This window comes from Eucalyptus grandis, chromosome 7 (assembly GCF_016545825.1).
Source record: "Eucalyptus grandis isolate ANBG69807.140 chromosome 7, ASM1654582v1, whole genome shotgun sequence".
Taxonomy (NCBI): domain Eukaryota; kingdom Viridiplantae; phylum Streptophyta; class Magnoliopsida; order Myrtales; family Myrtaceae; genus Eucalyptus; species Eucalyptus grandis.
Genome location: NC_052618.1, coordinates 49544159 through 49616247, shown reverse-complemented (window position 1 = coordinate 49616247; position 72089 = coordinate 49544159). Strand labels below are relative to the sequence as shown.

At 38.5% G+C, this 72089-nt stretch overlaps 2 protein-coding genes and 1 long non-coding RNA gene across 3 annotated transcripts; all 3 read right to left on the bottom strand.

Moving 5' to 3' along the window:
- Positions 1 to 27079: 27079 nt before the first annotated feature.
- LOC104443031 (putative receptor-like protein kinase At3g47110) lies at positions 27080 to 31916 on the bottom strand. The gene is given in 3 exon segments (XM_039316874.1): positions 27080 to 27722; positions 29090 to 29464; positions 29467 to 31916. Coding segments are annotated over 3 exon segments (3051 nt in total). The 5' UTR covers positions 31775 to 31916; the 3' UTR covers positions 27080 to 27354.
- A 19610-nt stretch (positions 31917 to 51526) lies between these two features.
- Positions 51527 to 53273, bottom strand: LOC108960778. The gene is made up of 2 exons (XR_001988785.2): positions 52733 to 53273; positions 51527 to 51732 (listed from the first exon to the last, which is right to left on the bottom strand). It is a non-coding gene; the product is annotated as an uncharacterized LOC108960778 (long non-coding RNA).
- An 8626-nt stretch (positions 53274 to 61899) lies between these two features.
- On the bottom strand, positions 61900 to 67499 carry LOC120295302 (putative receptor-like protein kinase At3g47110). The gene is made up of 2 exons (XM_039316322.1): positions 67276 to 67499; positions 61900 to 62470 (listed from the first exon to the last, which is right to left on the bottom strand). The coding sequence occupies exons 1-2, from the start codon at positions 67328 to 67330 to the stop codon at positions 62106 to 62108; spliced, it is 420 nt and encodes a 139-aa protein (XP_039172256.1). The 5' UTR covers positions 67331 to 67499; the 3' UTR covers positions 61900 to 62105.
- Positions 67500 to 72089: the final 4590 nt, after the last annotated feature.

Below are 72089 nucleotides of genomic sequence, written 5' to 3'. Positions count from 1 at the left end.
TATTAATTAATTTTCGAAATTAATTAATTATTTATTTATTTTTCGGAAATTAAGATTTTGATGGCCAACGACTGAAATCTCGTGCTGATTGTCGTGGCACAATCCGTTTATTTATTTGAGCTCTACGTTGTATGAAATTAAATAAATTGTGATATTTTAGGGATTTACCCTAAATTGATTGAATTTGAGTAAAATTGAATTATTGATTGGTAGATGGCCGAGTATGGCTAGTTAGCTATCGTAATGCCTTGTTGAGCTGTAAGTGGAGAGAGCAATGAGAGCTAACTGAGAAATCTATTGGCTGAGATCGATCAAGTACGAAGTATAGACAGGCGTGGTTTGGTGATGGGGAATATCACTGTGCGAAAACGGCGCCTTAAAGAACGCACGTAGATTGTCTATGACTTATGGTAGGCGTGGTTCGGTGATTAGGGATATCACTGTGCGAAAACGGCGCCTTAAAGAACGCACGTAGACTACCTATGAATCGTGACAGGCGTGGTTCAGTGATGAAGGACATCACTGTGTGAAAACGGCACCTTAAAGAACGCACGTAGACTGCCAGTGATTTGTGACCTATGATGGGCGTGGTTCGGTGATGGGGAATATCACTGTGCGAAAACGGCGCCTTAAAGAACGCACGTAGACCGTCTGTTACTTATGTCACCTTGGCGAAAACGACGCCCGAGAGCATTCATCCGGCTCTGTGACTAAGTGTACTACTGGAGATTATCGTGATCGGTAATTGGTACGTCACCTTGGCGAACAAGACGCCCGAGAGCATTCATCCGGCTCTGTGACTGAGTACCCGAATGGAGATTATAAGGTATGGTGTTGATGTGACCGAGAGGTGGTCCGAATGACATGTAATCGACTAGGTCGATTGATCATTGTTTTGATCTAATGTTGTGAATTGATTGATTGAATGGGAATGACCGTGAGTGGTCTTGTTGGCGTGTAATCGACTAGGTCGATTCGATCGATGCTTTGATCGGTGATATGATTGCTTGGGTGCCTATTATGAATTATACTGACTTGCAGGTGGGATCTAATGCCAAGGTACGTCTTCTGCCCTGTGCGTGTATAGGCAGCCTATAGTATAGTGGTTTACTAATTGGGCTTAGTGGGGTAGAACTCGCTGAGACGTTGTCTCATCCCAGTTTGGGGAAAAACATTTCAGGACCCGATAAGGAGCTGAGGAGGAGAAGTCTGGGAAGGAGATCTTGGAGGTGAAACTTGAAGGGAAGGATTTTGAAAGAAGAAGATAATACCGAGATGGGCCTTGAGTATGGCCTAGATGGATTGAGATCCTATCTTCTTTTGAGATCTCCATTTTGATGTGAATAGTTATGAAGTGATTTGTGTTTGGTATAAAAGTTTGGTTATAAATTTCAATATGAAAAATATGGCCTTGCTTTTCTATCCCATCGTTTTATTGTCTGGGGATTTTAATTGCTTCCGCATGTGCTCAATAAATGAAAGGGTCGGCGATACATTGTCCTGGGATATCGCATTATAAAATCGACCAAGCCAGAAGGATGTGTGTGTGCCCGAGGATCGGGGCGTGATAGAGATTGAAGAAGAAGGTAAAACTTCGCACACTCTTCTCTCATTTTCTTATCCTTTTATACTCAACACTAGTTCAACTTTTTCTGTTACAGAATTGTTACAACAGAATAACCAATATAGAAACACATGTGCATTTCTTCTGGCTGTGCAGCTCCTTTAATTTGGTTGATCAACTTCTGTGTTTCAGGTTTTGATGTCACGGATCGCCAGCTCATCAATTCAACTGGATCGCCAGCTCACGATCTTCCTCTGCTCCAGCTTCCTCTGTTTCAGCTTCCTTTGCCTCAGTCACTTCATTAAGTTTGGCTTTTCTACTATCACCGACTTCTGTGTTCAACTGTTCTTTTTAATATCTGTTTAATTCCTCTAACAACAGCCACAACGTGTCCTCACTTCCCAATGCTTGAACAACCAGAAGCTTGTCGTTAGGAGATGATCTTCCCATAACCTGTTGCAAATCGCATAAAGATTATAAGCACACCTTCAAATAGAAGACATGATTAATTACACGGAAGAGAAGCAATGCCATACTGATATCTTCTCTTTCCTCAGCACTTAAGGAACGGAAAGTTTTTCCTTTAATAAGGTTTGGCGCAGTAGCATCTGCTTCTGGATCTAGTATGCCGCATTCCAAAGCAATTGCTTTGGCAATTTGGAGATGGTCACCAGTAACCATTCGTACCTATCACCAAATAAGATGAATCACATACTGAGGTCACATCTAGATAAGTACCTATCCTCAATCTGTAATGCTGCCGCAAATTACTATTTGGAATCCAGCACCAATGATTAGCATCCTAAGAAAATATCTTGAAAGCACCCTTTACTGAAATGACTAAATGATAATGAACTTCTCAATCGCAATCGTAAACAGAATCTCTGTCATACCCTTCATATCAACTTCATTATACAACAATGAATTATGGTAATCCATTTTCCAAAGAAAAGCATCGAACCAACATAAATATCCAATATGACCACCTAAAAGGATGCAAATGATGAGAAACTCAAATTTTGAGTTCCTGAAGTAATTAAAAAAGAAGCAGCAGAAGGATGAAGGATCATATCCCCAAATAAACCAACTGAAAAAAATAAAAATAAAATATTAACATACCTTAACTCTAGCATTTTGGCATAGTTTCATGGCATCTTTTACTTCAGGACGACAAGGATCCTGCATGGTATGAGCGTGCAAGACAATTCATCATTCTTACGATTAAACTGCATAAATATTAAGAGTAAGTACTGCAAATGATTAACAGTGCATCCGGCCAAATGTAAGAAAATATTTTCTTTCTTCACTTGCCAGCCACTTGTACCGAGACAGAGTTCTATGGATTCCAGCAAAAGTTATTTAGAAAGTTGGATCAACCAGCTGGTGTCAATGAAATAACAAAAACATTAAATTTCATTAGGTCCCCAACAAGAACTCTTCAAAGTCATGGAAAATAACTGAATTTTCCAAAGCAGAAGTTTTCTCTGAATGTTAGAAAACCTCCAACAATTTAAGCATTCCTAGAGACATATCATCTTGCAGTGAAACTTTCATAACCAGAAATAAGAACAAATAGAAATCAATGATGTCCTTTTCACTTAATATCTTGTTCACTGCTAGACAAGAATTACCTTTATGCCCACAACAGCCAGTAAGATAAGCTCATCCTCTGGTAATGCCCACTTGGTTTACTGTTCTTTATCTAGAGGAATGTCTTTTATGTCATATGATCTATATGCAATGGCAACACAGGGCAGACTATCAGTAGCCATATCTTCAATAGCCTTTCTGAAATACATCTTCTGCAAAACAAGAGGAAACTCACTTAACGATCTTCCATCAATATCATGAATGACTTCTAACAAGGCAAGAAAACATGAAGAAAACAATTTACCACCCTGACTCTGAGACAATGCAAAAAGCCTAATCATGGATAAAAGTGCAACCATGAATATAAAAGCAACAAATGTGAAATACATACATAATACAAGGTATTCAAGAATGGTTGCGTAGGAAAGAGTAGTACAGAGGATTCAAGATCTGCCTCCCATGGAATGTAATGTGTAATGCACAAAACTTCCAAAACTAAATGGTCAAAATTAGATCAGGAAAGTGTCATGGCATAATCCCATGAAGAACATAAGTGCAATACCAGAATATGTGCTCTGCTGTCACAGAAAAAACATGGCATTAATGAAATGTAGATTTGTCAAAATTATTTCAAACTATAATAGCACTGTGAAAGATTTCGGCAAGGAAAAAGCTAGCAGCTATTGAATTGCTATAATAGCCAATTATTTCCCAAACCTGATCTTTATCCATTGCTACCACTTGACCATTTGCATCCTTTTACTTTGTACAAAAAGCCAAAACTATTTCAGCAGCTCCTTTCTAGTGCATGCGAACTTCTGAGTCTTGCTGTGCTTGAATGTTTAAAAACAATCATTAACGATGGATTTACATTGCATCACAATACAATTGTAGTATAAATCTGCGGGAGATTTAACATTGTTGTAACTCAACCCAATAACTGTGCACAATATGGGTGTGCATCGTAAGCAAGTACCAGCCAAGACCAAAACTTAATTTTCTTAAACAGCAAATTCTTTTTTTGTTCAAACCACCAAAGAGTAGTTTAAGAGAAAGAAATAAATGATTCATGAACCCAACATTAAATGGCCTTTACACACCTATCATATAGATAGGATGCATGGCTTTGCCCCATAGTGATGGCTAGCAAAATCTCAAATCTAATATAGGATCCAACTACTGTTCAATCTAAAACTTAAGGACCAATATCCATATGTTATTATTTTAGCATATTAATGGGATTGCATCCAACATGACAAAATCAGATGATTGTACTATGAGAACTTGTCAATATCATTAAATCTGCAGATATAATCTTTGGAAATTTAAGCTCAGCAGACCTCTAACTATTTACTTTCAAATGATAAGTACTTTAGAAGTTTCAAAGAACTTACTAATCCAGATTCAACTACAATATAGTCCTTCAAACACCCCAAACCAAGCCATCACTAAGTAAAATCGTGATTTGAAGTTTGAAAAACCTAGGTTACCTTGCCCAAACTGCTGAGATTTGTACCACCTTTTTTTTTTTTCAATCAAGTGGGTATTCCACCATTTTACTGTGCTTTAGAATCTTAACTCCTCTGTTGTTAAGACCTGCTTACGATGTAACCACAAAGAAAAGCGCCGCGCTATTACTGCCTTAAAAGTAAAGCTGTTGAAAGGCAAAAACAACAGTGTCCTGACTGTCTGGGAGTTAGTTTCACGTACAAAAACAACTTTCCCAAAACTTTAGTTACTGTTATAGCAGCTCGGTACAATCTCAAAAGGTATTGCAATGACACTGATACTGTCTGCATGACTAGATCTTTTTATTTGTGCCAATCCGCATGTCAAGATTCACACTCTAAATAACAATAAGATACAATGTGCATATTGTAGCAAATGTCCTCTTCAGCAGTGCACGCGTGATCAACAAAACTAAGGACTGAGAAATATACCAGCTTTACAACAACTCCACTCCGTTTTTTTCTCAGAATTGAAAGGGAAAACATGAATTATAGAAGAACTTGACAAAACGTGTGACATACTAAATTTCAACCGCGTTTCGATTATATGAAATGGTTATTTCGTCGACGCGCATCATTTTACTTTGAGTTGACCCCTCACGAGTTAACTAATTTATTAGGTGAAGCCGTTAAGGGATATAAACGCGACAAAATAGAGAATTCGATTGGAAATCGATTGCTTGACCATAATAATCGGCTAGGGTCAATATGACACTGTTATAATCGATTAGTGGTTAGATATAGGTCAATTCGATGGAAACACATAATTAAATTGCGGGTGATTCAGCATTATTGCGAAATTCGCATCGAACGGCACTAACCCAATTTTCTATTGAAATTATACTTGGGACACATAATTAAAACCTTGTGATTTTTACGACAACCGAGAGTCGTCTACGAGTCGGAGATGCACAAACGTGGATTAAAATTATCGACCACGGGTCAAACACGATAAAACTATCCGATAGGTTATGTCGTGCTAAAATCACGTTGGGTTGATTTTAATCACGAAATTGAATTCGGTTTCCGGAATCGGATGTTCGAGAGTGTCAAGATGTATTTTTAGGATGTCGTCTCATCTTTCAAGGATTTTTTGTCGAGTCCAGAATTTTGCGAAAAAATCAATTTCAGACAAAACGGAAAATAAGTGAAATTTGGATGGGCTGATCAAGGGGTTTATTTGGCTGCCAAAATGGATTATATATGAGAAATTGAAGCTAATTTCTCATTGGGTGATCCCTTGACAATTTGGGCTGAAGACTTTTGGGGCTTAGCACTTGAGTATTTAGATATTTCTCTTGAATTCTCAGTGGTTGCAGCCTTGACCTTCATGGCTTCTCTCTCTCTCTCTCCAATTCCCTCTATCTCCCCATGCGCATGAACCCCCCAACCAACTCCCCTCTTCAGCTATCTTCTACCCATCTTCATCTTTAGCATTTCTTTTTCTTCTTCATGTCACAGCCCTGCGTTTCCACTAGTCCAGACCACCATCCCTCTTTAGCATCACGCCATCTTCATCTTCCCATTCACTCATGCCAACCCAAGTAGCCCCATCATCCATCATCCCATCCTACAGCAGCTCCACCATCATCCATCACCACACACCATCCTTCCTCGACGCTAACAACCACCCACTTCACCAGTGTCAACAGCTCCCCAACTAGCACCACTGTCCGAGACCAACCCAACTCCCCCTAACAGTCCGTCCAGCCAGCCCTGTGGCCAGCACCGCACCGCCATCCCAACCGCATTGCCAGTATCGAGTAGCACCTCCATCTGCCTCAACCACAAAACCAAACTTCTAGCCTTTGGCCAAGCCTTGTAGTGTGACATCTTGATTTTCGACCTTGTACTGATTGAATGAAATGGGCTTTTCATCAGCGCGTCTATAGTTCTTTTCTCTGAGCTAATCACTCACGAGATAACTAATCTATCGGGTGAAGCCATTAAGGAATCTAAATGCAATCGACTTGAGAATTCGACTATAAATCAATTGCTCAACTATGTTTATCTGTAAGGGTCAATACGGCATCGTTAAAATCGATTAGAGACCGGAGATAGGTTGATTCGATAGAGGCATGTAATTAAATGGTGGGTGATTCCACCTGATTGCAAAATTCACATCGAACGCTAGTAGACCGATTTTTTTTTGTCGATTCTGTACCATGTGCCCATATTTGAAACCTCGAGATTTTCACGATAACCAAGAGTCGTCAATGTGTCGAAGATGCACAATGTGGATCGAAAATAATCGGTCATGAGTCAAATGCGCTAAAATTTCTAAAAATTACCTAGTAAGTTAGGTCACGCTAAAATTGCGTCCGATTGAAATTAACCACGAAATTGAACTCGGTTTCAGAAATCGAAAGTTGTGGCATGTCATGATTTATTTTAGGGACGTCGTGTCACGCCCTGATCCTCAGGGACGCGCCCATCCTTCTTGTTTGGTCGATTTTAAAGTGCGATATCCCAGGACTAAGTATCGCCGAACCTTTCTTTTTATTACGCATGCGGAAGCAGTTATAAATCCCCAGACAATAAAACAATGGGATAGAAAAGCAGTCCATATTTTTCATATTGAAATTCACAACCACACTTTTATTAACGACACAACTCATAGTATATTTACGATACTATTTACAGCATACTTGTCTCACACCTATCTACACTAAGACAGGGTTTACAAAAGGGATGGGATCTCAATCCACATCCGGGTTATACTCAAGATCCCTCTCTGGATCATCTGCTTCTTCAAAAGTCTTTCTCCCCTTCAGGTTCCTCCTCTTCAGCTTCTCCTCAAGGTCCTAAAATGGTTATTCAAGACCATGTCTCAGCGAATTCTACCCCATAATACCCGATTAGTAAACTAATACACCTTAGGCTGCCTAAGCACATCACGAGTTAGAGGACTTACCTTGGCCTCAGCTCCTTCCTGCAAGTTAGTATATATATCAAATATACCTCATCACATTGCATCACCCAATCAGATCGAATCATCGATCAATCGACCTAGTCGATTACAAGTCATCCAAATTATCTCTTGATCGACCCCTTCCATACTTTCTATAAGTCTGATCAACATCCAAGACTACTCACCCTAGGTGATATATAGATAGTATGTTATCTTATCTCCAGACGACATATAGAGTCATCGAGCTATCAAATCACACCGTACTGTCTCTAGATGCTCCGTAGAGTCATCGAGCCGGTAGATTATACCGTCCTGTCTCAAGATGCTCCATGGAGTCATCGAGCCGCTATACACACAATTTATCATACCGTACTGTCTCCAGATGCTCCGTAGAGACATCGAGCCGGTAGATCATACCGTCTTATCTCAAGATGGTCCGTGGAGTCATCGAGTCAGTATACACACAATTTATCATACCGTACTGTCTCCAGATGCTCCGTAGAGTCATCGAGCCGGTAGATCATACTGTCCTGTCTCAAGATGCTCCATGGAGTCATCGAGCGGGTATACATGTCATTCCAACCAAACAATCAAATAACCAGTTTTATCCTTTCCGATAAAATAACGTGTGTGGTACACGATCGGCCTTAGCCAAAATATAATAATTTCCTTTTTATAAATCCCACCATTTTCTATATCCCACTCAGATCCTTTTGGCATTATCACCCGATGCCCAGTTCTTTTTTAATTAATAATCAAAGATTATTCAATTAAAGAATAATTCCTTCTTTCACAAATAATTCAATTCAACATGAAATAGAGCTCAATTAAATAAACGGACTGCACCACGACAATTAGCATAAAATTCCGATCCCCAACCATCCTGGTTGAATTTCCCGAAAAAAAAATTAATTAATTAATTTCGAAAAATAAATAAATAAATACTAAAAATCCAATTTAAGTTCATAATGCCTGATTGGACGCCAAAATGGATCGGGAAAAATCCCGAGATACGTTCAATAAATAAAAGTACATCGCTACTTGCTAATGACTAAGTCTAACCACCTAACATGCATCGTTAAGTCACTAATTTAATTGTTCTAGACTAATCTAACCACCTAATTGCATTTAATTAAATCTAACCAACCCCTAAGCATAATTAGCAACCTAAGAAAGCATTAGTGAGTAAAACTCACTTGATACAAGCGGGGACCGGGACACCGCGATAGTGACGCGACGGCCAAAATCCGAATTTTCGGCGACGTCAACGATCACTCGGGCTGGACCAAGAAACTTTGCAAGCCCACAGAAATATCTGGGCTTGGGCCTGCCGGAATTCTTGGGCTGAACTTGATCTGGGCTTCAAGACTGGGCTGAAATGGGCTTGAAACAAAGCTGAACTGGGCATGTCTTTGCTGAAGCTGGGCTGGGCTTCAAGTGGTTGAATTGCTGGACTTTTGGGCCCAACTAGACTTAAATTTGCTGGGCTTGAGGATTGCTGGAGATGGGCTGACTTGTTGGGCTCGTGGGCTTGCTGCACTAGTGGGTTCGATGGGCTAAAGGAGCTGCTTGCACGTGCTGGGCCCCGAACAGGAAGACAGAAGCAGCTTCGGGCGATGGCACAAGAGGAAGGGTCTTCAGTCACAGATGGTGGAGAGTGCAGAGGAGATTTTGTTCGGTGGAAGCTGGCTGTCTTTGCTGGCAGCAACAAAAAGAAGTGGAGTTGCACGTTCGTGAAGAGGAATTTGTGGGATGAAATTGCTGGGCTGTTCGTAGACTTCAATTGGCGAGCTGAACAAGAAAACGGAAGCAGCCGGTGTCGCTGGCAGCTGTTGGACGCGTGCGGTCAATCGACCAGCTGGGGAACGCAAGGTTGACTCGGTGACTTCGTGGATGCGTGCTGCTGGAGGAGAGGCACGGACGACCGAGAGAGAGAGACGAGCTGCAGTTGCTTCGATAGAGAGGAATCGTGGGCTTCAGCGGCAGAGAAGTCCACTTTTGGGGAGACAAAATGTTGATGGTTGACTTGGTGGGGCCGCGGCTTCGTAGGAGGAAGCAGCTGGTGTGGGCTGCTGGCTGAATTTCGAAAGAAAAACCAAAGAAGAGGGAGCAGAGTTGTTTGGTGAAGTGTGAGCGTGAGTTAGCGAGAGAGAGAGTCTGTGGAGATGGAGCAGCTTAATGGGGAATTCAGTGGAGTTGTGCGTGTGAAAGTAGGACAGTAAGGGCGCGGAGAGAGAAGAGACAATGAAGCTCATTGGTTCTTGCTCAAAGGAAAAGAAATAAAGGAAAGTAGAAATAGAAAGGATAAGAACGAGAGAGAGGTGACGTGAGAGAGGGAGTCGGCGAGAATTGCTGGAGAAGCCACCGGTGAGGAAGAAAAGTCAAGAAATTATCTCATCCATTAAAAGCATGTCCCCTATTTCTTTCTTCACATTATATTTTCCATAATCATCCAAATTGAAGTTAAAGTTTCAGCTCCTAAATTAGCATCCGAATTTCATTGATTTGGGCTTCAATTCCTCACCAAAATTCCCAATTTAATGTCCAACATCATCAAAGGAATTGCCCATGCCATTTCTGCAATTCCCTAATGCCAAATAGTTTAGTTTGGAAGTCAAACTCTCCTCAATTCGGTCAATCCGAATTTTCGATAATTTCTGCGACGTCTGATTCGATTTTCCGTAAAATCCCGAACTCGATGGAATTTCTCCAAAAGACAAGACGATGTCTTATAAATCAACCGTGACATGCTCGAACGTTCGATTTCCGAAACCGAATTCCATTTCGTGGTTAAAATCGATCGAACGCGATTTTAGTCCGATCCGACCTATCGGGTAGCTTTTAGGAATTTTACCGCGGTTATATCCCTTAACGGCTTCACCCAACAGATTGGTTAACTCGTGAGTGATCAACTCAGAGAAAAAGGACCATAGGCGCACCGGCGAAATGCCCATTTCATATATTCGGGACAGGGTTAAAATTCGGGATGTCACACATCGACTCATCATTTGAAGAATTTTCGGCAAGTCCGGGATTTTGGCGAAAAATCGAAATTTGGTGAAATTGATCCAAGAATTCGGATAGACTAAATTGAGTGCACTTTTAGCCTTTAAGTGGGATCAATTGGTGAGGAAAATCATGGAACTGATGTGGGTGCCTTCGCTAGTATTTTTGGGCACCAATTGGATTGAATTAGAGAGATTTGGTGTGAAATTAAGAGGGAAATGCTGTAAATTCGTAGGCCATGGGGGGCTGTAACATTTGGAGTCCCTCCTTGGCTTGTTGGAGAAGATTTGGAGGGGAAATGGCAGATGATAAGGGCTGTGGACTTTGGGGGCTAAGTGATGATGAGTTGAGATATTTTCCAAGACTTTTGTGGCCTTTTGTCCCCCTTCCAGCAGCAGCCACCTTCTTCTTCTTCTTCCTTGCTTCTTCCTTCTTTATTATTGCTGAAAACCTCCATTTCCAGAGCAAGAAAACTAGCCAAGCCAAACGCCTAAGCCAGCTGCTCACCTGCCAGCCCGCCGGTGTTGCCATTCGCCTACTTGCAAGCCCAAGCCAGCCTGTGCAACTCTAGCCCGCTTGACCATCTCCCCAGTGTGTTCCTACCATCTCCGAGCCGTCCCCGTCCGCGTCCCTGGCTGCTCGTCATCGTTCCAGCTGTCCAAGCTGCCGTCGTTTGCCCCTACTAGCATTGTTGTCCAACCTAGCCCGTTCCCACATTGTCCTAGCTCCCTCGACCAGCTACTCCGGCCTAGCACAGAATCGAAGTTCCAACTTAGAGCTGAGGCTTCGTGGGCTATTTTTGGGCCCTTTTGGTCCTCCCTTGGCGTAGCTGTAGGCTCGAGTCTCACTCACCTCCGCGTCGCTGTCACCATGAACTTACTAGTTTGCTAATCCAGTGAGTTTACTCTCTAAACCTTAATTAGGAGGTGAATTATGCTTAGAGGAGGATTGGTTTAGACTAAGTTTGGATTAGGAGGATTAGTTAGTGTAATTAGTGATTTAGTTAGTTAGTTAGATTAATTAGGTGGTTTGATTAGTTTAGTTAGAGGTTAATTAGATTAGGTGATTTAGTTAGCATAGTAGACTATTTAATTAAGTCAAATTAGCTGGTTAGATTAGTATATATAGCTTAATTAGTGATTTATTTAATTAATTTGCATTTATTTAATTATTTTGTAATTTATTTATTCATTTTTGAAAATTATACCGGGATAGTCATTCATTAGAATTTCGTGCTGATTGTCGTGATGTAGTTAGTTTGTGCAATTGATTGTTAATTTTTAAATTATTATTTCAAAAATATGGAATTTTGGTATTTGATTATAAAAATACCGTGCGCTTTTTGACGTAAAAAATATTTTTAAGTACTATATAAAATTGTAGGATTTTTAAAAGAGAGGGTATCACATTTTATGGTTCGATTTGACCGTGTGTCCATGCATACCTATTTTATCGGGTATTTTTAATATGAAGAAAATAGGCCAAACACATTAGTTAAGTTGAGGCATTTAAATGCAAAGCACGATGTCCTTGGTCGGGATTGGATATGCATGGAATCATTATCGAAACCCGTCACGAGCTTTTATGTCAGACGATACTCCTTCGGGAATGCCCCACATCAACGGATGTTAATCGCAGTGGAGGCTGGGCCGATGCTCTTTCGAAAATGCCGTCTAGTGGTAGACGTTGTCGTACTCGATGAGGCGAGACGACACCCGGCTATGCCAGATGACCGTTGATTGTTGAGTCAGCTGTGGCTATTGGGTCATAACTAATTGGAACATGCTTGATTGAGTGATTTGACCGCGCCTGATTATGTGACAACATTGTGTGGCACGGAATGGGACGTGTCATAATGATTTGGCCTTATAATCGGGACTCATGTGATTGATTGACAGTTGAAAGTGAAGTGTTCCAATTACTGAGTGCCTTTACTGCATACATATGTTATATGAATCGTACTAACGTGTAGGGAGGTACTGAGGCGAGGTAAGTCCTTTATATGATATGTGTTTAGGCTGCCTCTAGGTGTATTATCTTTCTAATCAGGGTTTAGGGCATAGGCTTGCTAAGACATTGTCTCATCCCGTCATGGATTTAATTTTTACAGGTCCTTAGATAGAGGTGTGACTCATTCGTTTTGGGTGGCCGTGAGAGGTCGAGGAAGAGCGTACCGTCTTCCTCGTCCACGGGAACCCCATGTGGCATCCCAGAAATTCAAAGCTAAGCCATAAGGTGTGTTAAAGTCTTTAATTAGGTGATAGAATTTCCATGGCTTATGTTTTAGCCATTAGTCTTTTAATTTGATGATTTGTGCTTGTGGTTGTGGAAATTTAAATTTAATAGATTAATAATATATGCTTGGCCATATGATTTAAATTTCAATGAACAAAAATGTCCCAAGACTTTGGCGGCCGAGATGAAAATTGGAATTCAAAAATATTTATAAGAAAATTTCAAAAAAAAAAAGGAAAAGGGGGTTAATTTTCGAATGGGCCTTGGACCCATTGGCCTAAGCTTGGTGGGCCAAGCTAGTCGGCCCAAGAGGGAGTTCGACCAGCCCATTAAGGCCCAAAGGGAGAGGTGGCCGGCCCATGCATGGATCAAGACAAGTGGCATGAAGGAAGGCCATGCATTGGCCATTGGTGAGGCAATCTCATGATTGCTAATCATGAGCTTTAGGGGATATAAAAAGAGGGAGAGAAAGGAGAGTGACCGGTTTTTGCTTCATTCGGCCGAGAGAGAGGGTAAGAGAGAGAGAGAGAAATTGCGAGAGAGAAGGAGAGACCGAGAGGGAGAGGAGGAGGAGCCGCTGTGTGCCGCCGTCCGTTCGCCGTGTACACCGCCATACGCCGTCGACCGTCCATCTTAGAGGCAAGTGGAGTCCTCTAACTTCTCTTGCATGTTTGTATATGGTTTGCATGTTCGATTTTGGGTGTTTTTAGTGAGAAAAACCGAGGTAAGGTTGGTTTGTTCTCAAGTCGGGTGACTGTTCTTGCTCGGGTTGTGGGAGTCAGTAACTTGTGTGAGCTTGCATGTGTGTTTGGAGTCCGATTTTAGCTTCGATGTCTTCATGAAAGTTGTAGCTAACATCTTGAACTACCACATAGTAAAATTTCGTGAAAAATGATGGAGATTTTAGGGGCTAAAGTCTTGTTATATGGAGACCTCAGATCTGGAGAGTTTTTACTGACCTCTTGCTAGATTCGTGGTTGCATGTTGGTTTCTGTTGAGAATCTCACTTCGGTTTCTTGATGAAAGTTGTAGGAGACATCTTAAAATACAACATACTCAAATTTGAAGAGAAATGAACCAGTATAGCCTAGTAAATCGGCTAGATCTTGGAGACGATGATTCTGGCGATGTGTTCCGTGACACCCGAGACTTCATGGACTTAAATGGTGACCATAACTTGGTTATTTGACTAAATATCTTCATGAAATTTCTAAAGGACACCTTGATACATAACATATTCAAATTTCAGAGGAAACGAAAGAGATTAGGTAGGTTAAACCTTAATATTTCGGAGATGTGTATTCTGGACGATGCGGTAAGGATTCCAGAAGCTTCGTGAGGTTGTACAAAATAATCTATAAGGAATCTGGCTTGAAGTTTTTCATGAAAGTTGCACGAAAATGTCTTGTCTACCATCCTGTAAAATTTCGTAATTTTTGGAGGCCGTATGGGTATTTTAATCGAATTTATTCAGAAACTGTGCATTCTGGTTGTTATCCGAATATTATGTGTTATTTTGTGAAAATTGTGAAATTGTGTGAAATTCAAGTTGGCCATGAATTTTGCATGCAATTGTCATTCTATTGGTTTGATTAATGATTGCTTGAATTTTTATGATTTTGGAAAAAAAAATCATCATAGATATTGAATTTAATATTTATTTATGAAAATAAATAAATATGATAATAAAATTAAAATAATAAAAAATAATACTAATAAATAAAAAGGAATTATTTCATTGGCCATAGGTTCCATTTAATTAATTTATGTGGCATGTGTAATAAAGCTTTGGTATGTCTGTGATATTGAATTGAGATGCACATGTGATAAAGTCTTGATATGCCTATGATATTGAATTGAGATGCACATGTGAATAAGGTCTTGGCATATGTATGGCATTTGAATCAATGCATGTGTGAATTTCATGCCTAGTATGATTTGTTTGATATCATGCCATGTTCCATGTTAAAATGTGAATAAAATACTAGTGAACATGGATGATGGTAAATGAGGAGAGGGTTGTGATGGCGGATGATGCTCGGAATGTATAGAGATACATGGCTGAAATTCCCTGGGAGATTCAGGATGCCCGGAATGTGGGGGGCCGGAAGCCTTGTCGGAGGTCTTTGCCCGAAAGGAATGCCTCGCGATGCCAGGATTGGGGTGCGAGATGCCTGGCTAGAAGGGTAAAGGCCGGAAGCCATGTCGGAGGTTTCTGCCCGAAGGGAATGCCTCGTGATGCTAGTTGAGATGCGAGATGCCCGGAATGTGGGGGGCCGGAAGCCCGGTGGCCATGGGATGGCTGGAATGTTGGGAACCCTGTCGGAGGTCTTTGCCCGAAGGGATGATGAAATTGATGATATGAGAAATGGGTGATGTGGTGATCAAATTTAAAGATAAAAGATGAAAAATTAACCCATGATATGATATGCATGATGAGGATATGTGATGTGATATGATGATCACCCATGATATGATATGCATGATGATATGCATGATGATGATGATGATGATGATATGTGATGTGATATGATGATAACCCATGATATGATATGCATGATGATATGCATGATGAGGATATGTGATGTGATATGATGATCACCCATGATATGATATGCATGATGATATGCATGACGATGATGATGATGATGATGATGATGATGATATGTGATGTGATATGATGATCACCATTGATATGATATGCATGATGATGATATGTGATGTGATATGATGATCACCCATGATATGATATGCATGATGATATGCATGATGATGATGATAATGATATGTGATGTGATATGATGATCTTTCATGATATGATATGCATGATGATATGCATGGTGATGATAATGATGATGATGACATGTATGATGATGATGATATACAGGAATGTGTTATGAATTGATATGATGATGCATGATAGTATGCACATGGCTGTAAGGTAAGGAATGCCTGCAATGTATGATGATATGCATGATGCATTGAGTTGCTATTGGATTTCCCTATCTGCTGAGTGGTTGTACTCACCCCTTTTGGGGAATAACATTTCAGATTAGCCAGTATGCCCCTTTCTGCCGTCACGCGTGGTATATTTTATGGTCTACCATCCGATGTAGAGGTCGAGTGTACTGAGATAGACTGTCCCTCTGTTCACAGACTAACTTTTATTCGAGTACGCTGTCTAGTGATGTACAACATAGGCCTGGCTGGGGGCCCTGTCATTCAGGAGTTCATTTCTGTGCACGTTCGTCGGGATGGAGCGATGCAAGGGATGTTGCCGCCGCCACCGCTTGATGCACCGGGTTGGGTGTGAGACCCGCGCGCGCAACGAGTGGAAACCGGCTCTTTTTGATGTAGATAGCCAACACTTTCGATGGGGGAGTTTTTTTATGCTCGTATGATGTTGAGGGTCAATAGTTCCTTTTTGAGGTTTTAGGCTGGACGTGGCTGAGTCCTAGCCTTTCCTTTTGTTGTACCGACCCGAAGGGAATCCCATCATGTTATATATGTATGAAAGCGAAGTGTCGTGGCATGTTTATAAAAATCATGATGTTTAGTGGTGTGTATTTGTATCATGGTTGGTAAGGGGAGAGACGGTGATATTTTAATTTGCTTCCGCTAATGAGTCGCGTTGGGACCGATTGTTTAAAAAAAAATGTGTGTCTGGAAATTAGGACACTTCTTCGAAAGAAAGAAAGGTAATAAGGTGTAACACCAGCACTGGTGATGACCTGCGAAGGGTTCGGAGTGTCACAGCCACCCTTTTTGGTATCAGAGCGAATGGTTATAGGTGGAGTGATAATGAGCCTCATTTGGAGATTGAGAAACATGATGACAATGCACACCATAGAATCTAAAATGAAATAATTGAATAACGGGTGATGAGTATTCACTCGTAGATCCCCAGTAGTTTATTTTGAGTTGCTTTTAGGTACTAGTAACATGTATATGTTACTTATGTAGTAGTAGTAATTGCTTTGAATGGAGGCAGTGAGTCTTAGATTATTCTTGAGGCAATGCTTGGAAATTGCAGGAAAGTCATGGTGCGAGCTGGAAGTGCTCATCCATCGAGGGCTGAAGCCTCTGCTGCAAGGGCTGAACCCCGAATGGAAGATATCCTGCAGGCATTAGCCAATATTGGAAATCTGATGGAGAGGCAGGCGCAGCAACAGCCCGGAGCAGAACGCCGTACTCAAGGACTAGTGGAGCAGTTTTTGAAGCTGAAGCCACTTAAGTTTAATGGATTGGGAAGTCCTGAGGAGGTGGAGCAATGGATTGATGGAATTGAACGAATTTTCCGGCTGTTGGACTGCACTGATGCTGAGAAAATAGTCTTAGCAGAGTACCAGTTGGAGGGAAATGCGAAGTTTTGGTGGAGAGCTTCGAAGGACATAATCTTTCCACCAGGTACTAATGTTAATTGGGAGGAGTTTGTTAGGGCTTTCAATAAGAACCATTTCTCTGATTGTGCTAAGGATAGGAAGATTACTGAATTTGTTCAGTTGGAGCAAAAAGGGTTGACAGTAGATCAGTATGAGGCTAGATTTTCTGAATTGTTTAGATATGCTGCTAAATTGATTGAGGATCAGGAAAAGAAGGCTAAGAGATTCCTGAAAGGATTGAGGACTGACATTAGGAAGCAACTGGTGCCTTTGAACATAAGGGATTATAATGAGATTTATGAAATGGCGTAGTTAGTGGAGCAGGAGCTGTTAAGAGAGCGGTCGGAGTTTAAGAAACCGTTGAATTTTAGTGATGTGAGAAAGGGGAAGAGACCTTATTTTGGTCAAGGTCAGACCTGGAATGTTAAGAAGAAGAGTAATTTTGGGAATTTTGGAGGGACAAGGAGTGGTCTGAATATAGGGAAAGCACCCTATCAGCCTAGTATTTGTCAGAAGTGTAGTGGACGTCATGGCCCAAGACCTTGTACGGGACAGCAGAAATGTTTTGGTTGTGGACAAGTGGGTCATCTTAGGAGGAATTGCCCACAAGAGAGGTCGCAAGTGAGTGTTGGCTCGGTGAGACAAGGATATCAGAGTGCTGTTAGGTCAAACCCGCAAGGAAATCCTCAGAGACCACCTGCTCAAGGAAGGGTGTATGTGATTACCTAGGAGGAAGCAGAAGCTTCCAAAAATGTTATCTTAGGTACGATTCTTATTAATGGTGAAAAGGCATATGCATTGTTTGACACGGGTGCAACGTATTCGTTTGTGTCTGAAAGATATAGATGTTTGAATAAGATAGAAGTTATGCCTCTTGAGACGCCTCTTTGTGTTTCCACGCCTTTAAAGGATATGGTATTGTCTACGCTGGTGTGTAGAAATTGTAAGATATCAATGGGGGGAAAGGATATGGAAATAGACTTGGTTGTAATGGCTATGTATGATTTTGACGTTATTATAGGAATGGACTTGCTTCGTAAGTATCGGGCTAGAATGGATTGTTATAGAAGGGTGATTCAATTCGTTTTACCTGATCAGTCTAGTTGTGAATTTTTAGGAGGTCAAACCCGTTTTCCTGTAGCGCTTATTTCGGCAGTAGAAGCCTGTGAGTTACTTGACAAAGGATGTCAAGGGTACCTAGCCATAGTTATAGATTATGCAAGGAAGGAGCCTAATCTTGAGGAAGTTCGTGTAGTTAACGAATTTCAAGATGTATTTCCTAAGGAATTGCCTGGATTGCCGCCAAAGCGAGAGATTGAATTTGAAATTGAATTAATGCCTGGAACGGGACCAATATCAAAAGCCCCATATAGGATGGCCTTAGTTGAATTGAAGGAGTTGAAAGTGCAACTGCAAGAATTGCTTGACAAAGGATTCATTAGACCAAGTGCTTCACCTTGGGGTGCACCGGTCTTGTTTGTGAAAAAGAAAGATGGATCGATGCGCTTGTGTATTAACTATAGGCAGCTGAATCAGGTGACTATTAAGAATAAGTATCATTTGCCTAGAATTGATGACTTGTTTGACTAGCTCCAAGGAAGTTCAGTTTTCTCTAAGATTGACTTGAGATCGGGATACCATCAGTTGAGAATTAAGAAGGAGGACATTCCTAAGACTGCGTTCAAAACTCGTTATGGACACTATGAGTTCCTTGTTATGCCATTTGGATTGACTAATGCACCGGCTGCATTTATGGATTTGATGAATAGAATATTTGAGCCTTATTTAGACCAGTTTGTGATTGTTTTTATTGATGATATTCTGGTATATTCAAAAGGGTCTAAAGAGCATGAGCAGCATTTGAGAATAGTTTTGCAGACTTTGAGAGAGCATAGGCTGTATGCTAAGTTTAGTAAGTGTGAATTCTGGATGGACCAGATAATATTTCTAGGACATGTGGTGTCAGGAAAAGGAATTGCAGTAGACCCAGCAAAAGTTGAAATGGTCGTGAATTGGCCGAGACCAACGACACCTACTAAAATACGAAGTTTCTTAGGACTGGCTAGTTATTATAGGAGGTTCATTGAAGGATTTTCAAGACTGGCAGGACCTTTAACCAAATTGACCCGAAAGAATGTGAAGTTTGAATGGAATGGAGAATGTGAAAGGAGTTTTCAGGAGTTCAAAAGGAAATTGACTTCGACTCCAGTTCTGACTATACCTACTGGACTTGATGGTTTCACAGTGTATAGTGATGTATCTTACAAAGGACTAGGATGTGTGTTGATGTAGCATGACAAAGTTGTAGCCTATGCATCCAGACAATTGAAACCCCCATGAGCTAAATTATCCGACGCATGATTTAGAGCTAGCGGCTATAGTGTTTGCCTTAAAGATATGGAGACACTATTTGTATGGGGAAAAGTTTGAGATTTATACGGATCATAAAAGTTTGAAGTATCTGTTCTCACAAAAGGAGTTGAACATGAGACAAAGGAGGTGGATGGAGTTGTTGAAGGATTATGATTATGAGATAAGATATCATCCAGGAAAAGCGAATAGAGTAGCAGATGCTCTTAGTCGAAAGTCGGCTGTAGAAATAGCTAGTTTGAGAATGGCAGAATGGGAATTGTTAGAATCTGTAGCAAATTCGGAGTTTAAATTGGAAACGGATTGTCTTACTGGCAGGCTTAGCGCATTAAGGATTGAGCCAGAGATTATCCAGAAAATTAAAATCCTACAAGAATCTGACCCAGAGATTTTGAAAGTGAAAGATGCTGTATCTTTAGGAACAAGATCAGAATTTCAGATCTCTGATGATGGAATAGTAAGATGTCAATGACGACTTTGTGTTCCCGACAATGAGGAATTGAGGAAGGAAATTCTGTCGGAGGCACATAAGAGTAATTATAGTATCCACCCAGGTAGTACAAAGATGTACAGAAATTTGCATCAGCAATTTTGGTGGAATGGTATGAAGGTAGATACGGCTAAGTACGTATCTCAATGTTTGACATGTCAGCAAGTAAAAGCGGAGCATCGTAAACCCGCAGGACTTTTGAGGCCATTAGACATTCCAGAATGGAAATGGGAACATATAACGATGGACTTTGTGCAAGGATTACCAAGGACATCAAGGAGTCATGATTCAATTTGGGTGATAGTGGATCGTTTGACTAAGTCGGCTCATTTCTTAGCGATTCGCATGGACTACCCAATGGATAAGTATGCGGACATGTATGTAAGTCAAGTGGTACGCTTACATGGTGTTCCAGTGACTATTACTTCAGATTGAGATTCGAGGTTTACTTCAAATTTTTGGAGAAGTCTTCAAATTGCATTAGGATCTAAGCTTCGCTTTAGTATCAAGCCATCCTCGGACGATGGTCGGTCACCGAAAGAGTAATCCAGATATTAGAGGATATGTTAAGGGCTTGTGCAATCGATTACAAAGGAAATTAGGATGAAAGATTGCATTTGGTAAAGTTTGCTATAATAATAGCTTTCAGAAAAGTATAGGCATGGCACCTTATGAGGCATTATATGGAAGGAGGTGTAGGACTCCTATCTGTTGGAGTGAAGTGGGTGAAAGGAAGTTGACAGGACTTGAACTAGTACAAGTTACCGCTAAGGCTGTTGAAGTTATTAGAGAAAGACTTAGAGCAGCTCAGAGTAGACAGAAAGGCTACACAGATAGGTGTAGAAGGCCTTTGGAATTTAGTGTAGGAGACCATGTATTCCTTAAGGTATCTCCAATGAAAGGAATATCTCGATTCGGGATGAAGGGTAAATTAAGCCCTAGATTTGTTGGACCTTTTGAAATTCTTGAGAAGATAGGGGATGTAGCTTATCGTTTAGCGTTACCTCCTAAGTTAGGGAATCTGCACGATGTGTTTCATGTATCGATGTTGAGGAAGTACCAGCCGGATCCTGGTCACATACTCGATCATGAAGCCATCAAAATGGATGAGAAAGTAAGGTACATTGAAGAGCCTGTGCAGATATTAGATCGAAAGGAGCAAATTCTTAGGACCAAGAAGATCCCATTGGTTAAGGTGTTATGGCGACATCATGATATGGAAGAAGCCACATGGGAAAGTGAGGATCAGATTAAGGAAAAGTACCCCTATTTGTTTAAAGAAGGCACGAGTAGTGCTTGAATTTCGAGGACGAAATTCTCTAAGGTGGGGAGAATTGTGGCATCCCAGAAATTCAAAGCTAAGCCATAAGGTGTGTTAAAGTCTTTAATTAGGTGATAGAATTTCCATGGCTTATGTTTTAGCCATTAGTCTTTTAATTTGATGATTTGTGCTTGTGGTTGTGGAAATTTAAATTTAATAGATTAATAATCTATGCTTGGCCATATGATTTAAATTTCAATGAACAAAAATGTCCCAAGACTTTGGCCAAGATGAAAATTGGAATTCAAAAATATTTATAAGAGAATTTCAAAAAAAAAAAGGAAAAGGGGGTTAATTTTCGAATGGGCCTTGGACCCATTGGCCTAAGCTTGGTGGGCCAAGCTAGTCGGCCCAAGAGGGAGTTCGACCAGCCCATTAAGGCCCAAAGGGAGAGGTGGCCGGCCCATGCATGGATCAAGACAAGTGGCATGAAGGAAGGCCATGCATTGGCCATTGGTGAGGCAATCTCATGATTGCTAATCATGAGCTTTAGGGGATATAAAAAGAGGGAGAGAAAGGAGAGTGACCGGTTTTTGCTTCATTCGGCCGAGAGAGAGGGTGAGAGAGAGAGAGAGAAATCGTGAGAGAGAAGGAGAGACCGAGAGGGAGAGGAGGCGGAGCCGAGGAGGAGCCGCCGTGTGCCGCCGTCCGTTCGCCGTGTACACCGCCGTACGCCGTCAACCATCCATCTTAGAGGCAAGTGGAGTCCTCTAACTTCTCTTGCATGTTTGTATATGTTTTGCATGTTCGATTTTGGGTGTTTTTAGTGAGAAAAACCGAGGTAAGGTTGGTTTGTTCTCAAGTCGGATGACTGTTCTTGCTCGGGTTGTGGGAGTCAGTAACTTGTGTGAGCTTGCATGTGTGTTTGGAGTCCGATTTTGGCTTCGATGTCTTCATGAAAGTTGTAGCTAACATCTTGAACTACCACATACTAAAATTTCGTGAAAAATGATGGAGAGTTTAGGGGCTAAAGTCTTGTTATACGGAGACCTCAGATCTGGAGAGTTTTTACTGACCTCTTGCTAGATTCGTGGTTGCATGTTGGTTTCTGTTGAGAATCTCACTTTGGTTTCTCGATGAAAGTTGTAGGAGACATCTTAAAATACAACATACTCAAATTTGAAGAAAAATTAACCAGTATAGCCTAGTAAATCGGCTAGATCTTGGAGACGATGATTCTGGCGATGTGTTCAGTGACACCCGAGACTTCATGGACTTAAATGGTGACCATAACTTGGTTATTTGACTAAATCGCTTCATGAAATTTGTAAAGGACACCTCAATACATAACATATTCAAATTTCAGAGGAAACGAAAGAGATTAGGTAGGTTAAACCTTAATATTTCGGAGATGTGTATTCTGGACGATGCGGTAAGGATTCCAGAAGTTTCGTGAGGTTGTACAAAATAATCTATAAGGAATCTGGCTTGAAGTTCTTCATGAAAGTTGCACGAAAATGTCTTGGCTACCATCCTGTAAAATTTCGTAATTTTGGAGGCCGTATGAGTATTTTAATCGAATTTATTCAGAAACTATGCATTCTGGTTGTTATCCGAATATTATGTGTTATTTTGTGAAAATTGTGAAATTGTGTGAAATTCAAGTTCGCCATGAATTTTGCATGCAATTGTCATTCTATTGGTTTGATTAATGATTGCTTGAATTTTTATGATTTTGGAAAAAAAAAATCATCATAGATATTGAATTTAATATTTATTTATGAAAATAAATAAATATGGTAATAAAATTAAAATAATAAAATAATAATAATAATAATAAATAAAAAGGAATTATTTCATTGGCCATAGGTTCCATTCAATTAATTTATGTGGCATGTGTAATAAAGCTTTGGTATGTCTGTGATATTGAATTGAGATGCACATGTGATAAAGTCTTGATATGCCTATGATATTGAATTGAGATGCACATGTGAATAAGTTCTTGGCATATGTATGGCATTTGAATCAATGCATGTGTGAATGTCATGCCTAGTATGATTTGTTTGATATCATGCCATGTGCCATGTTAAAATGTGAATAAAATACTGGTGAACATGGATGATGGTAAATGAGGAGAGGGTTGTGATGGCGGATGATGCTTGGAATGTATAGAGATACATCGCCGAAATTCCCTGGGAGATTCAGGATCCCCGGAATGTGGGGGGCCGGAAGCCTTGTCGAAGGTCTTTGCCCGAAAGGAATGCCTCGCGATGCCAAGATTGGGGTGCGAGATGCCTGGCTAGAAGGGTAAAGGCCCGAAGCCCTGTCAGAGGTTTCTGCCCGAAGGGAATGCCTCGTGATGCTAGTTGAGATGCGAGATGCCCGGAATGTGGGGCCCGGAAGCCCGGTGGCCATGGGATGGCTGGAATGTTGGGAACCCTGTCGGAGGTCTTTGCCCGAAGGGATGATGAAATTGATGATATGAGAAATGGGTGATGTGGTGATCAAATTTAAAGATAAAAGATGAAAAATTAACCCATGATATGATATGCATGATGAGGATATGTGATGTGATATGATGATCACCCATGATATGATATGCATGATGATATGCATGATGATGATGATGATGATGATATGTGATGTGATATGATGATAACCCATGATACAATATGCATGATGATATGCATGATGAGGATACATGATGATATGCATGATGATGATGATGATGATGATGATGATGATGATGATGATGATGATGATATGTGATGTGATATGATGATCACCCATGATATGATATGCATGATGATGATGATAATGATATGTGATGTGATATGATGATCTTCCATGATGTGATATGTATGATAATATGCATGGTGATGATAATGATGATGATGACATGTATGATGATGATGATATACAGGAATGTGTTATGAATTGATATGATGATGCATGATAGTATGCGCATGACTGTAAGGTAAGGAATGCCTGCAATGTATGATGATATGCATGATGCATTGAGTTGCTATTGGATTTCCCTATTTGCTGAGTGGTTGTACTCACCCCTTTTGGGGAATAACATTTCAGATTAGCCAGTATGCCACTTCCTGCCGTCACGCGTGGTATATTTTATGGTCTACCATCCGATGTAGAGGTCGAGTGTACTAAGATAGATTGTCCCTCTGTTCCCGGACTGACTTTTATTCGAGTACGCTATCTAGTGATGTACGACATAGGCCTGGGGCCGGGGCCCCGTCATTCAGAGTTCATTTTTGTGCACGTTCGTCGGGATGGAGCGATGCGAGGGATGTTGCCGCCGCCACCGCCCGATGCACCGGGTTGGGTGTGAGACCCGCACGCACGACGAGTAGAAGCCGGATCTTTTTTATGTAGATAGCCGACACTTTCGATGGGGGGGGTTTTTTATGCTCGTATGATGTTGAGGGTCGATAGTTCCTTTTTGAGGTTTTAGGCTGGACATGGCTGAGTCCTAGCCTTTCCATTTGTTGTACCGACTCGAAGGGAATCCCATCATGTTATATATGTATGAAAGCGAAGTGTCGTGGCATGTTTATAAAAATCATGATGTTTAGTGGTGTGTATTTGTATCATGGTTGGTAGGGGGAGAGACGGTGATATTTTAATTTGCTTCCACTAATGAGTCGCGTTGGGACCGATTGTTTAAAAAAAAAAAATGTGTGTCTACGAATTAGGACACTTCTTTGAAAGAAAGAAAGGTAATAAGGTGTAACACCGGCGCTGGTGACGACCTGCGAAGGGTTCGGGGTGTCACACCCCAACTGGACCCATAAGCTCGTGGTTACTACTATTTGGGTGAATGAGGGCCTACCCCAGTTGGTCCCTCATAGATTCAAAGTGTGGTTTCGCCGCGGGCCCAATGGTGTTCGGGAAGGTCCCTTGGATGGTTTCGATAAACCTGCTATCGTTGATGAGCATTTTAAGCTCGACCCCGTGCATGACACCGATGTCATAGCTGATATCGAGGCGAACCAAGGACCCAAAGTTGAGGAGTCCGCAGTAGAGGTAGTTGACCTTGACATCCTTGATGGTGTAATGATAGACCCGGAACCCAAGTAGGTAGGGTCCGAGGTAGGGTTAGCTTGGTAGCCCCTTTTTGGTTTAGACTTTTGTATATAAACTCAGTTTGTTTATAAAAGGGTGTTTGTGAAACTTGATTGTCCTGCTTTTCTACCACATGTTGTTTGTTGTCTTGGTATTGTTATTTCGCTTCCACATGTGCATATATCGTTTGGGTCGGTGACACGTCTTGGGAACGTCGTAATTTAGTTGACCACCGAGGGATGCACGTGTGCACTCGAAGTTTAGGGCGTGACAGAATCTTAGTCACCTTATCATTAGGCGTTGTGTCATGACCATGATTTGATTTGAGCAAATAATTTGTTGACGGATGGACCATCGACATGTGGTTTTTATATAAGATGGATCAATGGAATAAACCATTAATGTGTGACATGAGATTAACCAATGTAATGGACCATTGGCGTGGGAATTGATGAGATTGATCAATTGATTGAACCACTGATATTTGTTATGATATTATTAATTTAACAAGTGTTTTCTAATATGTATATGATTATGTTGAAGCAATATAACCTATTTTTATCTAGTATGTATATTATATTCTGGATTTAGGTTAAATGAGTTGTGCTTTCGTTTTATAAGTGTATAGTGGATATTCGATCTACTTGAAGAGATACGCACTACTCACTGAGCTGTGGTTACTTGCCCATCTATTTTTTTGAATCTTTTTAAGTTCTTCAGCTAGTAATGAGTAGTATGAGAGTGATAGCAAAGAGGGGACTTTTGGGGAAATGGATTTTTGGTGGTTTAAGATTGCATCCTTTGGGCAGAAAGATGATCATATCATCCCCATTCTTGATGATTTTGGGTTGTGACATCTGCTTGCCCATTGAGATTTCAATGAGATCTTAAAGGCCATGGCTAGATCAAATCATCAATGGTGGTCCCGAGACCTCACAAAGAATTGGCAGTAAGGGAAAAGACAGAAAGAGGGAGAGAGTGTTTTGAGTCAACAAATAGAGAAAGTAAAGATGGTCGTGGATGACATGAGTGGCAAGATGTGGAGAAGAAGATGGTGATGACAGTGGCCACAAGGGTCGGAGAGGGTGGTTAATGGTGAAGAGAGAGAGAGAGAGAGAGAGATTTGACAAATATTATTAGACAGTGCAATCAACGCACTAAGGAGTGCAACAAAATATGCGTCCAAGTTTCCTTTTTGATCTTGTCTCATTTATTTGTTTGTTAGCTTTGTATCTTTGGTGGCTGCGAAGTCAGCAACATGACCACAACGGAATTTCATTAGCAACGTCGCCCAAATTCAATCAAGCATGGCTTCGAATTGATAGTGAGCTCTCGCTCAACCGTGACATCGAGAGTTAGGCTTGAGCTCATGATCTCGCGATGAGGTTGCCACCCTCTTGGTGATCTTTGGATTTGATAGAAATAGTCATGTAGCTATTTGATCAAGCTTGGTCTCCAATTGATCACAGGTTCATGGTTAAGCGCGACATTAAGAGTTGGCCTTGAGCTAGAGATCTCAGGCTCACGGTTAAGCGCAACATTAAGAGTTGGCCTTGAGCTAGTGATCTCATGGTGAGGTATCACATTCTAGCACATGAGCACAAAGAAGATCAAGAGAGAGGGGTCAAGGGTAATGGCCTAGGCATGGTAATTAAGTAACGCAGTGATCGTATGGTATATAATGCATAAGAAATAAAGAGAACCTTGCAAATAAGCAAATTCATCAAATTTTACATGGTTACATGGTGGAAATAGATAGACTATAACTCCATACATCCATTTTCTACAACTTTTAAATATAGATATTGGTGTCATCATTAAAAATAGACATAGTAGCTATGGGTAGGTAGACTAGTTAGGGAGACATTCATGTCAATTTGCTAGCATTGCCTTTGCCCGATGATTTTTTCTACTATTGAGAGAGTTCTAAGATGAAATGAGAAAACTGATTTAGCTACATAACTACCCTCCTCTCTTTGGTTTCGTAACTGACCTTGATCAAGTGTAATTTCTTGAGTGCCTCGGTCATGTCCATTCGATCCAGCGGCGATTCCATCGAACATGCAACTCCAACTTTGAATACAGAGATAATGCAATCTCTTATTTTGCTCTCTTTCTGTTGATCACCAGCTTCACTCCAAAGCCTTAAGTCTATGATGTCCATTGCTCGATCTAGAAGAGACATTCGGACAAAGTTGTGGAGGCCAAGATGGTGCCCAAAGGCCTCTTCAGTAGGTCTCTTTCCAGTGAACATCTCCAATAATAGAATGCCGTAACTGTATGCATCCCCAAGTGTGGAAACCTTGTGTCCCATGCCATATTCTGAAAATTTCATCAAGACATTAAATAGGAATGAACATACATTTTTTCTTGAAGTTAAATGAACATACACTTTTTCTTGAAGTTAATTCTTCAGAAAAAGTTTCAAAGTCACATAGGATCTTGCTTGATGTCCATTTGCAAGAACTTGCCGAAGACAGTTGTGAGGGCTCGCGCCTGTCGCGTCCAACATGAAGTGATGGCTCACAAGCCCTCACTCACTTCATGGTTAGGCTTACCATGCATGGCAGAGGCCAAGGGATCCTCCGCCGAAGCAAGTAGAAGGTCCCAAAATCCCTTACTGGTTGTTTCTTTCATATCTCTTTGTTGGACTTTCATATAGTTTATTGGCTATGGCGAATGTTTATCGCCTATCGTATGCTGAAGTGGTAAAAATCGCCACAAAAGTTGGAATGCATCAACCAGACAGAAATGAGATTTTGGGATTTATAAAGTGCACTGAAGATCAATTAACAACATGTGAACTCTTCTTTCTCCAAAAATACTAAGTGCACCCAAATTTGTCACGTGTTTGCTAAATAAATTGCCTAAAAATCAATAGTGACTTTTTCCTCTGGCAGGGTATAGGGGAAAACAGAAAGAAGAAAATATATTTGGTGAAGGCCTCAGCGGAAATTATTTAGTGCATTTAGTACATGTATTAACTAAATTTCAAATGCCTGTTTTGACTGGATACACATGGAATCCACATAAGGCTCATCATTTTCATGATCTCGATTCAGTTTGATTCCTGTACCACATTATTTCTTTTCTGCAAGACAGAAGAGAAGAAAATGCCTAGAAGAACAGGCGAAAAACAGAGCACAATAGGGGAAAAAGAAGAGACTTGGAGTGATTTGTAACGGTGATGGATTTATACTTGTAAAATGCGTGAATTCGTCTTAATGTTCTCCAGACAAGAAGTTTAGGGAGAGTGAAAGTTGGATGGAGCCCATCGTGTTGTCAATTAATGTATGTTGTGTGATATTATCGAGACCTCCAGCAGTTTCTTTAAATGCCATGTCATCTGAATACCAAAAGAGAATCACAAGTTCTCATCAAACTCTCATACTATAATTATGAATTATAGAAAGAAAATATGAGTATGAGATGACACAATATGCTTAATCCGTTTATTCACACGGATTCACAAGTTTTGAGAAAAAAATGTTTCCACTCATTGATCAATTTACATTGATTTATTCTCATCTTAATTTCAAACATGATTAGGACATGCTACTGTTAATCTTTTCGTGCATACGAAGCATAACATAACATCAAGGAGCATTTTTTATTCAAACTTTTAACAGTCTCTCATTTACTATCACAATCAACCAAGATCTAATCAATAAAATATGACGGATTCATACCCGGAGGCACATAGCCAATAGATCCTTTGACTGCGGTTGAAGTTGAATTGTCTTGGTCCTGAACTCTTGTGGCTTCAGCAGATACCATTGAAATGATCTTAGCAAGCCCGAAATCTCCAACTCGAGCCACCATGTCATTGTCCAGAAGCACATTACTTGGCTTCAGATCTCCATGGACGATTGCTGGATAACAACCCTTGTGGAGATATTCGATTGCAGTAGCTATGTCAATGGCAATGTTTAACCTCTGCACTAGTCTTAGATTTCTTGATTCACCACACTCATCATCTTGTCCTAGAGTCTTAGGGTGCAGCCACTCCTCCAAGCTCTCATTAGCCATGAACTCGTATATAAGAGCTTTGAAGTCATTGCCACAAAATCAATGCCTGAACAGACACTTAGTATCTTCACGAGGTTTCGGTGTCTAATGATTCCAAGAGTTCGACATTCGGAGACAAAGCTCTTCAAAGCACCTCTTTGTGTTAAATTAAGCACCTTCACCGCCACCGTGGCATATCCATCGAGAATCCCCTTATAAACCATGCTGTATCTCCCTTTACCAATCAAATTGGTCTCGGAAAATCTGTCAGTAGCTCTCAGGAGTTCTTCATAGGAAATTCTTAAGAATTGGTTCTCGAAGGATAATGAAGTGGAGGCATTGGTTGGCATCTGCTTCTTTTTGTGATAACAGAAGATACACAAGAACAACAAAGCTAAACATAACAAACTGCCAGCCACCACAGATATCACTATGGTCTTCGTTGAAGAAGACTTACTAGAGCTTGGTGATTTGCAAAGTGGAAGATTCAGACTTCGAGCACCTCCACAGAGTTCCTTATTTCCAGAAACTGATATAGCACTTGCATTAAGAAAAACTCCACCCTCCGGAACTTGCCCTTCTAGTTCATTGAAGGACATATTTAAGTACTTGAGCAGTGAGAGCTCTGCAAGAAAGCTCGGAATTGGCCCAGAAAAATTATTATTGGAAAGATCCAGCTCTTCTAGACCACGTAATGGACGTAAAGCTCGGGTGATTTGACCATGAAAATAATTAGCTTCTAAGTAAAACCTTTCCAATCTCAAGCACTCGCTGATGGAGGCCGGAATCAAGCCAGTCAATCTATTGTAAGACAGATCTAATTCGGCGAGATTCTTTAAAGACCCAACTTGTTGTGGAAGAGATCCAGTTAATTTATTATACGCTAAACTGAAGATGATCGACAAGGAAGAAAGACCCATGATTTCGATCGGAAGAGAGCCACTTAGATTGTTGTTTGAAAGATCGAGCTCGATAAGTTGCTTGCAGTTGCCAAGACTTTGCGGTATGTAACCTTGGAAATTGTTGGATTCAAGGTCAAGGCTGCTTAACAACGTCAGGTTACCAATTGAAGATGGTATCTCTCCAGTAAACATGTTTTCCCTCAAAAAAAGTTCCTGCAAGCGGTAAAGTGCTCCAATGGAATCGGGAATGCGATCGGTTAACAAATTATTCGATAAACTCAAGGTAGACAAGTCAAAGAGATTTCCAAGGTCTGAAGGAATAGTTCCTTTAATCCTATTGCTTGACAGATAAATTCGCTTAATGCTGGTCGAGAGATTGGAGATGGATCTTGGCAACGGTCCGTGAATCAAGTTGTCGTCCACCGAGAGAATTTCTAAGTTGGAACAATTAACTAAAGAAGAAATAAAACTCAAGTCATCCTGCAACTGGTTAAAACTCAACACAATCATGTAGAGGCTCTTCAGCCTTCCCAGATTTTTCGGTATTGGCCCACGGAAACCATTGTAGTAAAGGAAAACTGTCTGAAGGCTGGTGGCATTCGTTAATGATAAAGGAATTGTCCCAGTAAACAAGTTATTGGAGGCTGAAAGGTAACAGAGAGAAGGAAGAGTAGTGCCGATGTTGGAGGGAAAGCCTCCCCGCAACTGGTTCTCATCAACATAGAAATCGGTAAGGCCAGAGATGTTTAAAATCCCTAGTGGAATCTCGCCGGTCAGTTCATTTTGAGATAGTTGGACAAATTCTAACCTCTTGAGTCTGGATAATTCCTCAGGTATTTCTCCGCTCAATGTATTTCCTGACAGGGAGAGCTTTTGTAGCAATGAGAGGTTTCCAATCGAGGGAGGGATAGGACCTACAAGACTATTCTCACTCAAGCCCAATAATTGAAGTCTTAGTAAAGAACCAAGACTGGCATGAATTCCCCCAACAAGTTGGTTATCTATGAGATTTAGAATCTCAAGGTTCGAGCAGCGAGAAAGATTGGAGGGTGTTGGCCCACCAAATGAGTTGTTACTAAGAACAAGATTACGAAGCCGTAACAAGTTGCCAATCTGTGGTGGGATTTCGCCATGGATGCTGTTGTTCTGTAAAATCATGACCCTTAGGAAAGAGAGGTTACCTATGTGAGGAGATAGGAAGCCTTCCAAGCCTTGTGATGTTAGGACTAGGGATGTGACCCTCCCAGGATGTCTTTTGCTGCACAAAACACCTTGCCACTCACAATGATGGGTAGACTCATTCCAAGAGGTCAAGACTCCATATGGGTCTTCATGTATGGCATTTTTGAAGGAGACTAATGCGAGCCGATCCGTTTGGTTTTGCGAGCAAGCGCCGGGGCTTGTGATTGAGATCCAGCACCAGAAGAGGGCAGAGTTGAGCATGAGAAACAATAGTTTCCCCATCTTCTCCAGTGACCCGATTTCAGTTCTAGGTGCCTTTAACAACTCTGTCCTGTGCACAATTCAATTATTGACTAACTCCACAATGGGGAGTTCTGGAAACTCACCTGGACTTTCTCTAATCCTCTATTTTGCATCCTCTGTCTTGAGGATATATGTGCGTATTCAAGGTTTCGAAGAGCGTACACTACGCACCTTGGAGTCCAAGAAACAATACGAATTATAGCTCGCAGTGTCTCATCTTTTACCGTCAAGGGGGTTGATCTAGTGATACATAGGTCAGCCGCCCTTACGTGGTCATGAGTTTAATTCATGTCATAAATGAATATTGATATTAATATTTCAAACACAGTAAGACTAATTTATAAATATTGTATAATAAACAATGTGGCGTCCGGTTATTAATTATTGCATAAGGCTCATCGTCCACTTTTTTTCTGCCATATGATTTAGTGTGTTAAGAAAAATATCTTACAAAACCGAAAGGTCCATATGAAGGACAGATTGGAGCCTCATATTCCACGGAATCAATGCAGACGAAGACTCAAGACTTAAATAACGCACTTGACAGAATATTCAGTCTTCGTCTCCGTTGACTTCCCAGTCCACACGCAATGGGTAGGGGTGTAAATGGTTCGGTTCGGTTCGGTTTTTTTGAAAAACCGAACCGAACCGAATCGTTAGAAAAATCTTCCGAATGAATACGAACCGAACCGAAATTTCGGTTCGGTTCGGTTTTTCGGTTTTTCGGTTTTCGGTTTTTAGCCTTTGGTTTCGGTTTTTGTTTTTTTTTTTTTCTGTTAAACTTAGATTTCTCCACTTTTATTTCTCCATTTTTATTTGTTGGTTCGGTTCGGTTCGGTTAACCGATAAAACCGAACTGAACCGAAAATTTTCGGTTTTTAATGAAAACCGAACCGAATGAAAACCGAACCGAAAACTGAATTTTTCGGTTCAGTTCGGTTCGGTTTTCGGTTTGGGAACTGACACCCCTAAATTGGGTAGGGAATACGATGCACCACGTAACACGTAGGGAATATGAGGCACAAATTTCTCCAAGGAAAAATTATCCAAAAAATCCTAAATCTATTGCACTTTTGTCAATTCAATCATGAACTTTTCAATTTTGTCAATTTAATTCTAAACATATTCATTCTTGTCAATTAAGTCAATCCAACCAATTTTTATTAGAAATTGTTGACGTGACTGGCCAACGCTAACATGGTGCTTTTTAATAATTCTTTTGAATTTTGAATTTTTTGAATTTTTTCTCTTTTTTTTTTTGGGGTTTGGTATTGGGGCCGATTAGGGTTGCCAATTGACCCTTGTTGGCCACAGTCAAGGGCCAATGGCCCTCACCCCCACCAATACGTTTCTTTATAGCAATTTAAAAACAACTTGAATAAGCTTCAACAATTGTCAGACAAACGTCAATAATGCTTAGGGGACTTTTATGTAATTTGAGAAGAAATGATGTTGCAGTAGAAAACTAAATTTCCACTCCCCATTATCATTTTCCGACTGACAAATTTTATTCAAATGCTAATTCCAACACTTAATTGATGACTCGGCCCCTGCCAGATAGTGCGCCATTTCGTCCATTAAGGAATTATTGTAATGCTTGTAGTGTTATTCCTATTTCCACGTCTTCCCCGCTTTCACTTTTTAGAGAAAAAACTAGAAAGAGAAATATCAAACACACTAATTATTTTTATTAATTGTTGCATATGACTTAGGCTCCGTTCGTTTCGTGGAAAATAATTTTTAGGAACAGTTTTCCGAATTTTTCGGCGTTCGTTTCACAGAAATTGAATTCCTTAGAGAAAATGTTTTCTATGAAAAGAAAAAAGTCTTCTAAATTAGGGAAAAATATTTCCACTTTTGAAAAGTAGAAAACATTTTCCTCACTTGATCTCTCTTATCTCACACCTCTACAAATCTTCATCTCCTCCTCTCCTTCTTCTTCTTCTTTTCTTTTTTATTCAAATTATTTTTAATTTTTTTTTTTAATTCGAATTATTTTTAATTTCTTTTTTCTTTTCTATTTCTTTTATTTTTCCTTTTTCTTTTCTTTGTTTCCCATCTTCCTCTTTCTTGGCTAGTCACCGGCCGTTGCTAGGCGAACCTCGAGCTCGTCAATCTCAAGCTCACCTTCTGCACTCTTGCTTATCCTTTTCTTTATTTACTCTACCTTGCAATTGTACATTTCTCAAGTAAAGTGATTTACGTGATTTACGTGCTTTACTTCTTTTTTCTTTTGTTTATTAGAACACAAAAAACACAGGAGGATAATAGGCCACTCAACTGGAAAGATTCTCATTAGGGTTGTACATGCTTTGTTTATTCTCTTTTGCTTCTTTTTAAAATCCATACGAACATTTTTTAAAGTAGATGATGTTTGATGACAATGAGGGAACAAAGATATGAAGCAAGTTTGCCCAGATTTAAAGGCAAGTTCATATTTGATGGATTTATAGGTCGATAAGTAATGCATGCCTAAATGGTGAAGTCTTAGAAAATATTTTCCTTACCGAATATCAGAAAATATTTTCCGAAACATTTTCAAGTTTTAGCTGAATACTAGAAAATATTGTCATTTTCCTGGAAAATGACTTTTGGGAAAACATTTTCCAGAAACGACCTATTTTCCACGAAATGAATGGACCCTTATTGTCCAATCAAAGTCTGCCATGTGGTTCAGTATATAACTATTAAATATATAATATAGCATTGCCCAGTTCTTAATTATTAATGATGGAACTTATTCCGTCAATTAAACAAAGTGGTTTTACTCCATCATGTCCTATGGACTTCAATACGTAGTGGTGGACTTGCTTAGTCTATTAATGCCCCGTCAATTACGTGAAGATTAAGAAGTCCACGGAGACGAAGACTTGTCATTCCATCAAATGCGTAATCAATGAATCCACTCTCAAATTATACCCAGTCGCCACGCTATTTTAGTGGCTATGTAATAGTATTTCATAGTTCATGCTCATGTCCCTAGTTTCAATTTAAAGATAAATCGTTCACAATCATGAGATTTTAGATGCCACTTACATAATAGCTTAATCAGGAATAGTTTTTGTAATTAGTGGATACATGACTCATGACTAATCAATGCATCGATCCGCTACTAAAGAGATATATCAGATTATATGCAAGTCCATTTGATCGAAAGAGAGATTATGATGTATAGAATGAGACTAGTGGGGTATTTAGTCTGTGTTTCATGAGTTAGAGAAAAGAGACCTAGGAGATATTGATCTGATTAAAGTGAAAAAAAAAATTTGATGTCTTATGAGTTAAATGTTGATTAATCGAGTTTATGGATTTTAATGTCTTTAGTATTTGTATATTGTATATCCTATTCTATATGTAAATCAGATCGCTTCTGTTAATATGCATTTGTCACGTTTGATATCGAATATCAAGTATATGTACCGACTATGGATCAATATTTGTGAACTATAAGAACTCAATAAGGGTGAGCATGGATCAAGAGGGCTAGTTTTCAATGTTTTTTGGCAAGCCGATTCAAGCCTAGCCTTATTTTTCGTTTTAATGGATTAGTTATTATATTTTGAGCCTAAAAAATTACTCTATTTTTTTATATCAACTTTATTGAGGCACTTTAAGTATAAATAATGTACTTTCTACTATTTATTTTTATATTTTTATTTATTATATATTTTTATATTTTTTAAGTAATTGTTTGATTCAGTTTATGATGAAGAAGTTAAAGGACTGAAATGGTCCAGACCGGTCCAATAAAAATATTGGTGACCTTGAAATCACGGCTCAGACCTATTTGGGCTTGAAAATTGACATTGGCCAATCTAGGCAAAATCAAGATTAATCTTTGTAACTCACCCATAAAACTAGGTGCCATGAGCAACAAAGTATTATGCATGAGACCACCCGTGGCGGTGGCACCGTTGGTTTGGGCCTAGGTTCCTTTAACGAGATGTACGAAGTTCGAATCCCACGGTGCCCTCAAGCGTCTTACCCGGAGTCTGTGGTGGTGGGTCTTGCAGCGCTCCCCCAGGCTTTACTCCGCTGCGAAGCGGCACACGGGGGTTTCCTGGGACACAAAAAAAAAAAAAAAGTATTATGCATGAGAGCCACATTTTGAACCTTGTAAGGGTAAAGTGCTATATGTTGGGAATCACATCTTGAACTTATGAGAGCCATCTCCGAAATCTTTCATGTGCGACCACTTGGGTATATCAGCGGGATCGACCGTGCAGTATGCATCATAGAATTTCATCCATGTGATGTACTATCATAGCATTTTCTATCCCTGGAAGAGATGGTCAATCACTTACTTAATTGGTGATTTGCGTATGTAACATTGAGATGATTGCTTGCTGGAATTAAAATATTGTAAAATTTTGACATCTAGTGATATGTCAACATCAATCAAGATATTATGCAATTGTGATAAAAGGAATTTATCTGTGTGATTTGGCATACGAAGGATTGATTTCGTGGTTGCACCATGTAAATATAATGTTTAAACGAACATTTGGAAAGTACTAAATAAATTACGTAAATGCCGAAAAAATAAAATTGTATTCATAAACTGAATAATGAGTAACTATTTTATGTGGTTTATTTGACTCTCAGGAAGTGGCGGAACAAGAGCCATGCGTGAAAATGTATCAGTCCATCATATGTTTGATTCCTATAGAATGGCCAACCAAGACTCTACTATGTGTGGATGAAGTCTGGAGGGCACTCTAATTTATTTCACGGTAAGTGAATTTTCTTAATTCTACTTAGGATTGATCCCCAATACATGTACATATGTGTAATACGGTTGTTTTCACACGATTGCCCAAGAAAACACTAAGTTTGAATGTTAAAATTAGTATAACAAACATAGAGGTTGGAGAAAATTACCAAAGAAGTCTTAAACTTACTATAATTGTGTTAATTCAGTTCTATTTTTTTTTTTTACCAATTCAGTATATTTATGTTAGTTCAGTCCATCTAGTCAACTTTGACCCATTGGTACTAATGTAGCATTTTTTAAATAATACTTTTATAATTTTTTGAATTTATTTTATAATTTAATTTATTTTATTTTTTCTTTTCTTTAATTTTTTATCCCTTCTCTCAAGGCCAGCGAGGGTGTCCAACCCTCGCCGACAAGGGGGTGGGAGCATGGCCCTTCGCCTAGATCTAGCGTGGGCCGTGACACCCTTGCTTGATCTGGGTGAGTAAGGTAACAAGAGCCACGATACTCTTGCCCAGCGTTGGCAAGGGCATCCTGCCCCTAAGGAAAGGGGAAAAAAATTAAAGAAAATATATATATATATATATATATTAGAAAATTATTAAAATATTATTTAAAAAATGTCACATCGTGTCGGCCTATCAAAATTGGCCAGATGGATTGAACTAGCACAAATTACATAAGGTTTACGATACATTTCAGTATAGCAATTTAAAAACAATTTGAATAAGCTTCAACAATTGTCAGACAAAGGTCAATAATGCTTAAAGAGACTTTTTCGTAATTTGAGTATAAAAGATGTTGCAATAGAAAACTGAATTTCCATTCCCCATTATCATTTTCCCACTGACAAATTTCATTCAAACGCTAATTCCAACACTTAATTGATGACTCGGCCCCTGCTAGATAGTGCGCATTATTGCAATGCTTGTAGTGTTAGGTCCCGTTTGGTTCGACTTTCCCAAGAGACTTTAGGCCCCCAAAGTCCATTAAGGAAATTTTTTTGTGTTTGAGAAGTGTTTTTGAATGCTCATTTGCCAAATGTGAGCATTCCCAATGCTGAAAGCTGAATGCTGGGGAGGAGGTTCTTTGGGCATTGGGCATTTTGGAAATGCAACTGCGTTACTGTCCATTGTCTCTTCCCCGCCCATCTTCTTCCCTATTCATCTTCTTCCTCACCCATCGGGCTTCTTCGGCAGCTGCCACCGCTACCTAAGGGTCATGCATCCCCGGTGACCACCGCCTAGGGGTGGCACGACCCGCGACCCAGGCGGCGTCAGAGTCCTATTCCATGTCTTCTCCGCTTTCACTTTTTTGAGAAAAAACTAGAAAGAGAAATATCAAACACACTAATTATTTTTCTTAATTGTTGCATATGACTTATTGTCCAATCAAAGTCTGCCATGTGGTTTGGTATATAAATATTAAATATACAGTGTAGCATTGTCCAGTTCTTAATTATTAATGATGGAACTTATTCCGTCAATTAAACAAAGTGGTTTTACTCCATCATGTCCTATTGACTTCAATACGCAGTGGTGGACTTGCTTAGTCTATTAATGCCCCATCAATTACATGAAGATTAAGAAGTCCACGGAGACGAAGACTCGTCATTCCGTCAAATGCGTAATCAATGAATCCACTCTCAAATTATACCCAGTCGCCACGCTATTTTAGTGGCTATGTAATAGTATTTCATAGTTCATGCTCTTGTCCCCAATTTTAATTTAAAGATAAGTCGTTCACAATCATGAGATTTTGGACTCCACTTACATATTAGCTTAGTCAGCAATAGTTTTTGTAAGGGATAAGTACACTAATGGTGCCATAAGTTGTGTACGGCGCTCACTTTGGTACCAAAAGTTTCCGTCGGATCACTTAAGTGCCAAAAAATTTGAAAAACGATCACTTTGGTGCCAACGCCGATCTGATCGGCCGGAAATCCGACGTGGCCTTTTTTAATTAATTTCTTATGTTGATGTGGCTCGCCGGAGTTTCCTTCGATCACTTAGGCCTTCAAATGATGTCGTTTTAGCGTCCTAACACCAAAACAACGTCGTTTGGTGTCTCCCCCAATTCAAACCCTAAATCTCGACGACCCCCGTGCTTGACAGCTGTGGCTCCAACCCCAACCCCAACCCCGACCCCGACGATGGCCACTCGGCGGCCGCAACCTTGACCCCGACCCCAACCCCGACGACGGCCAAGTTGAAGGCCGCGATCTAGCCGGTGCTTGGGGAGGCCGCCGACGAGTGCGCCGCTATTGATGTCTCCCTCTCCATCTCCGATCTCCCCGACGAGTGCCTGGCTTGTGTCTTCCAGTACCAAGGCTTTGGCGACTAGGGCTGGTGCTCCCTTGTGTGCCGTTGAGGGCGTCCAAACAGCACCAAGCAATGGTGGCTGAGCGAGCGGCGGCGGCCCAGCGACGGCGGAGACCGAGCGACGACGGCCAAGCGAGCTAGGTCGGAAAAATCCCCAAATGAGTTAAACGACATCGTTTTTGTGAGGCCATCCATGTAAGACGGCAAAACGACGTCATTTTCTTAAGGAGGACCGAAAACGACTTCGTTTGAAGGCTTTGGCGATTTTTTTTTTATTTATAAAAAAAAGCCACGTAATCATTTTGGTCGGAATCTTTCGCCGGTGGCCGGAATCTTTCGCCGGTGGCACCAAAGTGAGCATTTTTCCTCCGATTTGGCACTTAAGTGATCCAACGGAAACTTTTGGCACCAAAGTGAGCGCCGTACACAACTTATGGCACAATTAGTGTACTTATCCCGTTTTTGTAATTAGTTGATACATGACTCGTGACTAATCAATGCATCAATCCACTGCTAAAGAGATATCATATTATATACAAGTCCATTTGGTCGAAAGAGAGATTTTGATGTATAGAATGAGACTAGTGGGTATTCAGTCTGTGTTTCTTGAGTTAGAGAAAAGAGAACTAGAAGATATTGATCCGATTAAAGTGAAAAAAATTGATATCTAACAAGTGAAACATTGATTAATCGAGTTTATGGATTTTAATGTCTTTAGTATTTGTAAATCGTATATCATATTCTATATGTAAATCAGATCGCTTGTGTTAATATGCATTTGTCACCTTTGATAACAAATATCAAGTATATGCACCGACTATGGATCGATATTTGTGAACTATAAGAACTCAATAAGGGTGAGTATGGATCAAGAGGGCTAGTTTTCAATGTTTTTTGGCATGCGGATTCAAGCCTAGCCTGATTTTTCTTTTTAATGGATTGGTTATTATATTTTGAGCCTAAAAAATTACTCTATTTTTTTTTATATCGACTTTATTGAAGCACTTCAAGTATTTTTTTTGGTCGGTCCTACTCTAATCCTACTCTAACACTCACTCTCAGACTTTTTGCCCTTGCCTCCTTGCAGGGCGTGGGAGTTGAAACCCACTCCTGAAATGAAATCGTCCCCACCCCAATTCCCCTGAGAAGGTAATTGTTTGACTTAGTCTATGACGAAGAAGTTAAGAACTTAAATGGTCCAAACCGGTCCAATAAAAATATTGGTGACCTTGAAATCACGGCTCAGACCTATTTGGGCTTGAAAATTGACATTGGCCAATGGCAAAAACAAGATTAATCTTTGTAACTCACCCATAAAACTAGGTGCCATACGCAACAAAGTGTTATGCATGAGAGCCACCTTTTGAACCTCGTAAGGGTAAAGTGCTATATTGTGGGAACCACGTCTTGAACTTATGAGGGCCATCTCCGGAATCTTTCATGTGAGACCACTTGGGTATATCAGCAGGATCGACCGTGCGGTATGCATCATAGAATTTCATCCATGTGGTGTACTATCATTAGCATTTTCTATCGCTAGAAGAGATGGTCAATAACTTAATTGGTGATTTGCGTCTGTAACATTGAGATGATTGCTTGCTGGAATTAAAATATTGTGAAATTTTGACATCTAGTGATATGTCAACATCAATCAAGATATTATGCAATTGTGATAAAAGGAATTTATCTATGTGATTTGGCATAAGAAGGATTGATTTCGTGGTTGCACCATGTAAATATAATGTTTAGCGAACATTTGGAAAGTACTACATAAATTACATAAATGCCGAAAAAATAAAACTGTATTCATAAACTGAATAATGAGTAACTATTTTATATGGTTTATTTGACTCTTAGGAAGTGGCGGAACAAGAGCCATGCGTGAAAATGTATCAGTCCATCATACGTTTGATTCCTATAGAATGGCCAACCAAGACTCTACTATGTGTGGATGAAGTCTGGAGGGAACTCTAATTTATTTTACGGAAGTCTAATTTATTTGACGGTGTTTAGGTGGTCATCCATGAGATAGAGGTGCCGTCCGGATTTGAAATTGGACCACTAGTAAGTGAATTTTCTTAATTCTACTTAGGATTGATCCCCAATACATGTACATATGTGTAATACGGTTGTTTTCACACGTTTGCTCAAGAAAACACTAAGTTTGAATGTTAAAATTAGTATAACAAACATGGAGGTTGGGGAAAATTACTAAAGAAGTTCTAAACCTTTTGTAATTGTGTCAATTAAGTTTTAATTTTTTTTTTTGCCAATTCAGTACATTTATGTTAGTTCAGTCTATCTGGTCAACTTTGACCCATCGATATTGATGTAGCATTTTTTAAATAATATTTTTACAATTTTTTGAATTTATTTATAATTTTTTGTTTTGTTTTCTTTGATTTTTTTCCTCTTCCCTCAAGGCTAGTGAGGACGTCCAACCCTTGCTGACAAGGAGGTGGGAGCATGGCCCTTCGCCTAGATCTGGGGTGGGCTGTGACGTCCTTGCTTGATCTGGGCGAGTGAGGTAACAAGAGCCGCAATACCCTTGCCCAGCGCTGGCAAGGGCATCCCGCCCCTAAGGGAAGGGGAAAAAATAAAAGAAAATACATATAAATTAAAAATTATCAAAATATTATTTAAAAAATGTCACATCAATGTCGGCTGGTCAAAATTGATAAAATGGATTGAACTGATACAAATTACATAAGGTTTACGATACGTTTTGGTATAGCAATTTAAAAACAATTTGAAATAAGCTTCAACAATTGTCAGACAAACGTCAATAATGCTTAAAGGGACTTTCACATTCCCCATCATCATTTTCCCACTGACAAATTTTATTCAAACGCTAATTCCAACACTTAATTGATGACTACGCCCCCTGCCAGATAGTGCGCCATTTCGTCCATTACGGAATTATAGAAATGCTTGTAGTGTTATTCCTATTTCCACGTCTTCGAGAAAAAACTAGAAAGAGAAATATAAAACACACTAATTATTTTTATTAATTGTTGCATATGACTTATTGCCCAATCAAAGTCTGTCGTGTAGTTCGGTATATAAATATTAAATATATAATATAATATTGTCCAGTTCATAATTATTAATGATGGAACTTATTCTGTCAATTAAACAAAGTGGCTGTACTCCATCATGTCCTATTGACTTCAATACGCGGTGGTGGACTTGCTTAGTCTATTAATGCCCCGTCAATTAAGTGAGGATTAAGAAGTCCACGGAGACGAAGACTCGTCATTCTGTCAAATGCGTAATCAATGAATCCACTCTCAAATTATACCTAGTCGCCACGCTATTTCAATGGCTATGTAATAGTATTTCATAGTTCATGCTCTTATCCCCAGTTTTAGTTTAAAGATAAGTCGTTCACAATCATGAGATTTTGGACGCCACTTACATATTAGCTTAGTCAAGAGTAGTTTTTGATGACTCGTGACTAATCAATTCATCAATCCACTGCTAAAGAGATATATCAGATTATATACAAGTCTATTTGGTTGAAAGAGAGATTTTGATGTATAGAATGAGACTAGTGGGGTATTCAGTCTGTGTTTCTTGAGTTAGAGAAAAGAGAACTAGAAGATATTGATCCGATTAAAGTGGAAAAAAAAATTTGATGTCTAACAAGTGAAATGTTGATTGATCGAGTTTATGGATTTTAATGTCTTTAGTATTTGTAAATCATATATCATATTCTATATGTTAATCGGATCACTTGTGTTAATATGCATTTGTCAAGTGTGATATCGAATGTCCAGTATATGCAGTGACTATGGATTGATATTTATGAACCGTAAGAACTCAATAAGGGTGAGCATGGGTCGAAAGACCCAGTATTCAATGTCTTTGGGCCCAAGCTGAATCAGGCCGAGCCTGATTTTTCTTTTTAGTAGATTAGTTGTTATATTTTGGGCCTAAAAAATTACTCTGTTTTTTTTATATGGACTTTATTAAAGCGCTTTAAATATAAATAATGTTCTTTCTACTATTTATTTTATTATTTTTATGTATTACATATTTTTATATTTTTTTAGTAATTGTTCGAGTCAATCTAGGCCAAAGAAGTTGAGGTCTAAAATGGGCCAGACTAGCCCAATAAAAATATTGGGGACCTCGAAATCACGGCTCACACCTATTTGGGCCTAAAAATTGAGTCGTCCAATCTAGGCGGAATCAAGCTCAGTCTTTGTAACTCATCCATAAAACTAAGTGCCATGCGCAACAAAGTGTTATGCATGAGAACCACCTTTTGAACCTCGTAAGGATAAAGTGCTACATGGTGATGAATACTTCACAAGATGTGGCGTTGAATATGCATGCCTTCAGCCCTTTGGCTGATAGTTGTTACCCCAGGAAAGGTTAGCGGCAATAGAGTACGTCATGGTGCAGCATGCCTTTAGAAAGTAGAGCTAAGTAGCTAAAGACACGGATCTGTAAATGTTCTTATTTATTCTACTATCATATCCTGTAAAACAATCAGTTTTCACTGTCCTCCAGAAACTCCGTTTTCATATTCTAGTTCATCCCTTGTCACTTTTGGCACTGCTCACATCCATTAATTCATTTGTCCTGTGGGATCATCTTAAATTCATCATTCCACACATTTAACGCTTTCTCATGACGCTGAATCTTATGATGGTGCTCCAGTTCATGGGGAATTAATTATGCAAGTTTTCTCAACATGGTCAAGTTAGATGTCCATAGCTATTCAGATTCAAGCTTTTTTCTCCTTCAAATTTCCCATCATTTTCAGTAATTCATCTAATCTACTTCCGTCGATTACAGGATGACTAGATTTTGGTAGAGAACACTCTGCAAGATAGTGAAAGAGTCCAAGTATAAGAAAGTAAAACATATATCCATTCCGTAGAACCAACACTTGGGCATTACGATCCTCACGTATTTAAGGAATTGCAGATGGAAGATATTGTTCTGTGTGAAGGCATTCAAAAGGGCCTCAAATCTCCAGCCTGTTGGAGGGGAAACTATGCGCCGACGGTTGGAAATGCCATGTACCATTTCCATGGTCTGCTCTATCGCAAGCTAAAAGGGTGTGTCACAGATATCTTGTACAGCGAGGGTGAAAAATCTAGTCCTTGCTTTTTTAACTTTTCATTTCCAGAATATGAGATATTAACCTCCTCCGAGCTTATTGAATCTATCATGTTTGGTTAACAAAACCCTCCAGGCTTTAGCAGAAGTAACTCTCAAAAGCATGGCCTAACTATTTTCCTTTATGTTGCAACAAATGTAATTCTAATGTGTCTATAAATTGGTTTAGCTTTGCTTAGGGGATAAAAAGATGCTTTAGCCAGCGGTCTCATCTGGTCCCAAAATGGAAGAAACCCAAAGGTGGGGGCCTCAGAGATGAAAACAGTGAAATGCCTTTTGAAATTAAAGAACCTTAACGTTGTCGTGTAAAGTTCATGAGAAAGCCAAATGCGACTATGGCTTGGCTGAAATCAGACTTATTTGATATTATTTGAGAACAACCCGTCTTCTCCTATGAAAATCACGATAAGTCGAGTCTTTTAGTCAACAGGCCTTTGTCAAACTGCAAGCACGTAACGACCTTCATTTCACCACATTCAACTTCACTGGAACAGAGAAGAAACAAATTCTGTATTAAAAAGTTCCCCCTAAGTCATGTCCAATTCTCACGAAATGTGAATAGAAACTTTCACCGGAAGCCATGCAAATGCATCGGAAAAATCTCAAAAGGGTAGTGAACTATCGTGTCAGAACTACGTGATAAACCATGTACGTCAGGAGTGTGCTGTCAACGTATCATGTTGTCCTGTAAACTAGACACACACTGTCCCAGCTTATTCAAGATTCACTCAGTAGCCCTGCAGGACGAAAAGGAAAATTAGCGGCAAGGCAACTGAAAATCTTGAAAACTTGGCTCGCACAGAAAAGCAGCAAAGAACTCTTACTTCGGTGACTTTGGAGTCTTCGTCCTCTTCGACGACAGAATATTCTTGCAAACGGAGTTCTGGGGACGTGTATTAGCTTTCCAACAAGACCCAGAGGCCAACTGTTTTCAAACCGTGAAGGAAAGACCGTTAGTGAAGAGCTGACGCCCAATTTAATAAAAAGCAAGTGGTTACTGGTGTTAATGCTCTTTTCATAATGTATCAACAGAATTTCAAATAAAATAAAACGGAAATAAGAATTAGAAGGTTATGAGAAACTCTCTAGAAGTCACCATGAATATCACGAGAGATATACAAGCTACATACCTGCTAAAAGCAATAAAAATGGATATGATCCACTGCTTCCAATTAAGTATCACTATTGAAGTAAACTTCCTGAGAAATTCTATGATAGTGACCTGAAGAGAAGGAAAAATAGAGGATCATGATAAAATTTTACGGTATTACCTAACTCAATCAAGAAAAAAGCTGGACGGTTCTCACCTGAAGTATTAGAGTTAGACCTATCATCGCCATGAAGAGATGCTTCTTCGTGATTCCCTTGAACACATTAAACTCATTTGGTTCTAAGGCATTAAGTTCATTGAAAATCTGAAGATTGAACACCCACAAGCTTGTCAAATCATGGGTTCAAAGAAGAAAATGAAAGAACTCTGACTCTACTTAGCAACGGCAAGATGAAAAAGGCAAGCCTAGATTACGATGAAAATGTATTTTCAATGTGCTCCTCAAGCTGATGCCTAGACTATATGAATCAAAATTAGTGTAAACACTTGCATTAACCATTTTAAATAAGGGCACTGTAGATGCAATCAAGGTATCAACTATTTAAATTGTCATGACCTCCCTTTCAGAGTCTCTTACGCACGGGCACATGCAGAGGCTAATAGCTCGCTAAGTATTAGGCTTAGTACAGGCTCTCCCAAGCTTACCGATTCATGACTTATAATTTGAGTTTTTAACTTACAAATCAATTTTAAATATGAGTCGCCACTAATCAATTTATGATTGGTAGATTAGAAACCCAAGTAAAATATTATATTATATTCCTTGGACGAGTTTTTGAGCAAAAGAATGCATTTAGTAACTGCATAAAATTTATATTTTCGAAATAAAAAATAATAGAAATGCTTTTGATATGACCCTACAAATTTTTGTATTCAATTTTTTTATTTAATTGTAAAAATGTCAATGAAGACTTAACAATTCATGTTTGGATAAAACTGAACTCTTTTAAAGATTTAATTGACCCAGATATTCTAAGATGGCCTTAAAATATCCAATATAATAGTTAGTCAAAGATGGATGATTGAAAATGATAGCAAATTGTCTCACTAGTTTAAAATGCACAATATGAGGAGGTTGACAATAAATCTTTGGGCATTACAATAAACAAGTATGTAGACTTTTTGAGCTTTTTTGGCTCTACAAAGAAGAGCAAATGTTACCCAATGGAATGGACAATGACAAAATAACTAACAATGGAGGCAATCCTAAAGTCGGTTTGCCTATTTGTATAAGCTCATCAAACCTTCAAGTAAATGACATAAAAAATCCATGAAGCACAAATTTATTTGACTGCTATGAACACAAGACAAATGGTAATGCAATAGACTTGTTTAGAGCCCGATAATTTTCTATTAAAACAGAATTGCATATGATCTTAAAGGATGTCTCCAATGGAATCTTATGGGAAGAAGACATCTTGTCTCAGTGGCACCAAGCTATCGCAACCTAGCATTATCTCCGAAAGAAAACAACATTCAAAAATTCATATGATAAAGCATTAAGAGCTTATTCAATTTTAAATCGAATTTCCATTAAAAAAATTCACATTTTTTATGCTAGAATAATTCTGAACTAGAATTAAGACAAAAATCTAGTAAAAACTACTCAAAATCTAATTTCTAAATTTTTCTCTAAATTTCTGATTTTTTATTTTTTATTTTTTTTCCTGAAAAATGGGGACTCGGATTGGGTTAGGAGACCGGTCTAGATGTAGGTCTCACTTGGACCTTGTTTCAATTGTGTAAAGACAAGCATCTGGTTACATTGAGCTTGTTTCTCTAAAATGATCTTTCTCCTTTTTTTTCCTAGGAATAACAATATAGATTTTTTTTTACTCATTATTTTTGTTCTAAATTTGTTTTTTGGCCATTGATCTATTATGAGGATTTAGAAAATTAATTCAATGATACAAATAGATTTTTGTTCTTTTTCTCTTCCGAGAAACAAAAGAACAAAAAAACAAAGAAATAGAAATGTTACCAAATGAATGCTAAGGGCGCATTTAGCAATTTGCCAAATAGTGTTTGATTTTATTCTTTTGTTCCTAGAAATATATTTGGAACGGAAATTTATATGGTAATTTTTGTTTTGTTTTTGGGAATAGATTTAAAATAGAATCAATGAGTTAAAAAATTGCTCTTTTGCTCCAGGGAACAATTCCATAATCAAGCCAACCCAAATTTATTTTTTCTCTTTTCTCTTCTTCTTTTCTTCTTGTTCTTCTTCCACCACCGCCGCCATCCACCACCGCCAATTGCCGACCACTAGTTGGGCGAGGTTTAGCAAGCTTGCCAGAGGGTCGCCCAGCCATTAGCAAGGCCGAGGTTTGCTAGTGGCCAGGTGGGCCTCCCCCAACCATCTGTGAACTAGCTAAGGCTCACCTAGCCATTGGCAAGCTTTGGCCTTGCCAGCGAGCCTTGCACAACCCTACCACGGCCACCAGCAAGCCTCACCTGACCAAGTGAGGCTTGATCAAGCCATGGCTACCGAGGGTCAACTGACGAGGTGTGGCCTTGCCAGGACCAGTGACGCTCCGATGAGGTTGCCGACCCTCATCTGGCCGGTCGCCGGTCATCCTGAGGCCGGCATTGGGCCAAAGCTTGAAGAAGAAGAAAGAATGAAAAAAGAAAAGACAAAAGAGAAAAAGTAATAACATCATTAAAAAAATAAAAGAAAATAGTTTGGATTAGAAATTTTGAGAATGGTACCAAATGCAATTTTATTTCAAGAGTAAAAATTTCAGATAGTTACCAAACGTTTTAAAATGCTTAGAAATTGTTATCAAAAACAGAATCAGAAAGAATAATTTTTTCTAATAATTTTTTATTAAAAATTATTCGCGGGAATAGAATGGTTATCAAGCACACTTTAAATGACTGCTTAATTTATAGCTTTCTGATAGAAGATCCTATCCTCTCTCGCCTCGCATATCTTCTGGGAACGCATTTCATTGTAACAAGAACTCTCTTCTTTTTTTTTGGGTAATGAATTCCCTGAGTTAGAAGATTCGGATAAGCGTTATTATCTGCACTCCACATAGGTTCTCTGGATGTAGGTACTGAGGCTTAGATCATTTCTCTAATGTAAAATAGTTCAACTTTTGGAAAAGTTTTGGGCAATTTACCTAAAGAAATTGAACACATTGACAGGATAACACTTTCGTCTGTGGCTGTCATAGAATAGCTAGTTCACAGCAAGAAAGCAGTGGACTGAAGCTAGCTTAGGCGTTCTCTTGTGTCTCTCTTGCGTGTGAGAAATACATAATTAAGTCATTTGAGATTTTTAGGGTTACTGTGGCTTTGGACCAAAACGCTCCTAGAAAAGGCACGAAATGTGTACGTGACGAACACAAGGATTATTTTCCTCTTTGACGAACACAAGGATTATTGGGCCAATATTTTCAACGATGATGAGTTCAAGGGGTTATTCAAAGTAATTAAGCTCTGGAGATATTTCGGAATAAAGTCAAATTTGGAACGACTTCTAGAAACGGATATCATTACAGGGATTATTGCCCTCTTTGTTCACCTCGATCTTCTCCACCCCTTGTGAAGCTCCTGGAGAAGTGGGGGATCGTCCTCTTCAATCTTTTATCAATATGCAAGTGGAAGCGGCTAAGGCCACTCACCCTTGCCTCAAATCTAAGCAAGGGCCACCCCTCGCATGGATCTGAACGACAGCAAAATATATAGACACACACATGTGAGGAATTCAGTTGCATATAAAATTGAGGAATCTGATCGAACATTTTGCAATAATTTAGGGACTCGATTCCTTTATCCCAAAGAGAGGAAAAAAAAAAGGAAGCTTTTGATTGGCCATTATAGTCTCCCGGGGAGTCTTAAAAATTTCCACAACTTGTTAAAAAGTCTTGGCGCCTTTGGCGCTGTCCACTTGCTAATACAGAACATGAGGTGGTTAATAGACCATTATATTTGATTTTAACGTGAGCTGGCCAACTTTGTTTCTTCCTTGAAGCCAAACCAGAAAAACTCTCTTATTCTTTTGTGAAAGATTCGACATGACCATAATTGTGTGCCCCTTAGCATCGAGGGGTTTTTCTTGCTATCTTAAAAAATAAATTTACCAAGAAAAAGTGTTGAATTTTATGACTTCATCTGTTCTAGTTAAGGATAATGCCATGTAATAGATGTCTAATGTCTTATTTTCCTTCCAACTATCGCCATAGATGTCCTCTGCGAACGTATTCCATACACTAAAGTCAACAGTTGCTGCCTATAAGGCTCTTGTTACAATGAAATGTGTTCACAGAAGACATGTAAGGCGAGAGAGGATAGCATCTTCTATCAGAAATCTGAAAATAAATTAAGCAGTCATTTTGGTACTTGGTTCACCCGTACCCTAAGAGTTTATGCTTTTAATTGGAATTTTCGATCTAGCACTATATCGACGTCCAGCTCGCATTTTGGCGCACCTCCATAATTGGCCAGAAACGTAAACATAGCCTGTTTTGGGAGAAAATGGTGTTTTAAAGGTTTAGGCTCATTTCATAATTAGAAGGTGTCATGTTATATTAGCATTTTAATTGTCTTCTACCATCATATAATTGAGAAGTACACTCTCATGGTATAGAGCCTTTAAAATTGATTTTTGCTTGAATAAACTGTTTGTGCTAATGATTAATCTATTATTAATTTGACATTTCTCATTTGTGAATCATTTAGGATAAGATGGATTGATTTCATTGTTTCACGACATAGATGTAATATTTAGCAAGCATTTGGAAAGTACTTCAAATTTATGTAAGTTACGTAATGCCCAATAAATAAGCAAATTTACGAATTGAATACTAGTTAACACTTTTATTTGGTTTCTTTGATTCCTAGAAACTGGCCAATCAAGAGCCATGTATGAAAATGCATTAGTCCCTTATATATTGGTTTTAAAGTCTAAGGTGGACACTTGGATAGTTAATTGGATGTGAGAAGGATATGTTTGTAAAATTCTAAACACAAGTAAACATGTCGAACATGTAATGATGAAAAAAAAAATTGTCTTTCAAAGATTGATGAATCAAACCAATTAAATATTAAAATAGATTAATTCTAAAATTTATCTAACATATTAAAATAAAATTAAGAATAAATTAAAACTAAAAATCCTAATTTTTTTTTGAAACTAAATGCTGTAAATCAATAAGATAAATATGTTAGAGCATCCAATTTCATCATAACCACTAGATATGAATTTTAGACTGTTATGCTTATAAGAAACAATATCAAACATATGAGAGTGGAATTTCCTAGTCTATCTACTATCATATCTCTAGGTATAGCAAACCCACTAAGTTTATTAATCCAATATATCTCTATGGGAGTTTAAATAAATATAAGTGTATTAAAATCTATGAATATTCCCAGTTTACAATGAGTCTTCTATCACATAAAGCTACACAAATAACGTGGTATATTTCTATCCGCATTTAATTTATGATTATATATTATACGAAGCTATTACATATTATCACTTTTCAGTCTTAAACATGCATATTGGATCATTCAGGTGGTGACTAGTTACTTAAAAGCATTAATCATAATAATAAATAACTCATATGATGAAATCACTTGCAAAACATAAAAGTCATAAAATTCATATCATGGTTAGGCTACATCAGCCTTACCAAAAGAAAAGTAGGACATAATAGAAGAAGAAATGAAAATACAATTTAAACCCAGCATATTGAATTAAAAAAAAATTATGTCATCATTTTTATCTTCTCTTCAAAATACTTGAACTCCATAACAATGAAAAACAATTTTTAAATAAAAACACAGTTGTCCCCTTAGGCTCTCAATCTTATCCTATTTATAGGATACATCCAAGACCCTTATCTTCAGGTAATTGCTTATTCTTCGCATAAAATTAGGGAGTAAAGGAGAAGATCTTTTATTTAATATCCATCTTCCAATGCTTCTAGATAAAATTATGAAACAAAATCAAGGAATCCTTGATTTTTGCCATTCTTTTCTTTTTCTTCTCCAGATCTTATTATTCAACATAAGCAAGGAAAATTTGAATAAATAGAAGGAAATCAAAATATTTTCTCATGGATATTGCATTATTTGTTACCTAAAATAGGAAAATAACTCTATCTTTATGGAGTTATCAAGATATTAGAAGTGTCAAAAGTTTTTATGACATTCACATTAATACCATTTTTTTTTTGTATCACTTAAATGTCACTTTTTTAGAAAAACAATCACGTAAGTGCTAACTCCAATCTGGGTTACTGGAAATCCCACGTGATCATATTTAATTAATTTCTTAGTCCTACGAGTGTCACGCCCCGAACCTCGAGCGCGCGCACATCCCACTACAGTCGATCAAAAATGCGACATCCCAGGATATGTCGCCGACCCATTTAATTTATTACGCATGCGGAAGCGAAACAAATCCCCTGACAATAAACTACGGGATAGAAAAGCAGGAAGCAAAACCACAACATAACACTTAAACATAATTCAATAGAATTACAAACAGGGGTTTACGGCCAATAGTCTACAAAAGACTGGCTCTTAAAAAGAGGTTATCCTACGACCTACAAGTCGTACACGATCTCCAATCTTTATGACTTCACATCTCCAACTCCTCAAGGCCAACCAAAGCTATCCGGCCGCTCCGTCCACCAGGGACCTGAAATGGTTATTCAATAACCACTGAGACAACGTCTCAGCAAGTTCAACCCCATAAACCCCTATTAGAAAGAAAATACGCCCCGGGTGGCCTAGCCACATCACACAGAAGACTTACCTCGCCTCAGCCTTTATCTGCAGGTTAGCACAATTTATATAAATCAACCACGTGCAATTATGATAACCAAACAACCATGGCTCAATCACATTATCAAAACAATTCAACCACTTGGATCGTCTCAGCGATCAATCGACTCGGCCGATTACATGTCATTCTAGCAAATCAATCATTGCTCTCAATCACGGCCCACTAGGCCAACATTAGAATCAGTGGCATCATGGCCCCACTGGGCGCGACCTTTAACAGGTGGCAATTCACGGCCCCACTGGGCGCGACCTTTAACAGGTGGCAATTCACGACCCCACTGGGCGCGACCTTTATCAGGTGGCATATAACGGCTCCATCGGGCGCGACCTCTAGTAGGTGGCATATAACGGCCCCATCGGGCGCGACCTCTAGTAGGTGGCATATCACGGCCAATCGCCCATCAATTTCCACAATTAGAATTTCATAAATAACCCCTATAAATCACAATCACACTCAATTCATCACAACCAATCATCAATTTCAAATTCTAAATGCACAGCAACGATCGGCACGAAATTCTGAGAATTTAGGGTCCCGACCAAAATTTTCGGAATTTAATAAATAATTAAATTTATTCCGAAAATAATTAAATAATAATATTTTAATAATTTCGAATAATAATATATTATTAAATTATTTAATGATTTCGGGATATTTAAATAAATCAAAAGTAAATTCCTTTATGTCACATCAAGGCTTAACTTTAAATTAAACACAATTTAAGTTAATCAAGCACATTAATATAATCTACACTTAAATAAATTAAACTAACCACCTAATAACACTTAACATAAACTAAACACACCTAAAGCATCATTAACCCTCTAAGCGAGGTTTAGTGAGTTAAACTCACTGGATTAGCGAGCCGAGCGGACCAAAATGACGAGCACGACGCGAGGATTGACTTTCCTCAAAGCGGGCCGAGCATCCGGGCTTGGGAAGGCGGCCAAAACGAGCCAAACATGGGCTGCCATACCCATTTTCTGGGTTGCTGATCGGGGCCGAGAGGGAGCAGATCCGGCGCCGGTTCGGGCAGCCAAAGGCGGCGGAGGCAAGGTGAAGCTCCGGCGGGCTAAGGCGGGGGCGCACGGCGGCTCACGGTGGCTGATCTGTGACCTAAGCTGGTCGGACAGCCTCCCAAACGTGAAGACAAGCGAGGACGACGACGAACGAGGGAAGAGCAGCGGCGTGAGCGGGTGAAGGAGAACCGGCGACGAGCTAGCTTCGGCGGCTTCGGCGGTTCCGGCGACGGGCGACGAGCGGCGAAGGAGGCGGACGGCGAGGGGCTGCCTCGGCTTCTTCCTTTGCAATTTTTTCTGGTCTTTCGCACAAAGAAGATGGAGGAGAAGCCAACGGAAGGGAGAGAGGAAGGAGAGAGAAGGAGGAGAGAGAGAGATGGGACCATTTTTCTTTTCTTTTTCTTTTTCTTTAATCCCACCAAATGGCCCACCATGACCTAGGATGACATCACACTCCACTATCTCCCACAACCTCTTCCAATGGGTTCACTTGCAACTTCCGCCGGGTCCAAATCTTGTACATCCAATTTCTTCAATTCTCATCGATTCTCTTCCAATTGAGTCCAATTGAAGTCCATAAAATTAATCCAATGTCACCACACTTTAATTCACATCTTCACTTGTCTATAAAACCAACTTAACTCTTAATAGCAATACCAAAGGCGGGCCTACTAATTTCTCGGGTCAAATTAACCATTTTCTGATTTAATTGCTGAAAAACTCGGCTTACATGAAAAATCTTCCAAAGATGATTCAATGATCTTGAAATGATTTGTGACACACTCAGACTTCCAATTTCTGAATTCGATCTCAATTTCACGGTTAATTTCACTTTGGCACAATACCAGCGCGGTCCAACCTACCGGGTAGCCTTTAGAAATTTTCATGCATTGGACCGGTGGTTGATCATCTCAAACCACAATGTACATCTTTGAAACATTGGTGACTTTCGGTTGTCGAGGAAATCTCAAGGTTTCAAATACGAACATAGGGTACCCAATCGACAGAAAAGTCGGTCCAGTGCCGATCAACAAGAATTGTGCGATTTGGTGGAATCACCCACACCTGATCACATGCCTCTGTCGAGTCGACCTATCTCCGATCTCTAATCAATTTTAATTGTGCCGTAATGACCCTTGCAGATTAACTCGGTCGAAAGATCACTTCCTGGTCAAATTCTCGAGTCTGATACATTAGAAACTCTTAACAGCTTCACCCGATAGACTAGTTTCCACATGAGTGGCCGACTCAAGGAAAAGAACTATATGCGTGCCAACAAAATGCCCGTCTCAATTTATTGAAAATAGAATCGGAAAAATCGGGATGTCACAACGAGGCTCGCCGGTGTGTTTGGTCAGCATATAACCCCTAAAAGATATCGTCTAAAAGTTGTAAATAATGATCGTTTGAGTGCCAAATTTGGTTTAATATGATTAGTTTAATGCCAATCGTTGTTAAAAAATAATCACTTCAGTGCTAAGCACGTCATGTGGAAATGGCGCATGGATTGAATTTTTTAAATAATATGTTAATTCATATACAATTTTTAATTATAAAAGCCATTTATTATTTTTGGCTGAATTTCTAGTAGTTGGCACTTAAGTGATCATTCTCTCCAAATTCGCACTTAATGATCCAGTGAAAACTTTTGATACTAAAGTGAGCGTCATACACCACTTTTGATACTCCTAGTGTTCTTTTGGAGAGAACGATACTAGAAGTGCCAAAAATTATGTATGGTGCTCACTTTAATATATCAAAAGTTTTCTTAAAAAAAAAAAAAAACTATCACTTTAATGCTAAATCTAATCCAGGTTGCTAGGCATATTTTATTGATTTCTCAGCCCTACGTGACTCGTCAGCATGCCTAGTCAACATATAACTCATAAACGACATTGTCTAAAAGTTGTACATGGTGATCGTTTGAGTGCCAAATTATTTTAAATGATCACGTCAGTGTTAGTCGTTATTAAAATGTAATCACTTTAGTGTCAAGAATGCCACATGGAAATGCCACATGGACTGAATTTTTTAAATAATATGCCAATTCATATAAAATTTTAATTATAAAAGCCACTTATTATGTTTTGCCTTTGACACTTAATTGATCATATTGGCGAAAATTTTTGAAGCTAAAGTAAGCGCCATACACAACGTTGGTACTTCTAGTGCTCTTTTGCTGGAGAATGGGCTAGGCCAAGCACACCTGGCCCATGATTGCCAAATGGCATCGTAATATCCTCACTTTGATTCTCTGTCTCTCTCTCTCTCTATATCCTCTCTCTCTATGTCCTCTTGTCCAAATGGCATCGTAATATCCTCACTTCTTTCATTTTAAAATTATTATTTTGTGTCTGTTTCTTTTTTTCCTATTCATGTTCAATCTTGAGTGGATGTAGCAAGTTCAAGGAAAATATGTCACGATGAGCATTGTTTGAGATTTTTTGTGGCTTTTTTTATTTAAAAATATGTTGTAAGGAGTGTTCATTTCGCTAAAAATAGTTGTTGCGAATATTATTTTCTCAAAATGGTCGCTCCTTTATATTAAAATGCATTGATGAAAATATTTTCGTTCTACACAAATGTTTGGAATAACATATTACTTTTTTATGATAGCAACATTTCCTAACACGAAATAAAGAAAAAGAGTTCTTGGGGAGAACATGTAATTGTATCCCTTCATTATGTCCATTGCACATGTATACAATCATATTTATAATACGAAAGGAAATCAAGGAAAGAATAAATGTGATTAGATTCTCCTATTTTTATTCTTTGAATATCTGTGACTGAATCAATTGGAATCGAAGTAAAGAATAAAATCAAATCCCCCAAGAATTGACCGCAAGAATGGAATCCTCATAGTCTCGATCTCTGTTAGTGAAGCTAATTTGGAGCTGATTTGCTTGCAGAGCTAGGGGGAAGCTTTTGCACAACTTGATACTGACGGGTCACTCCAGTCGATTAGTATTTCATTGCTCCAGTGAATCCTAGTAAAGGGACTGGACCAACACCTCCACATAAGAGTCTTACCACACAAACTTGAAACCACTTAGTATGCCATAGGAAACCTTTGGAAGTTGGTTTTTTCATGAAAGCTAGCCACCTGGAATAATGGTAATCCGATGCATGTTTTTGCTTGTCGTCAAATCTCATAATAGGGTGATTAGAGTTACTAACATTATGGGGACAAGGACCCCTGGAGTGCCAAAAGTTGGCACAAAGGGACACTTAAGTGCCAAAAGTTACGAAATGTACACTTAAGTGTCAAAATCGGAGCAAAATGGATCACTTGAGTGCCAATCCGGCCAAAATGCCGACGTGGCATTTTTCCGGCGAACCGAACCCAAAACGACGCCGTTTTGCACGCTCACATGGCCAAATAATGCAAAAACGACGTCGTTTTTGCCTCATGTGATAAAAAAATAATATAAAAATTAAATAAATTAAATTTAAAAATAGATTTAGTTAAAATATTAAAAAATAATAACTTTAATAGTTAAAATATTAAAAGAAATAATAAATTTAAAATTACATTTAGTTAAAATACTAAAAAAAAATTTAATTAAATTTAGTTAAAATATTAAAAATAATAATTTTAAAATTAAAAAATTTTAAATTTTTTTTTAAATAATAATTTTAAAATTAGATTTAGTTAAAATATTAAAATAAAAATTTTAAAATTAGATTTAGTTAAAATATTAAAAAATAATTTTACAATGAAATTTAGTTAAAATATTAAAAAATAAAAATTTTAAAATTAGATTTAGTTAAAAAATTTAAAAAATTAAAATTAAATTTAGTTAAAATATTAAAAAAATAATTTTAAATTTAAGAAAAATAAAAAATTATCAAAAGTTTATAAATTAATAAAAAGGGGTGGGGGTGGGGGTGGTGGCTCGGCCACCGCCCCTCTTCTTTTAATTTTTTAATTTTAAAATTATTATTTTTTAATATTTTAACTAAATCTAATTTTCAAATTTTTATTATTTTAATTTGTTTTAATTTTTAATTTTTAATTTTTAAAGTTATTATTTTTTAATATTTTAATAAATAAATTTAATTTTTTTAATTTTTTAACTAAATGTAATTGTAATTTTTTTTGAAATTTTTAACTAAATCTAATTTTACATTTTTATAAATTTTTTTTAAATTTTTTTAAATTTTTAATTTTTGAAATTATTATTTTTACATTTTAACTAAATTTAATTTTAAAATTATTTTTTAATTTTTAACTAAACTTATTTTTTTAATTTTTTTAACTATTTTTAATTTTTAATTTTTTAAATTTATTTTAATTTTTAATTTTTAAATTAGTAATTTTTAATATGTTAACTAAATTTTATTTTAAAATTATTTTTTTAAAATTTTTAACTAAATCTAATTTTAAAATTATTTTTTTAATTTTTAGTTTTTAAAATTATTATTTTTAATATGCTAACTAAATTTTATTTTAAAATTATTTTTAAAATTATTTTAACTAAATGTAATTTTAAAATTATTATTTTTTAATATTTTAACTAAATTTAATTTTTAAATTATTTTTAAAATTTTTTAACTAAATGTTATTTAAATTTATTATTTTTTTAATATTTTAACTATTAAAATTAATTTTTTTAATATTTTAACTAAATCGAATTTTAAATTTAATTTATTTAATTGTTATATTTTTTTGCCATGTCAACCCAAAGCAATGCCGTTTGTGCATTATTTGCCATGTTAGCATGCAAAACGGCGTCGTTTTGGGTTCACTTCGCCGGAAATTCGTCGGAAAAATGGCACGTCAGCCTTTTGGCCGGATTTTGGCCGGAGTGGCACTTAAGTGATTCGTTTTTCTTCGAATGTGACACTCAAGTGTACCTTTCGTAACTTTTGGCACTTAAGTGTCTCTTTGTGCCAACTCTTGGCATTTGAAGCGTTCTTATCCCTAACATTATGTATAGTCATTAAACTACCAAACCCTTTTTATGAGAAATGAACCAAATTTGCAAAAGGTCAGGAGAGGGATGAAAAATTTTATCACCATTTTTCTTTAAATCGGTGAGAGAAAGAAAAGTTTCAATGATTGTAAACAAATTTTTGTGTTGGTGATGTTAGCATCATAATGCATGATGGTATTGTGAGGACATTGATTGGTGTAAGGCATGTTCCAAAGTTGAAGAAGAACTTAATTTTCTTAAGTGCCCTTGATTTAGCTAGATGTTGATATATTTCAAAATGTGGGGTTTTGAAAATTGTTCGAGGTATTTTGGTAATAATGAGAGGAATCAAGCATAGTTGCCTGCATGAACTTCAAGGTAAGACAACGATAGAGCCGTGGATACGTTGCATGCACCTGTTTGAGAGTTTGAATTATGACATATGCATTTAGGCCACATTGACAAGAGAAGCTTGACGGTTCTAAGTGAAAAGAATCTATTATGTGGTTATGTTGCTAATGAACTAAACGTATGCAAATGCTATGATTTATATCAATAGTGGAAAGTACAGTTCAGTACGACTGTCAAAGAAACCACAGATAGTGCAAAATTAATTCACATGAATGTTTGCAGGTTGTCACAATTTCCTTCAAGGAAGAGTGCTAGATTTATGTTAATAATTGTTGATGACCACTTGATGAAGATGTTGATATTTGTGCTTAGGCAAAAATTTGATGTTATTGCTAGAATTATGTAGTTGAAAGTTTTGATTAAAAAAGAGATTGACAAAATGATCAAGTATGTGTAGATTGATGGTAGCATGGAGTTTTGCTCAGGGTTGTTACAACATACTGTAAAATTGATAAGCGGAACGTTACTAGAGATGGCTCATAAAATGCTCTTTAGTGCTAGTATAGCTAGGAGATTCCTAGCGGCTGCACTTAGTATTGAAAGCTACTTGATGAATAGATATCTATTGACTGCGACTGGATATTAGACTTCCGAAAAAGTGTGGTCAGGTAACATTATTGATTATTTTATTATTAGAATATTTGTTACCCTTGTTATGTTTATGCTAGTGATGGTAAGCTTAGTAAAATGATACGAAAGTGCATGTTCCAAGATTATGCACAAGGTGAGTAGGGTTATCAATTGTGGTGCCTAAAATTAAAGTGAAGTTACGTTTGACAAGTCTCCAGTACTTCCGGCTAGGAGTGATTATAGTGGTGCTTATATGGATCTGAATGGTGTACAGTTTGAGTGGAGTTGCAACTAGAAATTTCTGCGATAGCGAGTACCAGTACTAACAATATAGTTGACACAGATGGTGCTTGTAGCGAGGTGAAGCCTAATGGTTGCTGTAATTGCTGATATTGACAAGGTATATATTCGATCTCCTTATAGATATGGATGTAAGAATGGTTTTACTTTATCTATGATTAAGGAGGTTGGGTTGGAAAATCCTTACGTAATAGTTAAAGGTGCATATGGAGTTAGTCTTCTAGTGAGGTCTTTGGTTTTGGTGAAGTTCAAACACAACTTGGACTTGGAAAATATTTGTTGCAGTTAAGCCCATTGGGAGCTATAAGGGAGTAGCAGCAAAATTCAAAACTTTTAATAGAGTGATTGTGACTTGGCTCAAATATCGAGCCAAGGTGGAGATTGATATGATATGTTTTGAGTTTGAGTCTGACGAAATCTAAGTTCGAACAATAAAGAAGTCCAATTGATCAAAGGAAAGTGCGGACGTCGTATTACTGTGAACATCCAATTGTGTGCTATACGGAAATTAAGATTCCTGACTCAGTGTTGCGAGTCCTAGTTGCAGAAGGATTATTGTTTTGTCTTTTATCAAATTGATGGGATATTACACCGAAGTCAACCTCCTTTGATCCATTCAATTTGGACTCCTTGAAGCGGTGGGATTATTTATACAATTATTCTTATAGATTTTCTTTTTAGTTTAATTCGGCAAAGGTTTAGAAGATTATTATATTTCCTTGGCCCATGTGTTGGTTGAATTGTCGCGGTTGATGTAAAGGGTCTTGAAGCGCCGTTTCTGATTTTTTTCGTAAATTACATCCAATAAGATTTAGTATTCAAGCCAATTAAATCTTATGAGTTCAAAATTCATTAATTTCTTTATGAGATTGAAAGATTATTTCGTGAGAATTTATGGGGCTAAATATTGCATGGGTTATTGAGTGTAATTGGAACTTGAGAAACACTAAGAGTGTTTGAGGAAGTTGAGTGTGTAATCTCCATATATCACTTGATTTATAAAGAAATTAGTTGTTGTCCTCCCCGTGGATGTGAGCGAATAACGTAAATCTGGTGTCCGATCTATTTTTTTTATTCTGCCTATTTTATTATTCATTCGCTCGTTTTCCGCAACAGGATGAAAAGCCGAACATGATGACTTCTCGGTCCCCGCTCATGGCTTAACAAAGTGACGCTGGTGGGATGTCGAGCCAAAGGCCAACCCTTGGGTAAACCACCTCCGGCAATGGAGTAACCAAAGTTTTGTAATTTCAATTCGAAAGGTAAAATATTCTAAATTAGAAGATGATTCTTTTCTAATGAGAATTATCTACAAAATAATGGAGAGAAAGTTCCAGAAGATTGGTCTTGATGAGTTGATTTGCAGTTAAAATCTACTAATTCAGGTGACGGGATTAATCCTGCATAATGCGCAGCTTGTGTCATGAGGGATAGTGTCAGCTTCCGTTCGCTCTCTCTCCCCTGTTGCTTCAATGTCGTTTTGTCGTTCCTGCTTTCGCAGCTATCACTCTCCCTCTCTCCTTTATGGGCGGCGGAGCTCGACTGAACGTGAAGTTGAAGTTCATGCCTTTGCCAGGTCTCAAAACCTCGCATGGAGCTCCTCTCGTCATCTACAATTAAGTTGCCGACACTGATGAGGTCACAAGTCGTCTCTAGATCTGATGATGCCTCCTCCATATCTGGCCTGTCCATTGAGATTTCGTCGCCTGAAGAGGAGGTACGGCTCACACACGGTGGCCACCGGTGTCAGCAACATGGCCACAGCAGAATTCCGTTGGTAACATCACTCAAATTCGATCAATCACTTCTTTTCCAATTGATAGTGACATCGCGCTCAACTGCAACACTGAGAGTCGGCCTTGAGCTCATGATCTCTCGTGAGGCTGCCCCCCCTCTTCGTCCTCTTTGGATTTGATTGACATAGCCACGTAATCATTCGTTCAAGCTTGCAGAGAGAGGGCTGTGGGGAGGCGCGAGGGCAATGGCCCAGCCATGGCTACGGCTCGACGAAAGGTTTGATTCGCCGAAGATGACAGCTCACTCCTAAACGTTAGAGTTGTTGCATACTTGCAAACAAGATGAAATTTCTTTTTCAATTTTTAGATTGTCTATTTGATATAGTTCATATTGGTTTTTTCATTTTTTTTCCATCATATTTTTAATTTTTGTAATTTTTCATTTTTAATTTGATAATAGATTTAACTCGACCAACACGTATTCTTATGAACATATTTAAGTTGGTTACATAGTTGGGTATGGATTTTGAGGCTCGGTATTGTTTTTTAGGGTTAGACTGAATATAGAGACATTATATAATAAATAGGTCTGGCTGAGTTTAACGAGTCTGCTCTATTTATAATTTATGTCTAAGCATTTGTAAAGTTGAGTGCCTTTTAAAAAAAATAAAATATCATGTACGTTCTATTGGAGTCCGACACCTATCACATATAGTCTATCGAATAGGATTTTGGTTCCAAATTTATTTTTGTCAATTTTATGGAATCCGTGGATTTGTTAGTTTCCCCACACATCTATTACACTCTAGGATTTAATATCACAAGCTTAGGGATCTGTATAGTTTGATATTCAGTCTCGACCAACTTGAAAACCTCTCAAAATTATTAATCCATCATTTATTCATATAATTGAAATGGTAACGTGGGTTAAAATGCATGAAATGAATTAATCAGATAATTCAAGTAATTAAGCAATGCATCGATGTTTTGGTAAACAACGGCATTAGATATGAAGAGAACCATGCAAATAAGCAAATTTATCAATTTTTACATGGTTACTTAATGGAAATAGGTAGACTCCAACTCCATAGATCCACTTTCTACAATTTAAAATGTAAGTATGGGTGTAATTATTAAAAATATACATAAAGGGTATGGGTAGGCAGCCTAGTTAGGGAGACATTCATGTGAATTTGCTAGCATTGCCTTTCACATGATGATTTTCTTTGCAAGTGAAAAAATTCCAAGGTGAAACGAGAAAATTAACTTAGCTACATACCTGTCCTCTCTTTGATTTCGTAACTTGCCTTGATCGAGTATAATTTCCTAATCGCCTCAGTCATGTCCATTCGATCCAGTGGCGATTCTATCGAACATGCGACTCCAACTTCAAAAATGGAAATTATGCAATCTTTGATCCTCATCTCCTGCTGTTGATCATTGGCTTCACTCCAAAGCCTTGAGTCTACAATGTCCATCACTCGATTAGGAAGAGCCATTTGGACAAAGCTATGAAGGTTAAGACAATGCCCAAAGGCCTCTTCAGTAGGTCTCTTTCCAGTGAACATCTCCAATAATAGAATGACATAACTGTATGCATCCCCAAGTGTAGAAACTTGGTGTCCCATGCCATACTCTGAAAATTACATCAAGACATTAAATAGGAATGAATATACACTTTTTCTTGAAGATAATTGTATAAAAAAAAGTTCCTAAATCTCATGGGGTTTTGCTCGATGTCAATGCGCAGGAGCTTGCCTAAGACAGTTTTGAGGGCTTGCGCCAGTCACGCCCAAATAGAGTGATGGCACGCAAGTCCTCACTGACTTCACGTACGGGCTTGCTGTGCATGGTAGAGTCCAAGGAAAGGGTCCCAAAATCCCCCACTGGTTTTTTCTATTTCATATCTATTTGTTTAATTTTCGTTTAGTTTATTGGCTATAGCTGATGCTTAGCACCTATCGTATGCTAAAGTGGTAAAATTGTTGCAAAAGTCAGATGCATCAACCGCAAAAGATAAGACTTTAGGATTTGTAAGGTGCACCAAAGATCAGTCAACAACGCAGAACTCTTCTAGTCCAAAAAGTAGTGCACCCAAAGTTGTCACATTTTGCTGAACAAATTGCCTGAACATCAAGAGTGACTTTGTCATTTAGTAGGTGGGGGAAAAAGGAGAAGATTATATATGTGGTGAAGGCCTTGGTGGAAATTATTTAGTGCATTTAGTACATCTATTAACTAAATTTGAGCCACCACTTTTAACTGGTTACACATGAGATACACATGAGGTTCATCATTTTTCTGATCTGAATTCAATTTAATAACTATACCACACGAGGCAAAGAAAAGAACATTGGGGGGGGGGAAGAGACTTGGAGAGATTTGTTGACGTGATGGATTAATACTTGTAATGCATGAGTTTGTTTTGATATGCTCTAAACAAGACGTTTAGTGAGAATTACAGTTGGATAGAACCCATCGGGTAGTCAATTTGTGTATGTTGTGTGATATTATCATGCATTTATGAGTTTGAGACCTCCAAGAATTTCTGCTTTAAATGCCGTATCATCTAAACATATTCTACGAATATAGAATTATAGGTCGCCTCAAGAAGAAAGGTTCCCCTGTGAGGGGTCAATTACTTATTGTCAAGACCTTAAGTCATGGCATACCAAAAGAGCACAAGTTCTCGTCAATTTCTCATATAGTAATTTACGACAATATTAGCCACTCTGTTTTCACAGCATGAACATGGTATGAGATAAAATATGAATCATAGAAAAAAATGCGAATATGATATGATAAAATATGCTTTGTACGTTTAGTGGCCCGGATTCACAAGTGTTGACAATAAATATTTCCAATTATTGATCAAATCTACGACGGTTTATCCTCATCTTAATTTCAAATATAATTACGACATACTAATATTAGTCTGTTCATATACAAATATTTATGTATTTTCTTTTTCTGCTGAAGAAAACAATTGAAAAAAAGAGGAAATTATGTTGTGAGAAAGAGGTGTTAGAGCATAGGAAGCATTACAAGACATCATGGATCATTGTTTATTCAAATTTTTAACCCTCTCTGATATCACTATCACAACCAACCAAAAACTAATTAAGAAAATATGACAGATTCATACCAGGGGCCACATAGCCAATGGATCCTCTAACTATAGTTGAAGTTGAACTACCCTGGTCCTGAACTCCTGTGGTTTCGGATGACACCGTTGAAATGATCTTTGCAAGCCCGAAATCTCCAACTCGAGCCACCATGTCATCATCCAAAAGCACATTACTCGGCTTCAAATCTCCATGGACGATTGCCGGAGAGCAACCCTTATGGAGATATTTGACCGCATAGCTATGTCGATGGCAATGTTTAACCTTTGCACTAGTCTTAGATTTCTCGATTTGCCATGCTCATCATCTCGCACTATAGTCCCAGGGTGCAACCACTCCTCCAAACTCCCGTTAGCCATGAACTCGTATATTAGAGCTTTGAAGTCATTGTCACGAATGTCCACACTTGAATAGATGCTTAGGGCGCGTTTGGCAACGATTCTGTTCCCGAGAGCTGATTCTGACTAGAAATGATTATTTTTTATTTTGTTCCCCGGAACTGATTATGAGTAACAAAGTGCGTTTGGTAATTGTCCAAATTTTTTGATTCCGGAATAGAATTGAGTTTGATACCGTATTAATTGATTATGTTCCAAATTAATTTCTTTTGATTTTTAAATAAATTTTAAATAAATTTTTTACTTTTTTACTTTTCTTTTTTTTTTTTTTTTCTTTTTTCCATTTTTTCCTCTTCTTCTTCTTCTTCTTCATCGGCGCCACCGGACCGGCGACCGGCCAGACGAGGGCTGGCAATGCTCACCAGAGCGTCGCCGACCCTTGGCGAGGTCAGCCTTCGTCGGCCGAGCCTTGCTGGTAGCTAGGCAAGGCTCGCCCAGCCCCATCGAGGCTCAGCCTCACTAGATCTGGTGAGGTCAAGCCTCGCCGGTGGCCAGGCTAGCCTCACCCACCCTCAACGAGGCCAACTTGGCCATCGGCGGGGCTACGCGAGCCTCTTCGGTGGCCAGGCGAGCCTCACCAGTAGTTGAGCGAGGCTCGCCCAGCCATCGGCAAGGCTCAACCTCACCTGTTCTGGCGAGGCCGAGCCTCGCCCAGCTACTAGCGAGGCTCGCCAAGCCAACCTCGCCGGTGGTTGGGCTTGCCTCTAGCGAGTTTGCCGAACCTCGCCCTAGCCTGGCGAGCCTCCGGCGACTGGCGGCGAGCGGTAGCGGGCGATGGCAGACGGCAACCGGGATGACGAAAGGGAAGAGCGAGGGTTTTACCGTTTTGATTCTTTTTCTGATTCTCGGACAGAGAATCAAATTTTTTTTTTATTCTCAAATCTTGTCCAAAATTGTTCTCGGGAACAAAAATTTTACCAAACGCGATCCTCGTCCCAAACTGATTCTGGGAACAAAAAATCAAAATCTGGCACTGTTTGGCAGATGCCAAACAAGCCCTTAGTATCTTCACAAGGTTAGTACCTCTTTCTGTTAAATTGAGTACCTTTACTGCCACAATGGCAATGCCCTCAAGAATCCCCATATAAACTGTGCCATATCTCCCTTTACCAATCAAATTGGTCTTTGAGAATCTATTAGTAGCTCTCAGGAGTTCATCATAAGAAATCCTCATGAATTGGTTCTTGAAAGATGATGACATCCAAGCAGTGGTTCTTGTCTGCTTCTTTTTGCAGTAACAAAAAATAGACAGGAACAACAAAGCTAAACATAACAAGATGATAGCGACCACAGATGTTATTATGGCCTTGATTGTAGAAGACTTGTTAGAGCTTGGTAATTTACAAAGAGGAAGCTTCAGAGTTGGAACACCTCCACAAAGTTCCCTATTTCCAGAAACTGATACAACACTTGCATTGAGAAAAACTCCGCTCTCCGAAACTTGTCCTTCTAGTTCATTGGATGACATATTCAAGTATTTAAGCAATAAGAACTCTGTAAGAAAGCTCGGGATTGGACCAGAAAAGTTGTTATTGGAAAGATTCAGCACTTCTAGGCGTCGTAATGGACTTAAAGCTTGAGGGATTTGACCATGAAAAGAATTAGCTTCTAAGCGAAGCTGTGCCAATCTCAAGCATCCGCTGATGGAGGCTGGAATTAAGCCGGTCAATTTATTGTAAGACAGATCTAATTCTTCGAGACTCCTTAAAGACCCAACTTGATATGGAAGAGATCCACTTAGATTATTATGCGCTAGATTGACAAGGACTAAAGGCCCACAATTTCGACTGGAATTGAGCCACTTAGATTGTTGTTTGAAAGCTCTAGCTCGATTAGTTGCGTGCAATTGCCAAGACTTTGCGATATGTAGCCTTGGAAATTGTTGTCTTGAAGGAAAAGCCTATTTAAAGATGTCATATTACCAATCGAAGGCGGTATCTCTCCAGTAAACATGTTTCTGCTCAAAAAAAGTACCCGCAAGTTGTAAAGTGCTCCAATAGAATCAGGAAGGCTATCAGTTAGGGAATTATTCTTTAAACTCAAATACGACAAGTTGAAGAGATTTCCGAAGGCTGGAGGAATAGTTCCATGGATCAGATTGTTTGACATTGAAATTTGCTTAATGCTGGTGGAGAGATTGGAGATGGATGTTGGCAATGATCCGTGAATCGAGTTCGATTCCACCGAGAGAATTTCTAAGTTGGAACAATTAGCTAAAGAAGAAATAAAACTCAAGTCATCCTACAACTGATTTAATCCCAATGCAATCACGTAAAGGCCCTTTAGCCTTCCCAGATTATTGTTAGCAAGGTAAAGTCCCCAAAGACTGGTGGTATTCGTCAAAGATGACGGAATTATCCCGGTGAACATGTTATTGAGCCCTCCAAGGTAATAGAGAGAAGGAAGAGTGGTGCCAATATCAGAAGGAAAGCTTCCCTGCAACTGGTTCCTACCAACATAGAAGTAATTAATGCCAGAGATGTTAAAAATCCCTAGTGGAATCTCGCTGGTTAGTTTGTTCGATGATAGTTGAAAATATATCAACCTCTCAAGTCTGGACAGTTCCTTAGGTATTTCTCCCTGAAACGCATTTTCTGCCAAAGAGAGGTGTTGTAGCAGCGAGAGGTTTCCAATTGAAGGAGGAATAGAACCTCCAAGACTGTTCTTAGACAAGCGCAAGAATTTAAGCCTTGGTAAAGAACCAAGGTTGGAAAAAATTCCCCCCACAAGTCGGTTATCTACAAGATTCAAGGACTCGAGGTTTGAGCAGCGGGAAAGATTGGAGGGTATTGACCCACCAAAAGAGTTGTTACTAAGATCAAGATTGCGGAGCCGAAACAAGTTGCCGATCTGTGATGGGATTTCACCGCCAAAGCTATTATTTTGTAAAACCATGATCTTGAGGAAAGAGAGGTTACCTATGATAGGAGATAAGAAGCCTCCCAAGCTTTGTGATCTCAAGATCAAGGACATGACCCTCCCGGGATGCCTTTTGCTGCACAAAACACCTTGCCACTCACAATGATTGATAGAATCATTCCAAGAGCTCAAGACTCTAAATGGATCTTCGTGTATAGCATTTTCTGAAGGGATGCTAACGCAAGCCGATCCGTTTGGTCTTGTGAGCAAGCGCCGGGGTGAGGGATTGAGCTCCACCACCACAAGAGGGCAAAGTTGAGCATAAGAAAGAGTAGTTTCCCCATCTCCTCCGGTGATCCACTTTCAGTCTAACCTGCATTTAACACCTCTGTCTTGCGCACAAATCAAGTATTGACTAATTCCACTAAGGGAAGTACTGTAGACTTACAAGAACATTTTGTGGTCCTCAATTTTACGTCATCTATCTTGAAGATATACGTGTGTTCTCTGAGGTTTCAAAAAATGTACACCCTACGGTTTGAAGCCCATGGAACAATAGGGTGCAAAGCGTGGCAATATAATCAAATACTGTTATTATTATTTTAAATGCACTAAGACTATTTTATATATTTCGTAAGATAAATGATGTGGCATATTTTTATTACAATATGCAAGCATTTCAATATCAATTTAATATCTTATATGTGGAATAAAATGTAGTTAGAATGGAGACGATAATTTCAAAAGTAAGATTTGAACGTTGAAAACCTTTTTCCATCTCACTTTTAAATACACTGTTGAGAACCAGTCATTTTCCTTGAAAACATTTTTTTTTTTTATAAAAAATATTTCTCCATCAACTAATTTTTTTTTCTCAAAGTGATATTAATTTCCCTTTTCTGGTTAGATATTAGCTAAGGAACGGGCTAGGCCAGCCACACCCAGCCCGTGACTACCAAACGGCCTTGTAATATTTTCACTTTGATACACTATCTATCTGTCTCTTTCTCTCTCTGTCCTCTTATCGCCATATCCTCCATGGAAGACGTTTGTACAGTCTTCTTTCGTTTTAAAATTATTATTTTTGTGTCTGTTTTTTCCTTTTTCTTTTTTTTTACTTTTCATGTTCAATCTTGAGTGGATGTAACAAGTTTAGGATAAATATGTCACAGTAGATATAATTTGGGCTTTTTTTGTGACTTTTTTCTTTAAAATAATCTATTGTCTGGGGCATTTAGTTCGCAAAAAACGACGCTGCAGATATTATTTTCTTAAAATGGTTGCACGTATTTATAAAAAAAAATGCATTGAAAAAAATATTTTCACTCTGAATATGACTGTTTCGATTAATAGATTACCTTTTTTTTTATGATTTTCCGTAAATTGATTATTGAAGTCCCATTTTACTAATTATGGAGACCCCCCGAGGGATGATGGCTGAAGGTGTGTAGGTGGGGAGTGAGAGAGAGAGGTGGTGGCGTGATGGCCTCTTGTTCTATTAAAATCTCCAGTCATGTTATTAGGTGAAGGCATTTAATTTTTGCTTCCGTCCACCTTCGCTTCCCTTGCTCCTTCTGGCAACGTGGCTGAGGAAAAAGGTCTGGATAACGCACGACCGATCAGTGGGCCTAGATAGTACAAACTTGATCTTTCCAGTTCAATCGAGCATTGCGTACTTGGTGTCCACAGACATGAATAGCCTGAAATTGTAGTTTCACCATTATTGATCCGACTCCGCAATGTTTGGATGCAGAACTTGACCGTGCCGCACCTCAAAAAGAACGATCCAGTGATGTCAGTTTTTTTCTTCCGGCAATTTAGTCGCTTCAGTATATTTCACCTCCATTACAAATTTAAACGTCATTAAACCACGGTAAGTGTGCGATCTAGCCACTAGCCATCGACCTAATTAGGTGATCAGAGCTTAAAAATGGAATGAGAGAGTAAATAAGTGAGATTTTCACGGACCCCCTCTCCTAAGGGAATGAGTCCAATCGAAAACTCACAAGAAGCCCGCTCGAGAAAAGTCAAGCAAAGGCCATGGAGATGAAGACTGGAGACTGAACAAATTAGGTCATGTAAGCAAATGACCAAAATCATATGTGATTTACTATTGTTAGCATATATAATCCCAAGAAGAGGTGGGCAATTACAGGATTGGTCGATAATTTGCTCACTCAACATTGAGGTTAACTCACTAATTGTCTTTGCAGGCTGAAATTTTGACACCTAGTGACATGTGAATATCTATAGGAGACATTACAAAATTGTGATAATAAGAATTATCTACGCGATTTGGGATAAGACAGATTGATTTCATGGTTGCACCACATAGATATAATGTTTAGCGAACATTTGAAAAGTACCTCATATCTACTTAAATCATGTAAATGCTGAAGAAATAAGAGTGAATCCATAAATTGAATAATGAATAAAAATGTTATATGATTTCTTTGATTTATAGAAAGTAGTGGAACAAGAGCCATGTGTCACAAGCGAATTGTTTGGATCAGACTTGTGCAATGACTTAGGCTTCCTTAAATCAATCACTCATTCACCCGGATCATATAGAGAGAAAGTTTTTAGAGAGACAAACTCTAGGAGATAATGTTTATCTGCTTTGAAGTATTTGCATGGTTACAAATTAGGGGGAAGACACCCCTTCTTATAATAGAAACTCTCTCAATACAACCATTGATGCCATTTCGATCTAATGGAACAGATTGCACCACTCCATTTACCAACTACCAACAATATGACAAGAAAACTCTAGAAGTTGGTACAATTACCGTATCGCTAGTCCCTAGTAATGTTCCGGAAGCTCTAGGAGATTTGGCCTAATCTTCTTTTATCATACACGATCTTTGGTGCATGGGAAACTTCAAGACCATGACACATGCATGAAATGAGTTAGTCCAATGTATTTTGGTTTTAAGGTCTATGGTGGACACTTTGGAGAGTTAAGTGGATTTCATGATTCATTAAGGTGGCTAACCTATTTGGGGCTAGGGATTGAGCTCCACCACCACAAGAGGGCAAAGTTGAGAATAAGAAAGAGTAGTTTCCCCATTTCCTACAATGATCTACCTTTAGTGTTACCTACATTTTTTTTGGTAAGGAATTTTTTATTTTTTTGGTAAGGATAAGTACATTAAAAATTCTAAGGATAAGTACATTAAGGATAAGTACACTATTTTTTTTTTTTTAGTGTTACCTACATTTAATACCTCTGTCTTGCAACGAATCAATTATTGATTGATTCCATTAAGAGAAGTACTGTATACTTATAAGAACATTGTACGGTCCTCAATTACATCATCTATCTTGAAGCTATATGTATGTTTTCTGAGGTTTCAAAAAATGTACACTCTACGCATTGAAGCCCATGGAACAATATGGTGCAAAGTGTGGCAATATAATCAAATATTGTTATTATTATTTTAAACACACTAAGACTATTTTATATTTTTCGTTAGATAAATAATGTGGCATATTGTTATTACAATATGCAAGCATTTCAATATGAATTTGGTATCTTATATTTGGAACAAAATATAGTTACAATGGAGAGAATAAATTAGTAAGATTTCAACATCGAAAACCCTTTTCCATCTCACTTTTATATACACTGTTGAGAACCAGTCATTTTCCTTGAAAACAAATTTTCATAAAAAAAAATATTTCTCCATCAACTATGTTTTTCTCTCAAAAGCGATATTAATTTCCCTTTCCTGGTTAATATTAGCTAAGGAACGGGCTAGGCCAGGCACACCTAGCCCGTGACTGTCAAAATGGGCTCGTAATATTCACTTTGATACACCGTCTCTTTCTCTCTCTTTGCCCTCTTATCGTTATATCCTCAACAGAAGACGTTTGCACAATCTTTCGTTTTAAAATTATTGTTTTGTGTCTTTTTTTTTTTTTTTTTGTACTTTTCATGTTCAATCTTGAGTGGATGTAACAAGTTTAGGATAAATGTGCCACAATAACTATAATTTGAGGTTTTTTGTGACTTTTTCCTTTAAAATAATTTGTTGTCTGGAGCATTCAATTCATGAGAAACAACGTTGCTGATATTATTTTCTTAAAATGGTCGCTCGTATTTATAAAAAATGCATTGAAGAAACTATTTTTACTTTGAACACGATTGGTTCGACTAATAGATTACTTTTGTTTATAATAGTAGTGTTTCACAAATTAATAATTGAAGTCTCACGTGTTGGCCATGAGGGGATAATAGGTAAAATGCTCTCTTTTGTTCATAAGATCAAAGAGCAAACAACTTTCACAAAGGCTACTTAAGTTCAGCCTCAATGGAATTCTAGAAGCAAATTCTAGAGTCGATGGCCGAGTACCTGACTGCCACGTGTTAGGATATGGGATAGTGCACCAAATTTGGAGATTAAGTGAAATTAGCATTATAGCTCAAGCGAACATAACTGCTACAAGAAAGGCACCTAAAAATAGGGAGCAATTATTTACTTGATAAGCAAGTCGCATAGGTATTGTCAACAAGTCAAGAAGTAGTTGCTTATAAATGAGGGTGCTAAAAGAAATGGAAAACATGGAGAATGTGCCCAAGGAGAGGAAACCGACTGGTGGCTATCAGCTCGTCCTATGATACCATGGCCCTTGCAACAAAGAACCCCCCGAACAACACAACAACTATCTTTATTTTATCTATATCGCATTTTAGTTGTAGTTTTCAAGATTCCCGTCGTTGATTAAATTCCGATGCATATCTCTACCTGGTCTAGTATCGTCGATTAAATTCTAGTATTGTTCCACAAGCCAAGCATCATTGGTCAAATTTCGACAATGTGTTTATTATCTAGGAGTATCGTTATTGATTAGATTCCAGTTTTACACCCAA

What these genes read in the sequence shown, in the direction of transcription:
- LOC120295302 (XM_039316322.1), bottom strand. Translation starts at nt 67,330, where the DNA reads ATGTCCTTGATCTTGAGATCACAAAGCTTGGGAGGCTTCTTATCTCCT. An exon ending in CTTCTTATCTCCTATCATAG is followed by an intron (nt 62,471 to 67,275) that starts GTAACCTCTCTT and finishes TGTAATTTTCAG; the next exon opens with AGTATGGCATGGGACACCAA.